Source organism: Sarcophilus harrisii, chromosome 1, assembly GCF_902635505.1.
Source record: "Sarcophilus harrisii chromosome 1, mSarHar1.11, whole genome shotgun sequence".
In the NCBI taxonomy this organism is placed as follows: Eukaryota; Metazoa; Chordata; class Mammalia; order Dasyuromorphia; family Dasyuridae; genus Sarcophilus; species Sarcophilus harrisii.
Genome location: NC_045426.1, coordinates 420,747,324 through 420,819,412, shown reverse-complemented (window position 1 = coordinate 420,819,412; position 72,089 = coordinate 420,747,324). Strand labels below are relative to the sequence as shown.

At 32.6% G+C, this 72,089-nt stretch overlaps 1 long non-coding RNA gene across 1 annotated transcript; it reads left to right on the top strand.

Moving 5' to 3' along the window:
- The first annotated feature begins 33,104 nt into the window (after window positions 1–33,104).
- On the top strand, window positions 33,105–51,835 carry LOC116420551. The gene is made up of 4 exons (XR_004230902.1): window positions 33,105–33,176; window positions 40,567–40,675; window positions 46,846–46,908; window positions 51,724–51,835. It is a non-coding gene; the product is annotated as an uncharacterized LOC116420551 (long non-coding RNA).
- The last annotated feature ends 20,254 nt before the right edge of the window (window positions 51,836–72,089 follow it).

Sequence of the window (72,089 nt, the reverse complement as noted above, 5' to 3'; positions counted from 1 at the left end):
ATAGGTAGAACTGAGCTGTTTATTACACACATATACACAAATACCACACACACAAATGCAATACACACACACAAGGAAAAAATATAAATAGAACATTTAAGATGTTCAATGCATAATATGATCCTTGTTAGAAAATTTGTCAATTGTACTTGTTAATTTTATACTTATTTAAAATGTTCAATCTTTTGATTAGGTTCTATATACATAGCACATATGTAGCATAGCATACTAGTTCCATGTGATGAAGGAAAGAAAAACTAGTTTTTCATTTATGTAGCATTCTTGATGGATTATTGGAATGAATAATCAATAGCAAACACAGTGAGCTTGGCAGGAGTCAAATATCAAAAGTACTTTCCAATAATATGCTAGGGACAACTTTGCAAATGTATTTATAAAACATAAACATTATAATTACAAATTTAAGGCACAGAAGAGAAAATGAAATTCTAAAGTCACCATGTGCACAGAATGCTTTCATTTAGAAGTTCTAAAGTTTCAAAAACATTTTGTGATTTCACTAATAGCAGCCTTTATTCCCATAATACAGACCTAAAATCCTCCCTATGTCTTCTCATTTTTGGTATTTTTATCCATCTCTTTCCACAAAAACTCCATCAACATGTTGAATGCACACTTTCAATAGCTTTGACCTAATAGAACGATATTGGGATTTGAAATGAAGAAAATTAGAATTTGAATCATACTTCAGATATATCTTAGCTGTGTGACCCTGTACAAGTCACTTAACATTTCTCACAATGCATTCCTTCATATGTAAAATGAAAATAAAATTGGCATTTAGTTCTAAGGATTGTTGTTGTAGAGATAAAATGAGGTGCTGTATATAAAAGTTTTTAAAGCTCTTCAAGTGTTAAACAAATACTAACTATTATCTTGGAAGTAATATAAAGTAATAAAAATATATCAAAATAACAATAAACCAAAAACAAGAATATTTAGAAAAAATGAAAGATATTCCAAAGGAAATGTTTCACAGGCACTCATATTAGGAAGGAAAGAAGGAAATAAACATTTATTAAATTTCTACTTTGTGTCACAAACTATGTTAAGTACTTTGAAATAATTGTCTCCTTTGATTATCACAAAATCCCTGTGAGTTAGGTGTAATCCCCTTTTACAACTCAGGAAGAGCAGGCAAATGAAAATTGAATGCCTTTCCCAGGGTGGCACAGATAACAATGGTTTAGGTCATATTTACACTCAGTTATTCCTGACTCCAGGCCCAGTGTTCTATATAATGTTATCACCTTTGGTATCTTTGTTAATTCCCATATTATATAAATAATTACAATTATATACCTATCGGCTATCTTATAAAATGTATATATGCAACAAATAAAATATGTGTGTATGTGTGTGTGAGAGAGAGACAGAGACAAAGATGGAGACAGAGAGAAACAAACTCACAGAGAGAGTCAGAGACAGAGAGACAGAGACACACACACAGAGACAGAGAGACAGACACAGAGAGATAAAGAGAGACAGAGACACAGAGAGAGAGAGAGATATACGCACACATAGAAAGAAACAGAGACAGAAAGACAGAGAGAAACAGAAACAAAGACAGACACACACACAGAGAGACAGAGAGGTGGAGACAGAGACAGAGAGAAAGAGACAGAGACCCACACAGAGACAGAGACAGATACACACACACCGAAAGAGAGAGACAGACAGAGACAGAGACAGAAAGATGACAGACAGACAGACAGAGACACATAGAGACACAGACACACAGAGAAAGAGACAGTGACAGATAGACAGAGACAGACATACATACACAGAGACAGAGCCAGAGACAGACAGAGACAGAGGCACAGAGAAACAGAGGGATAGAGAGAGAATCAGAAGACTTGTATTTTGTCCTGAGAGTAAATCTCTCATCAGACACTTAGTAACTGTGTAAGTCTGGGCAAGTGATTTAACCCTGCGTGTCTCAGTTCCTCATTTGTTCCTCAAAATAAACTGGAAGAGAAAATGACAAATCATTGCAGTATCTTTGCAAGAAAAGCTCAAATAGGATCATGAAGAATCAGATGCTACTGAAATGGCTGAACAACAACAATGATGACAATCGCATATATATCTGTAGGTGGAGGTATGTGTATTGTGTATGCATATATGCATGCATGTTTGTAGAGATATGTTTGTGATGTGTATATGTGTGTGGATGTATATATGTGCTTATGTATATGTGTAAACACACATGTAAAGTATCTTGACTTGTTTTTTACTTTGGTAAGACAAAATTTCTTCAGAGTCTCATAAGGACAAAAATGAGACAATCTTCTACCATACCGAAGTCACTCACTGGTGCGGGGTTGGGGGTTGGGGGAGAACAATAACAACAACTAACCATTGTATTTGGAGTCAGTATGTCCTCAGTTTATATCTGGTCCCTGAAACACATTAGCTGTTGGACCAGAGGCAAATCACTCCAACTCTCAAATCGTTATTCATAGAAAGATGATAATAATAATACATGATACTATATTAATTATGATTCTTATTAATATTACATATTAAAATAACAGATGGGATGTTTAATAAATGTAACATGCTATTTGTCAATAATAATACTTATTATTATTATCATTACAGAAATATTTATTATCAAATAAGATTGACTAAATATGATTATGAAAGGAGTTATTGTCAAAAGAGATGATGAATGTATAGTTAAGCAGCACCACCAGAAACAAAACTACTACGATTCTAAAAGTTGTAATTATGCAATACAATACTCCTTAATGTAATCATAGGGTCTATTACCTCTTTTCTTTCATCAGTATCCATTAGTTTTACTATATGGCTGGACAGATATTGATTTGAGTAAAATATTGTGCATTTCAGGTTGTTATTCTTTCACCACTTGAATTATCATATTAAGAATAGGAAGACTTCAGCATTCTAGGAGTATTATCAATTAGGAGTAATTTTCCCTTGTTGGAAAAATATCTAGGGGTGGATGATTGGACCATCTTCCTTCTGTTCTCTGAACTCAAAGTAGCCCTCTCAAAAGCCTTATTATATGAATTTTTATGTATCTGTCTTTCAAATTTCCTTGAGATATGCATTGAAACTATAGTAAATAAGTTCCTTAACTATTGCATAACGTTGCAAAAAAAGAATGTGAAACTCATATCCATACAAGTGAAACAGCATTGAGTATAACACCATTTACTAAATATTATTCTATTTTAAAAAGGAGGAGAAAAATATTTTTAAAAGATAACAGGTATGTTGATTTCAAAACAGTTCTTGGAGGGTATGTGTCTTGTACTGTCACAAAATGCAGCGTCCATCTTATCTATTAGCAGCCAAGGGAAGACCATTTCCAGAATGCAAAAGTTTTAAGACTGGAGTTCACTTCTCAGGGTTACAGCTTTTAATGGACTGGCTGTCACTGATAAGAAGATGATGGAAGAGCACAATGTTCTTGCAATCTCATTAGCTGGATATATTGTGTGATGTTAAAGTTGCCAACCTGCAGAATACTAACACATGCCAGAAGCTGAGCAGTAAAGGAGAAAGCAATTTAAAGTTTGATATGTAACTTTTATACTTCAGCTGTGAGTTTCAAATAATGTTCATAGAACACTTTATTTTCATTATTCCTTTAATAGCATGAAAAGTTCAACTCAGAAGTGTGTTAGAATAACATTCAATTGGCATTAAAGTGACATCTTTCTGGAATGTATCACACAACCCAATAGATTTCTTTATTACAAATAGAGTTTGTATCTATATGGCTTCCTTGTCCAGAAAGAGAAACAGTGATTCAACAAATCAGTTAGGGGGAAAAAAGGACTCCTCCTAAGTGCCTATTTATAATTATTAGCAATGTGCAAATGTGACATTTGAAAATTACTTACCTCGAAAAAATAAAATAGATTGACCTTTAATTGTTTACTAATATGAAATAAAGTTTGCTGTTGTTATTTTATTCATTGTTATGTTCCTTAATTGCATCTTTGACTTCACATTGCCAAATACCTATATGAAATGTTCACTACTACTATTATAATGATAATGACGGTAATGATGATGACTAGCACCTTCTGCTACTATACCCATATCCATTGCTTTTTAGTATATTTCAGGAATACCTTGAGGACCCTCGAAATCTTTTTCATAAGTGTCATGAGGTAAAAATTATTTTCAAAATAATAATAAAATGTTTTAATTTCTAATATGGTCTACATTTGTAACTATTACCAAATAAATGAAACCTTTTTTGTAAAGCACAATAATATTTAAGAGTATAAAGAAGTCCAGACCATAAACATAACCACACAAATTATTAATAAAATAGGGAACTATTAGTCTACAGCATTCCAAATATTCATATATTAATAAGTCTATATAACTGATGTAGTCCTTTTTCTTTCTGACTCCTTTTCTGTACCTTAAATGTGATGAAAACCTTCTGCTACTGGTTTCAACTACTCTACTTTAGGTTGTATAGGGGCATATTGGTGAAGTGTATAACATTAATTCATCAAGAAAATTTGGCAAATTGAATTTCAAAAGCTTACAAGTTTTCACTAAATATGTCAAATTGCGAGTAAACTCTGGGTACTACTCATATCCTTCCTTTAACTTGTTTGTCTCCAAGTTCACTGATTCTTTTTCCCTTGACTCTGATTACTCCTCAAAGTGTTAGGAAAAGTTAACAATAATCAGTTTCTATAGTCGAAATAGTCAGAAGAATTAAATGATATGCATTAAGAAGAAATTAAATTTTTGGTTGTCTTTAAAACTACTGCACTTCACTTTTTCATCAATGAGATCTTAGAAACACCCACATTTCCAATAGTGTCTTTTTAACTAGCAAGGGAAAAAGTAGGATAAACAGAATCAACTAATTTCCTTCAGAAGCTTTGAAGTAAGGCATCAAAGAGCCATTGGTTACCTTTAAGATGTGTTTGGTTTTATGCAGCCAAGCTACATTTAAGAACAAAGGTTAAGCTACTAGTTTCATTTAAAGGACAATCCAGGAGTATTTCCATGTTCTATTTGTACAGGAATACTTCACAGAACAATTTATGAGTATTAGTGTTATTTGTGCTGAAGCTACTATCAATAAGAATAGTTTCCCAGGAATGTGCTTTTTAAATGCAGATTTTTAAATTAAAAGACATTTGCACTATAAAAGATGTTTTCATCTATGGAGAAAATATATTTAAACTGTTTAATTTACTTTCACTTTTCAGGAAAAAATACTTTCTGAAATTATGTTTAGGGCAATAGTTAACATTTTGAGGTCCTTTATGATAACAGATACGATACTTCCAAAGAAAGCATTCATTATGAGTTTAAATTATTATAATTATATTAAAAAGGCATGATAGACAAAATAAGGACATAAAATATGTAGAATTCAGGCAGATGAATTGTTTTACCTTTTTTATGAAGTAAGGGAGAGAAGTAGGTTGCATAGTAAAGAAATAAACTTGCTTGCTCTGATAATTAGGCCCTGAGATTGTGGAAGCAACAAGTAAATCACTGTCTATAGGTTACAGATGCAATATATTAATATGTACCAGTGGCTAACAGGAATTGATTGAAACATAAGGTGAAGATATAGAACTGATGCTTGCAATGGGAATAACAACTTTAGTACAATTGTTTTCCTACAAAGTCCTGAGAAGAAATACCTACTAAGTATTTTTTTTCCAAATGAATACAGAGATGTATACATGTGTATTTGTATAAATATGTGTGTATTTGTACAGAAAAGTAATATTCACATATAATTGGAAAAATTAATGCAACATTTATATATATATATACACACACATACCTAAACATTATATATATAATGTATGTATGTATATATATATATATATATATATTGCATATATATATATGATCAGAAAAGTGAGGTTCAAAAGTTTATATAATTTATATTTTCATGAAAGTCAAGCCACTATCAGCAAAGACAAAAATAAAATCTGAGTCTCCTGAATTCCATTTTACACTGTTTTCCTTTTAAACACCAACTATTCACGTCATGAATATCCAAATGACTCTTTTGACTTTCTAAAGTATAAAGCTATTATTAAAGCACGCAAAAAGTAGAAAAAATAAAGAGAATATTTAGAAGTCAATTCTTCTCCCAGAGAAATAATTAGGAACATATTATTAGTTCTTCTGATTAGGATGATAATACTCCAAAACATAGCATCATCATCTTGTTCCTTTTTCTAACACTATAGCTAATATGACTCACTTATTTTTGATGAATTTCCAAAAATTGGCATATGTTAATATTCTTCCAGAAATAAATCCAGTAACCATTTGTACTTTATTTGTACATTAACTAGCCAACTGAAAGTTAAAATAAATGAAACAAAATATTGAGCCTTGATTCTGAAAGTAGAAATCAACAAACTATTTTTTTATTTGTGACTATTATATTGTCTTTGAATACAAATGCACTAATATATTTGAATATAAATGTACTCAAGAAAGGTACAGAATGAAAAAAGCACTAGAAAAAGTTAAAATTAATTTGTGGAATTTCTCTGGGGAAAATTAAGATGTCATATATATGTATATCTAAAATAGATATGTGTGTTGTAGATGTATACATATATGTATATATGAATATATGCATTGTATGTTTAAACAGATATACTAAAATTATTTTAATTAATAAGATACACTTATATTAATATATCATTCAACCTGCAAAATTTCCAACTATCTGATAAGAACAAAATTCACCAAGTCTATTATCACTAAGAAACAAACCTTGAACAGAACTTCTAAACATTTTAGAGCACAGGGGAGGAATCAGATTTTGCCCTGTATCAGACCACTTTTTTAACTTTGAAATCTCACAAATCCCCAGTCTGATGTGTCCACGAAAACCTGAAATAACCTAATATTTAATAACCAAAACAAAGCAACAGAAGGACCAGCCCAGACTCCCCCTCCCCCATAAGTACACAGAGACTGGTCCTAAAATAAAACATAAAGTTTGAAATTAGGTAAGAATAATGTCCCAACAACAAAGAAAAACATCTCGTGATATAAAACTACTTTTTTTTGACAAATATTCTCAAGACACAAACTTAAAAGAAAAGAATTTTCTTTTTCCAACACATTTACAAGAAAAATCTCAGAGGAAAATTAAGGCTTTGTATAATCTCAACAGACTAATTTAAACTAATGCTGGAATACATGAAGAAAAAGTTTCAAAAATAGCTAAATATATTTTTGATAAATATGATATCTCATTAGAATGGGGAATTAAGCATTAAAGTGAAAATTAATTAATAGTTTGACCAATCCTCAAATACTTTAAAAATTAGGATGGATATAATAAAAGTCAATGGCTATTTTAGAGAACAAAAAATATATGCATATGTATATATAGATATAATAGGAAAAATAAAAGAAAACAAAAGGTATGTAAAAGCAAAAGTGATGATGATCTGGAATATAGGAGGAGAAAGAAAAGTCATTGGATCAATGAGAATCATCTGTTAAAAAAAAAGCCTAGGTATCATATCATAAGAAATCTTAAAAGAAAAATGGTCAGCTCTATTAAAAACAGAGAGCAATTGAGAAGAGAAATATAAGAGATCCATTAGTTTTTCTCTGTAAGACACCCTAAAATGAAGACTCCCAGAAACATTATAGATAAAAATATGAACTTGCAGGCAAAATAAAAATAGAAACTGCTGGAAACATGTGGGAAGAAAGTATTCATGTACCAAGATTCCACAGTATAAATCAAAACTCAATAGCAGCCACCATAATGAAGGACTAGAGCATTATGAATGCAATTTTCCAGAGAGCTGTGTGTGTGTGTGTGTGTGTGTGTGTGTGTGTGTTTGTGTGTGTGTAATTTCAGCCAAGAATAACTTACCCAGGAAAATTGAATGAAATTTCTTAGGGGAAAGGAGATTGTAATGAAACAGGCTTTTTAATTGTTCTTGTTGAAAATAAAAAAAAAGTTTTCTAAAACTGTGAATTTTGAAATCAGGAACAAAATAAAAAAAGTGATAAAAAGATAAAAAATGATTTTAAGTTCAAAATAAATTACACATATATGCATTTATATATGTAATATGTATGAATGTATGTATATATGTATTTTTCTGCTCTTTCTCCATACCTGAAACATTTATAAAGTAAAAATTTGGTGAGTACCATGAATATCCAAGAAATCAGTATGATGGATACAATGATCCATTTAGAGTACAAGGACTTGGTCCCAAAATGAGCTCTGCTGCTTAATTTTGCATAACCATAGACAATTCACTTGTTTCTTGCTTTTAAGTTCCTTAGATGTAGAATGATTAGATGAGCCTTAAGGTTTACTTTGGATTTAAAACTGGAATCCTAGTTTTTCCCTAGATAATTATACTCTGAAATTTTGACCTATATCAGTGCAGCAGAAATTAATATGACTGAAAGATGCAATTAATTGAATCTTATCTGCAAGATCACCTAATTTCTGAAGTACAAGTAACAATGACTTTGTCTTATGAGGATTTTGTCCAGGAAGGAAAAATAGAGGGGGGAAAAAGGTTGATAAAATGGACATGCAATTAAAGAAGCTAGAAAAAGAACAAATTAAAAAAAAAATCCAATTACATATAAAATTTAAAATTCTGAAAATAAAATGGGAGATTAATAAAATTGAAAGTAAGAAAAGTATTGAACTAATAAACAAAACTATGATTTAGTTTTATTCAATAAACAACAAAATAGATAAATCTGTACTTAATTTGATTAGAGAAAGGAAAGAAGAAAATCAAATTGTTAGTATCAAAAATGGAAAGAGTGAACTTTCCACCAATGAGAAGGAATTTAGAGCAATAATTAGGAGCTATTTTGTCCAACTGTATGTCAATAAATCTGATAATCTAAGTGACATGGATGAATACTTACCAAAATATTAGTTGTCCACATTAACAGAGGAGGAAATAAGTTACTTAAATAGTCCCAATTTAGAAAAAAAAGAAATTATATAAGATATTAATCAACTTCCCAAAAACATCTCCAGGATGACATGGATTTACATGTGAATTTTACCAAACATTTAAAAAATAATTCATCCCAATACTATAGAAACTCTCTGGGAAAATAAGAAAAGAAAGAATCCTGCAACTGTTCTTTTATGACAAAGATATAGTCCTGATACTTAACCAGTTATGGTCAAAACAAAGAAAGAAAATTATAGACCAACTTTCCTAATGAATATTGATGCAAAAATTGTATATAAAATATTAGCAAAGATATTTCCAGGGTTATCACCCAGGTAATAACCTATGACTACATAGAAGTTATATGAGAAATTCAGGGTGGTTCAACATTAGGAAAATATTTACATAATTCACTATATCAAATACCAAACTAACAGAAATCATTTGATTATCTCAAAAGATACAGAAAAAGCATTTCACAAAATTCAACACACTGATTTCTACTAAAACTACTAGAGTATAGGCAATAAATGGAGTTGTACTTAAAATGGTCAATAGTATCTATTTAAAACCATCAGCAAGCATTATATTTAACAAATTAGACAATTAGAACCATTCTTAGTAAGATCAGGGATGAAACTAGTTTTCCCAGTATTATCATTTCTATTCAATATTTCAACATATATATTACATTTAGAAATAATTGAAAAAAATACATTAATGGAATTGAAGTAGGTAATGAGAAAACCAAATTATCACTCTTTGCAGATGACATGATGGTATACTTAGAGAGTCCTAGAGAATCTAGAAATCCTAGAAAATTCTAGAAAGAATAAACATATTTAGCAAAGTTGCTAGATACAAAATAAATTCACTTAAATCCTCAGCATTTTTGTATGTTACCAACAAAGTCCAGCAGCAAAAGATACAAAGGGAAATTTCACTTAAAATAACTGTAGATAACATAAAATATTTGGGAGTCTACCTATCAAGGCAAAGTCAAAAATTATATGAATACATTGCAACTTTGCACACTTTCTACATTCTATACAAATAAAGTAAAATCTAACCAATTGGAAAAATATCAAATGCTCATGGGTAAGGCAAGCTAATATAATAAAAATGACAATTCTACATAACATAATTTACATATTCATTGTCATGCCAATCAAACCCCCAGAAATTAGTTTATTTACTAGAAAACAATAATAACAAAATTAATCTGGAAGAAAAAAAATCAAGAATTTCAAGGGAATTAATGAAAAATGCAAATTAAGACAGCCTACCTATACCAGACCTAAAATTGCTTATAAAGCGTCAGTCATCAAAACCATTTGGCACTGGATAAGACATGAAGTCAGTCAGTGGAGAGGTTAAGTTCATAAGATACAATAGTCTTTGACTATAGTAATCTAGTGTTTGATAAAGACAGAGATTCCAGTTTCTTGGATCAGAATTCACTATTTGACAAAAAATGTTGGGAAATTTGGAAAGTAGTATGACAGAAAATAAGTATTGACTCACAACTAACACCCTGTACAAACAAAGAGTTTCAAATGCATCTATGATTTACACAAAAATAATATTATAGGCAAATTAGAAGAATAAATGACAGTCCACTTCTCAGTTCTGTGGAGGAGGAAGAAATCAGTGAGCTAAAAAGTCAAACTATAGTACATTATGAAATGCAAAACTGATCATTTTGATTATACTACATTGTAAAGGTTTTTTACAAACATAACCAATGCAGATAAAATTAGAGAGAAAGCCATAAGGTCAGAAAAATAAAATACATCTGTGGATTCTGATAAAGGCCTCATTTTTAATATATATAGAAAGTTGACTCAAATTTATAAGAATTCATCATTTTCCAGTTGATAAATGGTCAAAGGTATCAGCAGATATTTTTTATTTCAGATAAAGAAATCAAAATATTTTTTGCTGTATGAAAAAGTGTTCTAAATCACTATTAATTAAAGAAATACAAATTAAGGCAACCCTTCGGTAGCACTACACACCTTTCAGATTGGCTAATATGATAGGAAAAGAGCATGATGAATTTTGGAGGGGATGTGGAAAAATTGGGGCACTGATACATTGTTGTTGGAGCTGTGAAGAGATACAACCATGCTGGAGATCAATTTGAAACTATGACTAAAGGGCTATCAAACTCCATACTCTTTGATTCAGCAGTTTCTCTATTATACCTGAATCCCAAAGAGATCATAAAAAGGGAAAAGACCCCACATGTGCAAACATATTTACAACAGCTCTTTTTGTAGTCACAAGGAATTACAAACTGAGTGAATGTCCATGGGTTGTAGAATGGCTGAATAAGTTATGGATATGATATTGTACAATATTTTTATTCTATTAGAGATGAACAGCAGGATAATTTCAGAGAGGCCTGGAGAGACTTACATGAACTGATGTGAAGTAAAGTGAGTAGAACCAGGATATCATTGTACACACCAACAGCACGATTATACAATGATCAATTCTGATGGATGTGCCTCTTTTCAACAATGAGATGATTGAGGCCAGTTACAAAATTCTTGTGATTGTGAGGCAATCTGCACCTAGAGAGAGGACTGTGGGGATTGAGTGTGTATCACAACATAATATTTTCATTTTTTTGTTGTTGTTTGCTTGTATATTGTTATTTTTTTTCCTTTTTGATCTAATTTTTCTAGTGCAGCATGATAATTTTGGAAATATATATAGAAAAATTGCATGTTTAGCATATTTGGATTACTTGCCATTTAAGCAAGGGGAAAAAGGGAAGTAATGGGAAACTTTAGAACACAAGGTTTTGCAAGGGTGAATGCTGAATATTTTATATGCATATGTTTTGAAAATTTTAAAAAAATTGATATAAAAATTTACAATATATTTTAATAAGATTATGCCTGTCATTCAGGAAACAGCACAAAACACATTCATGTGCAAAGAAATACTATAATAAATAGTGAACATGAGGAATACAAAGAACTATAAAAGAGCTACCTCCATTGAGGCACAATATAGTTAGGAAGTCACATAGTTTGTCTTTTGACTCGAATCTCTGAACTAACAACCTATGACCTTTAAATGTAATGAATAATGCCTTCCTGGATATGACTTTAGATAGCAAAATTGTTCCTTCTCTCTCAAATTTGAAGTCTGAAGGATTTTTTTTTTAATTGGAGGCAGAACCCCCTCCTTTATATGAAGTTTTTGACTCAAAGGAGAATGAATTTATATGTATTTGTATGTATATATGTATATGATATATACATATGTATGAATATGTATTATTTATATACAAACATATTAAATACATATACATATTTTTCTAAATTCATACGTTTTCTTTTATCATTGAATTTATCTATAAAAGGAAATTTTACAAGCAATCTTAATTTAAAATGTTTTGCAGCACAGAACAAATGAAACTAGAATTTTAAAGGAAATAAATTAATTCTATTATATTGTCTTTTCCCTATTATATGAAATGTCACTCTCAGTTTTGAAATATTTATATATGGAATATTTCAAAACTGAGATTTTGTAGATAATCCTCAAATTAACCATCATCAGGTAATACCAGGAGGTAGAAATAATCCCTAGAATTAGAAATCTTGGCTGTGGAAAAGGAAAAGGGATATGATTCCTAAGAATGCAGGAATAATATGATGACAGTTGGATACATCAACAACAAAGTTTGCAGAAATATAACAATTAATCTTTAAAAAGCACAGTAAAGTAGCTAGATACTAGATAGTATAATATTGTAAGATACACATATTTCTAAATTGTAAATGTACACACACATATAAAAACACATGTATACAGTGAAGGTACCATTGGACAGACAAATATGAGATCTGTATTCTCCTCAGAAATTATATATCTAGAACTGAAAAGGCACTCAGAAGTCATAGAGTCCAACTTACTCATTTTACAGATAAATATATTAAGACCAGAAAATTGTAAAGTTAATAAATATCAGAAGTGAGTTTTGAAAGCAGGTCTTTGGATTCGAAAGCCAGTGTAATTTCCCTTGTGGATTTAACCTTAGGACTAGGTGTCATTAACTCACCAGGCAACTTTGGGCAAGGGGTAAACTAGAATACTTCTGAGTCTCATGCAAAAGAAAAAAAAAATCTGCCTAAGCATAAGAACTGGATTTTACCATAGGTTGTTAGGCTTTATATTTCTCCTGATTAAATTTAATATTCAATTAGGCTGACTTTTCTGATCTTTTAAGACCTACTATCAAGAGTATAGTCTATCCTCAGTATTCTGTCCTCTACAGACATGATAAGCAGGCTATCTCTAGTTTTGTCCCCCTCAGTGTTGATTATAACTAGTTACTCAATAAAAAAATTGTCCAAGTATCTACCATGTAAAAAACATGATATGTTCTGGGGATACAAATATAAATTAAAATATTTAGTTCCTGATCTTATAGTTTAATGAGGAAAAGACAGTAAATAAAAGAAAATTGAAATGTGTGGGAGAATATGGTTGGTGAGAAAAGATTCTCAAACAAAGGCAGAATAAAGTTGAGGAAAAAAATGTCATTAATGGTATATCTGATGGGGAATGATAGAGAAAATATGCGCTGAGGTACCTCTTTAAATAAAGATCCTGGAGTGCACGATTCTACCCTCCAATCAAAGGGAACATTTGGAGGTCAGGGAACAACAAGATTTAATGTTGAAACCCCTCAAATGAATTCCACTTTGACATTTACTTATGTAAAAATGGTCTCATCACTTAATCTCTTGACCTCATGTTCCTCATGTGTAAAATGAAAAGTTTGGCTAAGAGAGTTCTTAAGGCAAATTTTCAACTCTGAAATCCTGCAGTCCTGATGAAAGTGACCAAAAAGAAGAGGAATGGAGATAGCAAATGTAAATAGCCTCTTTTTTTAAAAAAAAAAAATGTAAATGTACTCTTTTTAAAAAAATGCCAGTGGAAATCATTGATTAGAAACTATGATTTTACAAGTGAAAGGTTAATGTTCATCAATGAACAGCTTGTGTAAACTTTAATCAGTAAGGGGAAAAAAGGAAGAGATAAATAACCCTGAACTCACAGTAATTGATAGTTATCCTTACATTATGCCCAAATTTATATTTCTCCATTTAAAAAATACCACAAGTACAATAATAATTTTCAATGAATATTCATTTTCCTCAATTAAGAATATTAAAAGACATTTATCTTGTTTATTTATTCATTTGTTTGTTTTAGTTTCTGAGAAGGAAGTGAAACTTATTTTATATTATTAGTCTAGTACCATTGATAATGAAAATCAGTATTCCTCAGTATCCTGTATAGATAACTAACTTTAAGCTTCCAAATTCTTTTTTTTTTCTATACATCAATTAGCATTACTCTATCCTTCTTTTCAAAGTTTAAATAGGGGAATCTGACTTTTTTTTTAATAGGCAAACATTAAAAGGTTGTTCTCAAAGAAATATAGCTAAAAATAATGACACAATTTAGAAGATAAAAAGGTTATTATTTTTTTTTACTCAGTCCATAAAGAAATAGTTCCCTTTTCCTCCTCATAAAGCCCTAAGAAATAAACTCTCAATTTTCCAACTCTCTGCTTTGTAATCAATGCTTTCTACAACTTCATACAGGTAGTCATATACAAATTATCTAGTCTATTCTAGTAACAAGATTAAATCAAAAGTATGTTACAGGTGTTTCTTTCTTTGTGACTTTCTATTTCCCCATAGAAATTTACATTTAGTATCAGAGGACTGTAAAATAAATAACCAAATGAAACTGAACATTCAAATTCAAGACAGGAGTTTTTTTTTTGTTTTTTTTGTTTTTTTTGTTTTTTTTTTTAACTTGACCAAAACGTTATTTTGCTGTACAAAAAGAATCAGACTCTGAAATATTGTACAATTAGCTTGTGAAGGAAATAAAAAATGCAGGTGGGCATAAATATAGGGATTGGGAATTCAATGTAATGGTTTTTAATCATCTCCCAGAGTTCTTTCTCTGGGCATAGCTGGTTCAGTTCATTACTGCTCCATTGGAAATGATTTGGTTGATCTCGTTGCTGAGGATGGCCAGGTCCATCAGAACTGGTCATCATATAGTATTGTTGTTGAAGTATATAATGATCTCCTGGTCCTGCTCATTTCATTCAGCATCAGTTCGTGTAAGTCTCTCCAGGCCTTTCTGAAATCATCCTGTTGGTCATTTCTTACAGAACAATAATATTCCATAATATTCATATACCACAATTTATTCAGCCATTCTCCAACTGATGGACATCCATTCAGTTTCCAGTTTCTAGCTACTACAAAAAGGGCTGCCACAAACATTCGTGCACATACAGGTCCTTTTCCCTTCTTTATAATCTCTTTGGGATATAATCCCAGTAGTAACAAGACAGGAGTTTTCAAAGAGGGAGCTGCCAATCAACTGAACAGCACTTTCACAAGCTCCTTTCTTTCAATGACAATTTATTTATCTCACTATTTAAACTCTCAGAGGAAGGTTGGTGGTAAATGATATTTTATTTCACAGGTCGTGTAACTGGCAATTTATCATTCTTCATTATGTAGAAAATGATATGTGAGTCAGTGACACAGACAATGAATACATTAACAGCTTTTTAAAAAATAATTCATACAATATGAATAGACAACTACTTTTGACATGTTTTGTTAAAACTGTGGGATATGCAATGGGAATCAATTTGTTAAGTGTACTGAAGAGAGGAGGAAGAGAATGAGAGGGAGTGGATAAGAGATAGAAGCAGACACAGAGGAATAGAAACAGATACAGAAAGAGAATAGGGAGAACAAAAGAGAAAGAGGGGGTCAGAGAGGCAAGGATAGTGACAAACACAATTTGAAATATCCAATTGCATTTCTATATTAAGTTTCTTATATTTTTATCAGATTTAAACTTTACATAAAAAACATTGAAGGGGCACATACTGTTCTTTGAGATAGTTTGATTCTTTGAAACATCATAATCTTTAAAAATGATTTTACTGGTATAATTTGGTTTTGTCAGCTATATTTCTACCATCATCCTTTCTCTCTCTCTCTCTCTTTCTCTTGCTCTCTCTCTCTCTCTGTGTCTCTCTGTGTCTCTCTCTTCCTCTCTCTCTCTCTCTCTCTCTCTCTCTCTCTCTCTTTCTCTCTCTGTCTGTCTGTCTGTCTCTCTCTCTCTCTCTCTCCCTTTCTCTCCTGACCATCTCTCTCAAGCTTTCATTCTAGTAAAGTTTTACTTTTTTACTGAAAAAAATGGAAAGGAAAAATTAGAGGAATAAATTAGCAAAATTGATGACATATCAAAAAATATAAAATTATCTTGAATATTTCATTCCTGTTAACTACTTTTCTTAAGAAAATCAATACAAGCTATTATTTATAAATATTCAACGCTCATTTTTTAAGTTTGGTGGGAATGAGTGTATAAATAACCTCACTGTAGTGTAGATTGAACAAAGAAATGTCTGAGTCAAATGTAGTAGCCATGTTACATAACTTATACAAAATTCCAAATACTTTTTTTTTTCCTGGAATGATTATACTAACTCATCAATAATGTTTTTGTGTCCTTAACTTTTCCCATTCCACCTAATATTGACTATTATTATTTTATATCTTTGCAATTTATCTTTAATTTAAATTATATAAGCATTTATTAGCAACTCTTGTTACGCATGTTCATGTTTGCATAACACGTGTGTGTATATATACATATATACACATATATATTTGTATATATTATTTCTACTTTGACATTCATTTCTCTATTATGAGTGATTTGAAAAACTCATGTGGTTTAGTAGTTTAAAGATCTCCATGTCAGAACAGTTTGATCATATCCAAGCACCATCTATCAATTAGGTTTTTTATCTCAATGTTTTGGCTTATGTTTTTGACTAATTAATGTATGAAGAATTTATTTTATACAAATATGTTATGAATATTCTCCATCTAGTTTCTCATTGTCTCTGCTTGTTTTCATTTTTTACTGTGCTTATAAAGACACAACAGTGTTGCAATTTTCTATTGTCAATAGATTTTTTGTTTGTTTGTTTTGGTTGGTTTGGTTGGTTTTTCCTTGTTCTTTTGTAGAGGGCTGAAACTTTGAAAAGGTGTGCTTCAATCAGACAGCAGAGCACATAAGGCTAATTACCTATTTGATGTGAGATAATGGCTCTACATACATATATTTAGATGGTATGGTAATGTAATGGCTCTCATCATGATTGGTGCTTGCTGAATGTTTGGTAGTGAGATAATTGTAGGCAATGAGTTCAGGGCTGAGAGAGAGAGGTCACAGTCACTTGGCTGCAGGATGAGGAGCTTGCCTGCCTCCTTTATTTCTCCCCTTAAAGACCAAGAACGTTGATTGTTCCTGACTTTGACTGATCCTGAGGTCCTCCAGGGAGCTAGCCCAGACATTATATTTGGAGTCCCAGAGTGGACTAAACACTTGCAAGAAGCCTGATCATAATTTCAGTGAAGAAGTCCTTGTGACCAGGAAGTAGGGTACATATTATAATAGACAAGCAGGAAACTTTGTTAAGGGCTGAAATGGGGCAGATGCTAGGAAAAGAGCCTCCTCCATCCCCACCCCCACCCCCAACCCTGAGGGAGCTTTATGGAAAGCACACTTAGGTAAGAAAGAAGCAAGGTTTGGTTGTAACTTGGGAGCAGATTGGTAGACTATTGGAAACATTAGAATGCACATCCCTTTGGTTCTAAAAGGAAGAAGAAATAGAAGCAGATATTTGGAAACTAGTATGAGAGTAGCAAAGTGAATATCACAATGATAATGGTCCTAATTCCATTTCTAAGGAAACATTCCACATATACAAAATAATACAATTGGCCTTAAAGAATCCCACACGTTCTTAAAAAAAAAGATAAAAAAAGAAACAAAGAAAAAAGAAAAGTTTTAAGGAGAACAGCTAGACAAGGAATCATGAAGAGAAAGAGGAAAAGAAGGGGAAGGTACTGCAAAAGACATGGGGTATTAGGGAATTTAAAGGGTGAATCACAGCTCAACTTTACTTCAGTCTACACCGCAACAGGCTTTTGATACTCCCCCATAACTTCACCTTCCTGGGTGGAGAAAGGAGGAGGAGTGGAAAGGACAGTGATATCACCAACACCTACTCCCCTCCAACAACCCCCCCATGACTTGATTGCAGAAGGCATTAATTGAAGCCAAAGAGGAAGGACAGAATACACCTGATTTTTGAAAAGAAATTTATCCTGTGATTGAACAGCTCAACTCTTAAGATCAAGAAAAAAAGACGATACACTGCTTTTAATCTAGAAATTATCAAATATCGGAAAAAGGGCTTGCACTCTTTATGGGGCTACATCATCTTACGTTAAGATGTTATTAGAGAATTTGGCTTATGGAATTTTAAGCCCTAGTGATTGTAAATCTATAGCAAATACATGTTTAGAACCTGGAATAAACTTGTTGTGGCTTTCTGAGTGTAATGAACTCTGTAGGATACAAGCCCAACTAAATAGGTAAACTGGAGTTAATATACAAATCACCTGTGACCAACTAATACATGCAACTTATGCAGACATTTCAGCACAGAATAATTAACCTATAGCAGCAATGAGCAAATTGCTGCTGTTGCTCTCAAAGTATGAGGCTCCCTCCCAGGAAAACAAAATAGAGGGGAAGTCTTCACAAAAATAGAGAAAGATCCAAATGAACTCTTTGTTGATTTCATTGTCCAATAGGTAATTAGCATGAAGTGCTCAATTGTCTGATTCCAGTACATCTATTCAGAGTTTCAGCCCTTTACATCTCCTGCTTTCTTTTGTTTTAGAACACAGGTAGTCATGCCATCCCTGACTTCTTAGGGAGGTGAGACCCCAAAAAGGAGGTTATCATGCCTTGCCTGACTTCTCAGGAAAGGAGGTGAAAACACTGAAAAGGAGGTGATCACTTCGCCCCCCTGTACCCCCCACACACTTCTTAGGAAGGGAAGTGAAAGTACTCAAAAGGAGATGATCACGCCCTCCCTGACTTCTCAGGAAGAGAGATGAAAAACACCAAAGGGAAGTGGGGAGTCAAGCCAAATATTGTTAGTGAGTTTCTGGGCTGAAGGATCTTATTAGAAACAGGTGTTCTCAAACCCATCAGCATGGGAGGTATTACACAAGCACATAGCAATAAAGTACAGGCTATTAGTGATGACTCTCCCCACAGGCTGTGCAGGATCAATGTGTTGCAACTAAGAGCATTTTGAAGTTCTACAACAATCTTTTCATGTCTCAGGGATCATTGGAATTTTTTGAAGTCTAACAATTTTTGATGTCTATGAGTCAAATGCCATAATGGCCATGCTCTCTCAGTGGTGGGCACAGTCACCAATGGAACCACCCGATGTTTCTTAGGTCTTCTCCTTCATTTCAAGGGTCTGCTCCAACTCTCTCCAATGGACAAGACAAATACAGCACCCATCTGATTCCTTCTCTATCTGTAGAGACACAAGCAAACCCTCTCCAACAAGCGGTTAACCTATCTGATCCCTTCCATTCACCACTTTCTGGGTCTATCCACATCACCTGGCGATTATTTAAAGATAGTGGAGCTGTTCACGCTGGACACTGCCCTTCCAGTGGGTTGTAAAACCTGTCTGTTGGAGCCAATTCATCTTTGTCAAAAATCAAGAAGTTAATTTAGAAGTTCTCTAGGATTACCTGTAGCTCCCCCTTTCTTTTGTTTTTGGAGGAGTGTCTTCATGTCTCTGTTTCTCCTCTCTACTATCACCTGTCCTTGAGGATTAAAGGGAATGCCAGTGGTGTGTAAAGTTTATACTGTGCACAAAGGTGTGCAAAATGTTTAGAAGGATATGCAGGTCCATTATCTGTTTTACCAGGTGGCAAACTACGTACAATAGCAAGTTGTTTATGTGGTCCCACATAAGCAGTGTATACTTCGCGCATGCCCAGTGTTGTTTTGGTTACATAAGGTTATGAGGGTATAAAAAGGGGAAAGACCTTGTAATAAATGGACTCCATTTTTCCACCATCCTTAGGAGTCTCACCTCATCACTTCTCCATTAAGATGGTATATTTTAGTCACCCTGGTGTGGGGACTCTAGAAAATACGGTATGTTCTATCACCCCAACTTGAGGGCTCTAGAAGGCAGGACTCAGTATTTTAATCTTCCCAATGTGGGGGCTCTAGAAAGCAGGACACAATAGGGGAAGGCAAAGGAGAGAGGAAGAAAAAAATTTGGATATTATTTATTTTATTATAAAGAGCTAAATTTAGAAGTTCTCTAGGATTACCTGTAGCTCCCCCTTTCTTTTGTTTTTGGAGGAGTGTCTTCATGTCTCTGTTTTTCCTCTCCACTATCACCTGCCCTTGAGGATTAAAGGGAATGCCAGTGGTATGTAAAGTCTTATACTGTGCACAAAGGTGTGCAAAATGTTTAGAAGGATATGCAGGTCCATTATCTATTTTATTTATGTGCTTGTGGCACATCCATGACAGCAAATGGTTGTATAAGGAATTCAGTGACCACTTGGGCTGTCTCTTTTGCTGATAGTATTACAAAAGTGAATCCTGAAAAGATGTATACCACAACATGGATAAAATACAGACGACTAAAAGATTTATAATGGGTCACATCCATTTGTCAAATTTTATTGGGTCTCAAACTGTGAGAGTTCTTCCCTGGAGGGAGTGTAGGAGCGTGGAAAGGAAGGCAAGTTGTACAGGCTTTTACTATGCTCCTAGCTTCCTCTCTTAATATTCCAAATTGTAAATGTAAAGATCGGGCAGCCTGATGATATTTAAAATGAGATTCTTGGAGTATTGGCCAACATAGTTAAAACACTATCTGCCTTTGAATTTCTATCAAAAATAGGACCTGATGGCTTAGCTGTACCAGATCTAAAATTATATTACAGAGCAGCAGGTACCAAAACCATTTGGTATTGGCTAAGGAATAGATTAGTTGATCAGTGGAACAGGTTAGGTTCAAAGGACAAAACAGTCAATAACTATAGCAGTCTAATGTTTGACAAACCCAGAGCACCCCAGCTTTTGGGATAAGAACTTACTGTTTGACAAAAATTGCTGGGAAAATTGGAAACTAGTATGGCAGAAACTAAGCATCGACCCACACTTAATGCTGCACACCAAGATAAAGTCAAAATGGGTTCATGATCTTGGCATAAAGAATGAGATTATAAATAAATTAGAGAAACACAGGATAGTCTACCTCGCAAACCTGTGGAAAAGGAAGGAATTTATGACCAGAGAAGAAGTACAGATCATTACTGATCACAAAATAGAAAATTTTGATTATATCAAACTGAAAAGTATTTGTGCAAACAAAACAAATGCAGACAAGATTAGAAGGGAAGCAATAAACTGGGAATATATTTTTACAGTCAAAGGTTCTGATAAAGGCCTCATTTCCAAAATATATAGAGAATTGACTCTAATTTATAAGAAATCAAGCCATTCTCCAATTGATAAATGGTCAAAGGATATGAACAGACAATTCTCAGACGAAGAAATTGAAACTATTTCTAGCCATATGAAAAGATGCTCCAAGTTATTATTAATCAGAGAAATGCAAATTAAGACAACTCTGAGATACCACTACATACCTGCCAGACTGGCTAGAATGACAGGGAAAGATAATGCAGAATGTTGGAGGGGATGTGGGAAAATGGGGACACTGATACATTGTTGGTGGAATTGTGAATACATCCAACCATTCTGGAGAACAATTTGGAACTATGCTCAAAAAAGTTATCAAACTGTGCATACCTTTTGATCCAGCAGTGTTACTACTGGGTTTATATCCCAAAAAGATCCCTGTATGTGCACAAATGTTTGTGGCAGCCGTCTTTGTAGTGGCCAGAAACAGGAAACTGAATGGATGCCCATCAATTGGAGAATGGCTGAATAAATTGTGGTATATGAATATTATGGAATGTTATTGTTCGGTAAGAAATGACCAACAGGATGATTTCAGAAAGGTCTGGAGAGACTTACACAAACTGATGCTGACTGAAATGAGCAGGGCCAGGTGATCATTATACACTTCAACAATACTATAAGATGATCAATTCTGATGGACCTGGCCATCTTCAGCAATGAGATGAACCAAATCAGTTCCAACGGGGCAGTGATGAACTGAACTAGCTACGCCCAGCAAAAGAACTCTGGGAGATGACTAAGAACCATTACATTGAATTCCCAATCCCTATATTTTTGCCCACCTGCATTTTTGATTTCCTTCACAAGCTAATTGTACAATATTTCAGAGTCTGATTCTTTTTGTACAGCAAAATAACATTTTGGTCATGTATACTTATTGTGTATCTAATTTATACTCTAATATATTTAACATCTACTGGTCATCCTGCCATCTAGGGGAGGAGGTGGGAGGAAGGAGGGGAAAAATTGGAACAAAAGGTTTGGCAATTGTCAATGTTGTAAAATTACCCATACATAAAACTTGTAAATAAAAAGCTATGTAATTAAAAAAAAAAAAGAGTTGATATGTATACTAGAGGCTACAAATTTTATTTGGGCTGTCTTTGTACCACACCTAGTGAATAGGCCGAATCAGATATTATATTTATATTTATTGGATAATAAGTAAGAGCTAGAATGTTTGCATACAATTCATTCTACTGAGTGGATTGAAAAGGAGTTCTGAGTACTCTCTTTATAGTTAAGTCATGAGAGTACACACACATACATACAGCACAAATATTATGTTTGGATGCATCTGTAAAGATAGTTAGTCTTTTAAGAGGAACTTTAAAGAATCTGTGGTCAATTATGTAATAGTCGGGTTATCTTTAATGGAGACCAGCGTGTAAAATTTGGAACTGTGGCCTATAAAATTTGCCACTTTGTGATGGTTTCACAGCATACATTAATTTGGGCATTACTCTAAAAGGTGTATATCTTGGAAGGTCTTGTCCCAGATAATTGTTCTGCTCACCTAATGGCCTTTAATAAAATTCTAGCCATAAGCACTGAGTAAGGAATAAGGTTTTGTTCTGATAACCAGAACTGGGAGGTTTATCCACTCTATCACACTGTCTCCTTGATGAAGAATTGCTGTGGGTGTCTCTTGTGTAGCAAAAATTGATATTTCCAAGTGTTTTTGAGTGACTCTTTCAACCACATTGGAAGAAGCCAGTTCAACTTGTCTCAAAGACCCTTGAGATATTTTTGTAAGCTGGCTTGGTGAGTTCAAAGCACCATCTGCCTTTACAATGTCATATAATGGTTGCAATTAATAGGTAGTCAATCCTAACACTGTAAGCAGCCATTGGATACCTCCTATCAATTCCTGAAAATTATTTAAGGTGTTTAGCTTCTCTATTCTTAAGGAAATTTTTTGTGCATGTTAGAGCAAAGTTCATATTCTAAATATTGAAAAAGAATATGTCTTTGAATTTTTTTTTCTGGAGCTATGTGTGCAATTTGTAGTTCCTTAGTGTTTCTATGGTCTTTTGTAGACATGCTTCTAACATTTGTTTCTCAAGTGCACACCCCAAAATATCATCCATGTAATGTAATAACATTACTTTTTTTTTTTTTTATTGTCAGTGACTTTATATATTTATTTATTTTTTATTAAATAACTTTTTATTGACAGAACCCATGCCAGGGTAATTTTTTACAACATTATCCCTTGCACTCACTTCTGTTCCGATTTTTCCTCTCCCTCCCTCCACCCTCTCCCCAAGATGGCAAGCAGTCCTATACATTTTAAATAGATTACAGTAGATCTTGAATACAATATATGTGTGCAGAACCGAACAGTTTTCTTGTTGCTCAGGGAAAATTGGATTTAGAAGGTATAAATAACCTGGGAAGAAGAACAAAAATGCAAGCAGTTTACATTCATTTTCTAGTGTTCTTTCTTTGGGTGTAGCTGCTTCTGTCCATCCTTGATCAATTGAAACTAAGTTAGATCTTGTCTTTGTTGAAGAAATTCACTTCCCTCAGAATACATCCTCATACAGTATCATTGTTGAGGTATATAATGATTTCCTGGTTCTGCTCATTTCACTCAGCATCAGTTCATGTAGGTCTCTCCAAGCCTCTCTGTATTAGTCCTGCTGGTCATTTCTTACAGAACAATAATATTCCATAACATTCATATACCACAATTTACTCAACCATTCTGCAATTGATGGGCATCCATTCATTTTCCAGCTTCTGGCCACTACAAACAGGGCTGCCACAAACATTCTTGCACATACAGATCCCTTTCCCTTTTTTTGGTATCTCTTTGGGGTATAAGCCCAGTAGAGACACTGCTGGATCAAAGGGTATGCACAGTTTGATAACTTTTTGGGCCTAGTTCCAAATTGGTCTCCAGAATGGTTGGAAGTATTCACAATTCCACCAACAATGTATCAGTGTCCCTGTTTTCCCGCATCCCCTCCAACATTCCGTGTTATCATTCCCTGTCATTCTAGCCAATCTGACAGATGTGTAGTGGTATCTCAGAGTTGTCTTAATTTGCATTTCTCTGATCAATAGTGATTTGGAACACTCTTTCATATGAGTAGTAATAGTTTTAATTTCATCATCTGAAAATTGTCTGTTCATATCCTTTGACCATTTATCAATTGGAAAAAGGCTTGGTTTCTTATAAATTAGAGTCAATTCTCTATATATTTTGGAAATGAGTCCTTTATCAGAACCTTTGACTGTAAAAATGTTGTCCCAGTTTATTGTTTCCCTTCTAATCTTGCCTGCATTAGTTTTGTTTGTACAAAAACATTTCAATTTGATATAATCAAAATGTTCAATTTTGTAGTCAGTAGTGATCTCTAGTTCTTCTTTGGCCATAAATTCCTTCCTCTTCCACAGGTCTGAGAGGTAAACTATCCTATGCTCTTCCAATTTATTTATGATCTCATTCTTTATGCCGAGATCATGAACCCATTTTGACCTTATCTTGGTGTATGGTGTTAAGTGTGGGTCAATGCCTAGTTTCTGCCACACTAATTTCCAATTTTCCCAGCAATTTTTGTCAAATAATGCATTCTTATCCCAAAAACTGGGGTCTTTGGGTTTGTCAAACACTAGATAATTAAAGTTATTGGCTGTTCTGTCCTTTGAACCTAACCTATTCCATTGATCAACTAGTCTATTTCTTACCCACTACCAGATAGTTTTAGTAACCACTGCATTAAAATATAATTTTAGATCTGGTACAGCTAGGCCACCTTCATTTGATTTTTTTTTCATTAATTCACTTGAAATTCTTGACCTTTTATTTTTCCATATGAATTTTGTTGTTATTTTTTCTAGGTCATCAAAATAGTTTTTGGGAAGTCTGATTGGTATAGCGCTAAATAAATAGATTAGTTTAGATAGTTTTGTCATCTTTATTATATTTGCTTGCCCAATCCAAGAGTATTTAATATTTTTCCAGTTAGTTAGATCAGACTTAATTTGTGTGGAAAGTGTTTTGTAGTTTTGCTCATAAAGTTTCTGATTTTCCCTTGGCAGATAGATTCCTAAATATTTTATACTATCAGTAGATACTTTAAATGGGATTTTCTTTGTAACTCTGACTGTTGGATTTTGTTAGTGATATATAAGAATGCTGATGACTTATGTGGGTTTATTTTATAACCAGCAACTTTGCTAAAATTGTGGATTATTTCTAATAACTTTTTAGTAGAATCTCTGGGGTTCTCTATGTATACCATCATATCATCAGCAAAGAGTAATAATTTGGTTTCCTCATTGCCCATTCTTATTCCTTTAATATCTTTCTCAGTTCTTATTGCCAAAGCTAGCATTTCTAATACAATATTAAATAGTAACAGTGATAGTGGGCAACCTTGTTTCACTCCTGATCTTATTGGGAATGGTTGCAGTTTGTCCCCATTACATATGATGCTTACTGCTGGTTTAAATAGATGCTACTGATTATTTTAAGGAAAAGTCCATTTATTCCTATACTCTCAAGTGTTTTTAATAGGAATGGATGTTGGATTTTATCAAATGCTTTTTCTGCATCTATTGAGATGATCATATGGTTTTTGTTAGTTTGGTTATAAATTGGCCAGTTATGCTGATAGTTTTCCTAATATTGAACCAGCCCTTCATTCCTGGTATAAATCCTACTTGATAATGGCGAATTATCCTGGGGATGATTTTCTGTAGTCTTTTTGCTAATATTTTATTTAAAGTTTTAGCATCAATATTCATTAGGGAGATTGGTCTATAGTTTTCTTTCTCTGTTTTCAGCCTACCTGGTTTAGGTATCAGTACCATGTCTGTGTCATAAAAGGAATTTGGTAGGACTCCTTCATTCCCTACTTTTTCAAATACTTTATAAAGCATTGGGACTAATTGTTCTTTGAATGTTTGGCAGAATTCACATGTAAATCCATCTGGTCCTGGGGATTTTTTTTAGGGAGTTGATTAATGGCTTGTTCTATTTCTTTTTTCTGAAATGGGACTATTTAACATTACTTCCTCCTCGATAATCTGGGAAGCATATATTTTGGAGGTAGTCATCCATTTCGTTTAGGTTATCAAATTTATTGGTATAAAGTTAGGCAAAGTAACCCTTATTATTTCTTTAATTTCCTCTTCATTGGTAAGTTCTCCTTTTCATTTTTAAGACTGCTAATTTGATTTTCCTCTCTCCTTTTTCTAATCAGATTTACCAAAGGTTTATCAATTTTATTGGTTTTTTCCATAAAACCAACTCTTAGATTTATTTATTAGTTCAATAGATTTTTTAGTTTCAATATTATTAATTTCTCCTTTTAATTTCAGAATTTCAAGTTTAGTAATTGATTGGGGGTTTTTAATTTGGTCTTTTTCTAGCTTTTCAAGTTGCAAGCCCAATTCATTGACCTTCTCTTTCTCTATTTTGTTCAAGTAAGTCTCTAAGGATATAAAGTTTCCCCTTATTACCACTTTGGCTGCATCCCACAAATTTTGGTATGATGTCTCACCGTTGTCATTATCTTGAGTGAAGTTATTAATTGTGTCTATAATTTGCTGTTTCACCCAATCATTCTTTAAGATGAGATTATTTAGTTTCCAATTACTTTTGATTTGTTTACACCTAACTTTTTGTTGAATGTAGTTTTTATTGCATTGTGATCTGAAAAGGAAGCATTTACTATTTTTGCCTTTCTGCATTTAAATTTGAGGTCTTTATGTCCTAATATATGGTCAATTATTGTGTAGGTTGGATGAGTTGCTGAGAAGAAAGTATACTCCTTTCTATCACCATTCAGTTTTCTTCAGAGATCTATCATACCTAGTCTTTCTAATATTCTATTTACCTCTTTAATTTCTTTCTTATTTGTTTTGTGATTTGATTTATCTAGATCTGAGAGTGCAAGTTTGAGGTCTCCTGCTATGATAGTTTTGCTGTCTATTTCTTCTCATAAATCTCTTAACTTCTCCTTTAGGAAGTTAGATGCTATACTACTTGGTGCATATATGTTTAATACTGATATTGCTTCATTGTCTATACTGCCTTTTAGCATGATATAGTTTCCTTCCTTATCTCTTTTAATTAGACAATTTTTGTTTTTACTTGATCTGAGATAAGGATGGCTACCCCTGCTTTTTTGACTTCACCTGAAGCATAATAGATTCTGCTCCAGCCTTTTACCTTTACTCTGTATGTATCTCCCTGTTTTAAATGTGTTTCTTGTAAACAACATATTGTAGGGTTCTGACTTTTGATCCAGTCTGCTATCTGCCTCCTCTTTATGGGGGAGTTCATCCCATTACATTTACGGTTAAGATTACTAATTCTGTTTTTCCTGCCATCCTAATATCCCCAGATTATGCTTTTCTTTTTCTTGCCCTCCTTCCCCACTTCCTTAGTATTAAACTTATTGGTCCCACTTTCATCACCCAGCTCTTCCTCTTTAGTATTCCTCCCTCCTCCCTTTGAATCCCTTCCCCTTTCTTGTACCCTTCCCTTATTACTCTTTTTCCTTTTCACTTTTCCTCTCCCACTTTTTAATGAGGTGAGAGAAGATTCTCTGTAAAACAAATGTGTCAATTATTTCTTCTTTAGCCATCTCTGATGAGAGTAAGATTCGCACAATGTTCCTCCCCCTCTCTAAGTTCCCTCAGATATGATAGGTTTCCTTTGCCTCATCAACGCATGAAGTTTCTCTCTTTTTATCTCCCCTTTCCCCTTTTTCTGACACTATCCCCTTTCCATTTCTACTTCCCTTTTTTATGCTATATCAGTAAAATCAAATTATACATATGATTTTTATGTATATCCACAACAGAAATACAATTCTCAAGAGTTGCTTTTACCTTTTTCTGCTTGTCTTGAGTCCTGTTGTTGGAGATCAAATTTTTTGTTGAAGTCTGGTTTTTTCTTTAGAAACAGATGGAATTGCTCTGTTTCATTAAATGTCCATCTTCTTCCATGGAAAAAATGCTCAGCTTAGCTGGGTAGTTTATTCTTGGCTGCATTCCAAGTTCTTTTGCCTTTTGGAATATCAAATTCCAGGCCCTTTGATCTTTTAATGTTGAGGCGGCCAGATCTTGTGTGCCCCTTATTTTGGCACCTTGGTATTCAAACTGTTTTTTCCTGGATGCTTGTAGAATTTTTTCTTTAATCTGAAAATTCTGAAGTTTGGCCACAATATTCCTCGGAGTCTGTATTTTAGGGTCTTTTTCAGAAGTTGTTCGGTGTATTCTTTCCACGTCTATTTTACCTTCTGGTTCTATTACTTCTGTAAAATAATATCTAGGCTCTTTTTTTCATCATGTTATTCTGGTAGTCCGATGATCCTTAGGTTTTCTCTCCTTGATCTATTTTCCAGATCCTTTGTTTTTTCAAGTAAATATTTGACATTTTTTCCCAATCTTTCAGTTTTTTGGTTTTGCTTGACTGATTCTTCCAGTCTCATTTCTATTTGTTCAGTTCTGATTTTTAGCATGTTATTTTCTTCATTAGCTTTTTTTACTTCTTTTTGTGTATGTCCGATTGAGTTTTTAAATGAGTCATTTTGTTCTATGGAATTTTTTTCCATTTCACTATTTTTTTTTTTTTTTAGTGAGTTATTTTCTTTCTCCAATTCACAAATTCTGTTTCCCTGTACTTCTTGGGAGTTTTTTTTATCTTTTCCAGTTCACATTTCAGGGAGTTGTTTTCTTTTTCCACTTTGTCAAATTTTTCTTTTAGTGAGTTATATGTCTTTTCTGTACTCTCTTGCATAGCTTCTCTTTCCTTTCCCCATTTTTCTTCTAGTTCTCTTTTAAGGTTTTTAATAGTCTCTTCTAGGAGAGCCTTTTGTATTGGGGACCAACAATTGTCTGGAGACTGTCTGCTATTAGTCTGTTCAGGGGTGAAAAGCTGTTCTCTTTCTGAGTAGAAACTATCAATTGTCCTTTTGATTTTCTTACTCATTTTGTTAAAGCCTTTTGGGTCTGCCTTCAGGGCCAAGATGTTACCAGCTTCCTCTGCAGAGCAGTGAGAGATGTATGGATGGGTAGCTGTCCTGCTAGCCGGCTGCAAAAAGCAGCAAGGTACTGGAGTGCTCTGGGAAAGAGTTCTCCACCTGGAAGTAACTCAGGCCTGCAGGACAGAGCTCAGAAAGTACCCTGCAAAGAACCCCCACTGTGTGAGATAATGACTGCCCTGGGGCTAGACGCTGAGCAGTGAGAGTTTCACTATCCCAAGCCAAATCCCATTGTGGGTTTAGCAGTTGAGCAGTGAATGGATTTGCAAGACAGGAAGTGTCTCTGCTCAGGGAAGCACTGTCCTGTTGGGGAAGTTCTATTGCCCCTGGCCAAGCCCCCCCACTGTCCTATTAGAGGCTGCTCAGGCTGTGCCCCCCTGCCTGTGGGTTTGTAACTGCCCCCGCAAAAGTCCTGAACTGCAGGATGTGGCTGCAGGGCTGTGTTTCAGTCTCCTGAGTCACTTCCGGGTTTGAGTAGCTACAGCCAGTGTTAGGTTCTGGCGTTTTTTTAGAGTACCCTCTGTTCCAGGCTTTAATTTCTCTGCCAGTTTACTACTTTGTAATAAAGGCAGAGCAGTTAGCCTATAGCAGAGTGGTCTCTATAACTTCTCTAGCCACAGAGATCACCCCCGCCCCTGGTCTGCTCAGAACGCTAGCCTCTCTCTCTGCCTGTGCTGGTCTGTTTCTGGCCCCTCAGGACAAACCTTTCCTGGTGATCTTCCAGATTGACGTCAGCAGGTAAATTGTATGCTTCTGATCTTCATGAATTTAAGCAGTGAAGACCTATTTCTGAGGCTGGATAAAATAGTTGGTTATGAGGGGAATGAGAGGAGCTTAGAAAGTCGCATGTGCCTTCTCTGCCATCTTGGCTCTGCCCCTCTATTGTCCATAACATTACTTTTTGAAATGCTTTTCTTACTGTGGTAAAAGCAGCAGCAGCAGCATACATTTGACACATAGTAGAGCCATTTTTCATTCCCTGTGGCAAAATTGTCCATTCATATCTTTGATAAAGCTCAGCTAAGTTAACGCTAGGCACTGAAAAGGCAAATCTTTTTCATATCTTCCTTATCTAGAGGGATAGAATAGAAACAATCCTTAATGTCTATAACTCAAAGATGCCATTCTCTAGGGAGTTGAGTAGTAGATGGAAGTCCAGGCTGAAGAGTTCCCATAGTTTTCATCTGTTCATTTACATTTCTTAAATCAGTCAACATTCTCCATTTTCCAAATTTCTTTCTTATAACAAATACTGGGGAATACCAAGGACTTAGAGAAGTTTGTATGTGTCCGTCAACTTGCTCTTGTACTGTATCTAATAAGGGCTGAATTTTATCACTAGCTAAAGGCCACTGTTCTAACCACAGTGGTGTATCAGTTTTCCATTGGATAGGAACAGGAGAAAGTGTTGGCAGGCCTTCAACAATAGCCCTGCCTGAAAAAATCGAAGTCCTCATTTGTAATCCTAACTTTTGTAAAATGTCTCTTCCCCACAGGCTGATGAGGATTTTTTCAACTATAAAAGGAGTAAAAACTCCTGTTTCACTTTCAAATGTCCATCTTAAAGGAGTAGCAAGAACTTCAGCTGATATTGCTCCTCCATATAGACACGTAGGTGTCTGCCTTAATCTTTGGTCAGTGACTGTGCCACTTGACACCTCTAATGACTGTACAATATGCACCTGTGTCTACTAATCCTTCTAATAGTAGGCCATTTATATAGATAGTGAGCATAGGTCGGTCAACTGTCACAGCTACTCCCAGAATATACCTGCATTTTGTTGTTTTGAGTCAGAATCTGGGTGACTATCACCATATTGCTTATTAGAAGTCTGTATCAGTAAACCTGATGCTACTACTTCTCCTGGGTGATGTCACACACTGTGTACCTGTATTAGTGCCTGGGATATTATCTACACATTCCCCGTTTCTCACATCAGTGTATAAATGAAAACTGTTTTGTAAGTACTCTCAGGAGGTGAAATGGTCAAGCCTACTGTGCCTGAATGGAAGGGATCCATAAACTAGAGAGAAACAGATTTCATCTCTCTAGGGGGTATCTCAGTTGTCCCAGTGGCATACAACTCTCTTTTCTCTTTTCCTCAAGTGCAATCCCTTTCTTCCATCAGGTTGCTTTCTGGCTGGTTGGTCATGTCTGGGTATTGAACTTGTAAAGACTTTCTGGGTTTAGCATCAGCTGTCATCATGCCCCAAGTTTTTTTTTTTTTTTTTTTTTTTTGTTTTGGGTCCAGGGGCTGGGCCCCTCATCCCATTTCCTTCAATCAGTCTACATTCTGATGCCCAATGAAAGCCTCTGTTGCATTTTGGATATGGGGTTCTGGGACTTGTTCTCCCACCCTGTTTTCTCACTTTGTTTTTATGTCAACATTGAGCTTTCAGATACCCTATTTTACCACATTGATAGCATTGGCAAGTCTCTCTGGAAGTCCCTTTCCAAAAGGGACCTTGTTTTCCCATGTCCAAATCTTGGGAAGTCTGCCTCATAGCCTGGCTATAAAAAGGTGTTTGTGCCCACTATGGCACAGCTTCTTATGATCTCCTCTAAAGGACCATCCTTGCATCGTTCTTGTATAATTCTTCTACAAACCTCATTAGTGTTTTCTTTAGCAATTTGCCTTAATATAATTTCTGTTGCTGCAATTTCTCCTGTAGTTCATATGATAGCTGTCTGCAAATGTCCTACAAAATCATCAAGGGTTCATTTTGCCCTTGTGTTATTTTTGTGAAAGCTTCTCCCTTGTCATGTTTACCAGGGATAAAATCCCATGCTTTGAAAGCAGCAGAAGCAATTTGCTCATATACTTCTATGGGATAATTAATCTGAACTGAAATTTCTGCATAAGAACCTACACCTGTTAGTTGTTCACAGGTGATTGGAGTATGACTATTTTGTTGGGCTTGTATCCTATAGAGCTCACTATATTCAGAAAGCCACAAGTTTTGTTGAGGTTCTAAGCATGTCCTTGTTATAGATTTCCAGTCCCTAAGGGTTAAGACTTCATAAGCTAAATTCTGTAATGACATAAGCTGATGTAGCCACATAAAGAGTGCAAGCCTTTTTCAGGTCTTTGAGGATTTCTAGATCAAAAAGAGGGTATCTTCTACTTTCTTGACCCAAAGAGTTAAACTGTTCAATCACAGGATACATTTCTATTCTCAAGTCAGCTGTATTCTGCCCTTTTTCTGTGGCTTTAAGTACTGCTTTTTTAAATCTAGTCATAGGAAGGGATGATTGCCTGGGGGGATGTGCTGGTGGTATCACTAGCCCTCCCACTACTTCTCCTCCCTCCATCCCAGAAGGTGGGGTTGATGGGGGCGTGTCAAGGACCTGCTCCATAGGTGGAATTGAAGCTGCCTTATGAAAATGAGAGTCACCAGGCCTTTCAATTTCACTTAAATTCTCATGCCTTCTGGCGATATTGCCATTAATCTGTCTTTTGCTTTCCTCTTTTTCCTCACACTTCCACATCTGGCTGTTCCTAAAACTTTTCTTTTTTCTATAACTTTTAGGATTCTTTAAGACCAATTTTATTATGTTGTATATATAGAATTTTTCCTTAGAAATTGAATCAGGACCTTTATCATTGTAGTATACAAAGTTGATCTCCTACTAGTTTCCAATTATCTCTCTATATATTTTCTTCCTTTAAGAACCAAGGGGATGTGCTTTCGAATGGACCCAAGAATCCACCAATCTGCTCCCAAGGTACAAGTAAGCCTTGTCCTTTGATCAATTTAAGTATGCTTTCTAATGTGCCCACTTGGGGTGAGTGCGGGGGTGGGGAAGAATCTTTTCCTAATATCTGCCCCATCTCAGCTAGAAAAGGTTATTAGTTTTGCCCTTAACAAAGTAAGTTCCTTGTTTGTCTATTAAAATACTCACCATATTTCCTGGTCACCAGGGATTTCTTCACTGAAATTAGGGTCCTTGGTTCACACGTTGGGCACCAAATGTGAAGCCTGAGTTAGCTCTATGTTGACCTCAGAATCAGCCAGAGTCAGGATCAGCAAAAGTCCTTGGTCTTTGGGGGAGAAGTAAAGGAGACAGACAAACCTCCAGGAGGCTCGCCACCAAGCTCCTCTCTCCTTGTCTTCCTGCAAAGTGACTCTGGCTTGTCTTACTCCACTCCCTGATCATACCTACAATTGTTTGTATACACCAAAGTCTGATTCTTTCTGTATAGCAAAATAACTATTAAAACATGTATACTTATATTGTATTTAATTTATACTTTAACATATTTAACATGTATTGGTCAACCTGCCATTGGTGGGGAGGGAATGGAAGGAACGGGGAAAAAGTGGAACAAGTGGTTTGGCAATTGTCAGTGGTGTAAAATTACCCATGCATATAAATTGTAAATAAAAAGCTATTAAAAAAATCAGCTGTTTTGAATTATCACATTTGATATACATGATACATAATAAGAAAACAAATAATTTTAGTTAACTTTTTGTGTATCCACTTAATTCATATTAACATTTTTAATGCGGACTGAAGAATTTATATTTATCAGGGTATTAGTTTTCTTATTTTATTAAATACATTTTCCTTTATAGTGAGTCGTCTTGCAACCAGCTTCTTCCTGTTACAATCATTTTTCCTAGGAGTTATGAAGATTATTTTCCTTAAGCCTCAATAGGACCCTGTGACTTCTTTCAGCAATAAACTAGAGTGGTTCTTTAGTGACTTAAGGAGAAAATATAAACTCCTGTATTTGACATTTATAGATCTTTACAACATGAAACCAGCCTAGCTTCATTTCTAGCTTCATTTTATCTACTCCCCTTCCTACAAGATACAGTTTAATCAAACTCCCTTTTATCTTTCAAACAAATAATACTCTATACCCTAACTATTTACCTAATATTTGTGAAATTATTCCTCCTTGCCTCTAGCTTAAAGTTTCCACCATTTCTCTCAAGATTCACATGAAACATCATCTTCTGAATGAAATTTTTTCTGCTCCAACTAATTTTGAGTGTAATCCTTTTCTAAGCATCTTATAAGTAGCTAACTACCTTTATATTTTTCTGTATTCATTAATGTAAATATTAAATTATATATTTATATATAATATATATGTTCTAATAATACATAATTATATTTATTATAATAATCTAGACAGGCAAGTCTTTTTTTCTGTCTCTCTATCCCTAATGCTCCAGTAGCTTCTATAAAGTAGTTGTTTAATGAATGCTTGTTGCTTAATTAGTTTTCATACCAGAACATAGTGTATCAATCTGTATTAAACCACTCATCATAACAGTTCCAATTACAACAAGCCCTATCATTCTGCCATTCTGCATTTCACAAGACTCTAGTATGAGATATATCACATTTATTAGAAGACTAGTCCAATAGGTCACATCATAATGGCTGAATAGGCTCACCTTTCAATATTAAAATTATACCTTCATAGCTACCATAATGGTTTTGAGCCAGAGCATGCTTATACAATTCCCTTACTTCATTCTTGGAAAATTTGTTAAATGCATAAGGGAGAAAGAGAATTAGTAACTGGAATATTTGGTAAATGGAAGAAAGATTCCATTAATAATACATCAAAGCCTCCCCTTCGTAATATATTACAACTTTTATTTTTGATAGTGATGTGAACATTTTCAGTGTTTGTGGGACCTGGAAATGAGTCACTGATTATGGCTTACTATAACCCTTTGGTGATGTGAAAGACTACCTTCTATTTCTATCCTGAATATTTCTTTGTAGATTTATTTCTTATCTTACTTTGGCCCTGTATTTCTGAAACATGGGTTTTGCACTTGTGTTTCAAGATGTCCCATCATCTGTCCCTTAGCCCAGTTAGGTCTCTCATTGAGACCCCTATGATACTGATAATATCATACACAGGAAAAGAACTTGGTTTATTTCTCTGTGTTTTATAATAAAGGATAATATCTACTGATCAGTGGTATAGGTCATCATATAGCAAAGTCATGATGCGTTTTCCTGCATTTTCAATTTCCTAGACCAGATTTCTTTCCATGAATGCCTAATTGAAGGAAAAAGAAAGTTAGACTTATAAGTAATATATATATATATATATATATATATATATATATATATATATATATATATTGAAGAGGATAAAGTAAAAACAATGCTTTCCAGCTAATAAAATGCAGAAAGTACTTTTGGAGAAATTAAAATTAAAGCACAAATATGGAAAAAAGGTATTCAGAAGATTTTCTGTTTCCATTTGTTTTAAGTTAGGCTCAATAAGTGTCATATTTTAAATGATGATTATGTAATAAATTGAATGATATTCCACTCAAGATTTGGTTTCTTTGATATCTTAAAGGAAATATCTATTTATGTATCTATCTCTCTATGAATATATATTGTATAATTTTTTTTATTTATATATCAAATGTGCCAGCTAGGCAGTACTGTCGATTGAGTTTTGGTCCTGGAATGTTGAAGACATCTTCTTAAGATTAAAATGGACCTCAGACAATTGCTGTGTTGTATTAGGCAAGTCATTTAACTTAGTCTTAGTTTCCTCATCTGTGAAATGAGCTGGAGAAATAAATGATAAATGAGATTAGTATCTTTTGTCAAGAAAACGTGATATAGAGTCATGAAGTCAGACTGACTAAAAAATAAAAATGAAAGAAAATATCTTCAATAGGATATTTTGAATATTAATATGGCACTTTGAATTCTGGATTCCTTATACAATGTCTTTAAATTAATGCTATACTTATATATTATAGGCATAGTTATACACACATGCATATATATGTATATAGGTCTGTATATTTACACATAGATATGTATTTGTTTGGTGCATATTAAAACAGAAGTTGAATAGCTGTGAAATTTGCCCGTTTTTCCATTCTTTTGAATGTTTCCTTTATAATTTTATTATCTAATAACAGTATTATCATATTCTGTATAGCCATCTAATAACAATATGCTTGTGACATATTCAAGTCACAATTTAGTTTGTTATACCTGGAGATTTACTTAATAATCACAGTTGCTCAAATGATAATATGGATCCTAATTTGAATATTAGCTTCAGCGAGTTGATTTATGAAAAATATCTCCATTTAAATACATCATATAAATTCTCTCCTAAGCTAATGGGGATAACAAAGTATATCAATCAGACATCATGTGCTAATAATTCTACTGCTTCATAGTTAGTAATATAACAAATTCAGTAATCAATGAGAATTTTTTCACTAATATTTTTCACCAAAGTAGATCACAAAGTATCAAAATTTACAAATACAGCATATTTCAGAATTAAATGGGTTTGTTTTTCCCTTGTTGAATTATTTTACTTTCTTTAATTCTTTGTTTATAACCTCTTTGGCTCTGATGATATTCAAAGCATCAAAGTAGCCTTATAAGTTGATCACATATTATAACATATTCAAATAGATTAATTTGCTACTATGTCACAAATGCTGTTTTATTAAATATTCATTTTCCTTCATCAGCACTGATATTAGTAATTTTTGTTTGAATATAGAGTAATCAATTAAAGTGAAGTATGTTTTGAGGAAAGTAAACCTAACACATTAATTTAATCTATTTTAGCTTCTCCTGCTGTCTCAGAAATCATCTCTGTGGTTACAAGGCATTTGTCAAAGTTTCTAATGATGGGGAGGGCTCTCTGAAATTAACAAAAATATTTTTTGAGAGTTACTATTTAGATTGTTCCTCCTTCCCTCTCTTCTGAGAGTATCTTTATCTCAAAAATACACAGTGGAGAAATGGGTCCAAGTACTTCTTCATACATGCATTTATGCATACACACATATACTAATACATATATGCACAGCCGCATTAATACATACACCTAAATGTGTATACATATTTATGGATAGAGATATCAACAATTATGTTTAAAAATGTAAAAAAAAAAAAGAGCAAGCATTTAATGATAACATTACATTCAATTACAACATACCATAATCTAAAGAAATAGTAAATAATAAAATACAATTTAATGTTGGCATTCTCCTCCAATTTTGTCTTAAAATGCCATGTATTTCTTGGCTGATGCATGTTTTTCAAGATTTTCCTGAAAAGTTCATTAGTTTTTCATGATGAAGCAAAGAGCAGTAATTGTTCTATTAATGCTATATTGTAAGCATCTCAAAATATATCATTACATATCTACATAAATTATCCAAAAAGAAAATGCTTGTCCCATAACTGCTTTGGATCATTTTATCCTATAATTAAAAGCAATGTAATTAAATATTTGTGTGTTTGTGTGTATGTGTATGTATTTTACTGCATCTTAAATGATATAAGCTTCAAAATAAAACTTTCAGATAAGATTGTTTTTAAAACAATCCAATAGTAATGACAATTTGATGTCTTAATCTGTATATAACCCCACATATCTCAAAAACATCATATTGTTGTCATTGTTCAGTTCCTTTTCATATGTATCAAATTCTTAGTAGCCACATTTTTTTGGCAAAGATACTGGAAGGATTTGGCATTTCTTTTCACCAATTAATTTTACATATGAGAAAATTGAAGAAAATGAGCTTATGTGACTTGCCTAGGGTCATAACCTAGTAATTGACTGAGACAAGCATGAAAGTAAAGTTCTAATATTAGAAGGCACTAATATAATGAAAACTGAACATAAATAGGCATATATTTTCATAACTAATAAATAACTACAAAAATACTTTTAGAAAGGCATGGAATCAACTCAGGATTAGAAGAAGGAAAAATGCAAAAGTAACTTAAATCCATAGAAAATATAGGACAAGGTCAGAGTACAATGTTGAGAGGTCTAGATATATAATACCAGAGCTACAGATCATCAAATCAGTGCAGCTGAGGAAAAAAAAAAAGGATAACCAGATGAAACCACCATTGAGGCAATTCATAAATTGAGTCATAGCAGTATCCACAGTAGAAGCAAAATAAGTTAGTAAATAAGCATTTATCAATACCTACTATGCATTAGGCTTTCTGCTGTATTGAAGTTGCAAAGCAAGATAAACAATGGTTGCTTTTCTCAAGGAAGTCACAGTCTCATGGGAGATACAACAAGTAAAAATATATACTAAATATTTTATATAGCATAAATTTCAAATAGTCAATAGAGGAAAAGTATTATAATTAAGAGACATTAGAAAAAGGTTTCCTATAGAACACTGAAATTTGATGGGATTTGAAATGAAGTAAGGAAATTCATTAGGCAGAAATGAACAAGGGAGATCTAATGAAATTTCTATCAGGAGATAAAGTGCTTTCAGAAACAGCAAAAAGTACAGTGCTATTGAATTACAAATTACATGGGGAAGCTAATCTAAGATATAAGAATGCCAAAAAGGCATAAGGGAAAGATAGATTATAAAACTCTTTGAGCACTAAATAACTTTTTTTTTACATTTTTTTTTTAAATTATAGCTTTTTTATGTACAAAACATATGCATGGGTAATTTTTCAACATTGACCCTCACAAAAACTTCTGTTTCAACTTTTTCCCTCCTTCCTCCACCCCCTTTCCTAGATGGCAGGTAGTCCCATCCATTTTAAATATGTTAAAGTATATGTTAAATACAATATATGTATACTAAATAATTTTTTTTAAAGTTATTTTTAACTTTTTAATTTTAAATTGAAATTTTAATTTAAAAAAATATTTGATGCTACAAGTGGCTGGCAATTATTTAATTAAGAGGTGGGAAGTAGCATGTCTGTCCCATGATTAGGAAAATCACTTTGACAGCTGAGTGAAGAACAGATTTGAGTGGGTAGTTTATGGCAGTAAAACAACCAGCACACTATTTGATAATTCAGGCTTGAGGGGATAAGGATATGGAGATGGTAGTTTCAAGAGGCAAAAGTTGCATTTGAAAAAGAATCTACAAAAAGTAAAATTAGCATACATTAACAATAATTTGTTTAGGAAATTATGAAAACTAATAAAAAATTGAGTATGAAACCATAGCCTTCATCAATGAGTGGATGGCAGTATTCTAAAATATTACAGTAAAATTAAGAAAAGAGGATTTAGGAAAATAAAATTAGTTTCATTCTTGACAATATGAATTTAAAATATCCATGGGACACGTAGTGCCAGATGCCCAATATTCAATTGGAGATATGAGTATGAAAATTAAAAAAGAAATCAAGACTGTGTAAGTTAATTTGACAGCTATGTGGTGCAATGTAAAGTGCTGCCTGGAATCAGCATAGTCTGAGTTCAAATTTAGCTGCATTCATTAGCTTTTTAACCCTAAGTAAGTTACTTAACCTTGTTTACTTCCATTTTCTCATCTTTTATAAAATGAACTAGAAAATGAAATGCCAAACTAATCCAATATCTTTGTAAAGAACATCCTAAATGGAGTCATAAAGAGTCAAACATAACTGCAAAAGAAAAAATAAAGCTATTGAACAACAACAAAGTTAATTTGAGAATCATTGGTACGAGGATGATAATGGAATTCATGGGAATTGATGAAATGATCAAATGAAACAGCATAGAAAAAGAGAAGAGGGTCAAAGACAAGGTCCTTAAAAATACAAATGAAGATCTTGTAATGAATACTAATGAAGAATATCCTAATAACAAAGAAACTATATACCTAGGGAACAAAAACCTAGAAAGGGTTGATGATCAAGGAAAGGAGAATGACTGACAGTGTCAAAGGCTTCAGAAAGGTCAAGAAGGATAAATATTCACTGAGAAGCAAAGCAACTTTAGCACTTCAAGAAATCTGCAACTGATAGAAAGAAAAATATCTATTTGTCATACTTATAACAAAAAGCATGTCCTAAAAACAATTAGTTTTTATACTTATAACAAAGTGTATGTCATACACCCTACTCAAAATATTGGTGGCTTCCTATTATCTATTGCTTTTCTTTCTGATGTTAGTACTTTACTATGCCCCCTCCTCTTACTCACTCTTGAACTGCTCTTGTTCTCTCTCTCTCTCTTTTTTTTTTTTGGAAAAAAAAAAACAAACAAACATTTAGAAATATAAATTTTACACTTAGCTCTAAGATACACCCTCTGTATCTGTTTCAGCTAACTTTATGACCATACAATCACATTGTTGTCCTCTATCCTTTCTGCCAGGGGACATCTTCATTTGTATGGGACAAACATCACAGTAATTCATGAAGTTTAAAGTTTGAAGCCTGATCCTCAATCTGGATTAGAATGTCTGCTGAGACAGGGTACAAAGGTATGGCCTCCATGAATGTTGATGCTTTTTGAAATTACAGATTAGAGAAAGATGGCAGTTGGATAAAATAAGTAGATGAACAACCCTTAAAAGGGCTCAGAACAGAGGCTCTCTGGGGACAACCCAATAGTACCTGAAGAAAGAGCCCCTCATGGGGTCTTAACCATTGTGAAATGTAAATACCTCAAGGGTAGCTCCTCAAAAAGAGAAAGTGGAGAGCACTAGGGCTAACAAGATCTGGAGGGAGTCTCAGTCAAAGCCATAGGAGCTTATAAGCACAACTTTCTCCCCAAGATAGTTTGGTGAGTTGAGAATTTGAGTCTGGAAAGACTGAAGGAACCTCTGCAGATAAGAAAGAAGAATTCTTAATATATATATTCTATAAAGAATATAATTTATATAATAGATATATATAGAAATATATACATATCTATTATATAAATATATTCTATAAATATATATATAATATATTATATATGAATATATTATAGATATTATATTATATATATATTAAGTTTTTTTATATGGAAATGTATATTCTATGTTTAAGACTGACATCAGTAATTGGTTAGCTCAAAAAGAAAGATTGAGGCAGAGTTGATTATGATTTGATTCTAAAAAAAGAAACACTGTCCCGGAAAAGATAAAAATAGTAATTATGTTATATTAATGAATTGAATAGAGAGAATATACACAGAGGCATTTAAGAAGAGAGGGAAGCTGGTAGTTGTGAAAAATTATTCACACCTGGAATAAATTAAATAGGGAAGTATATATATATATATATATATATATATATATTCCATGAAGACTATAGCACTATAGCACCATCCAAAATCTATAAAGAAATAAGGAGGAGAGGATAGGATAAGGTGGGGCACAGAAGGATGTATAAATTTATGGCAATGGAACAAGTTATTAAAATTAGTGGGCAAAGGATAAAGGATAAGCTGGGGCACAGAAATATGTTTAATTAAAGAGAGTGGGATAACATATGCATATTAATGGTAATGGGATAAAGAGGGAAGGGAAGGCTGGCCTTGATGATGAGGAAGGGATTCATGTGTACAGGGAAGTTAAATAGTTGCAAGGAAACTTAAGGACTAGAATTAAAGTAGAAGACATAACAGGGATAGGAAAAATAAATATACACAAACACTAAAACAAAGATCAGAAAATGAATTTATTAGAAATAAAAATAGATCTAGTAATTATTGACATCAGATGAAGTCAAACTTAAAAATTCAATCAAGAGAGAATACTACATTATGCATCAGCCATATTAACATACACATATGTCTTTCACAAGTGTCTATATGCATATGTGTGTATGTATGTGTGTATATGTATGTGGGTGGGTTGGTGGGCTGAATAGACACACACAAGAATAACCTATAAGAAAACAAAGAAAAAAATGGCCACTCATAATTCCTTCCAATGTGTATTTGCTTTTATTTGAAAAAGAAATTTATTGTTACATCTTTTGAATCCTCCCTGATGTTCTGCTGGACACATACCAAGTGTTTTGTTATGTTTTTTTATTTTCTTTTTTCTGTCTTTCTTTTTCAAATCTTCCCTTCTTTCGAATCTAGTTTTAAATATATTTTTAAAAGGGCTCAGCAATTTCTCCACAGTGGATATAGCAGTTCTGGAGTCAGCAATACCTACATTTCAATCTAGTCTCTGATATTTACTAGTTATGTGGCTCTAGGCAAGCCACTTAATTTTTGTATGTCTCATCAAATATAAAGTGAAAATGATTATAGCACTTATCTCAAAGAATTTTTATATGGATTGATTAAGGTGTTATTTTTAAAGGATTTAGTATACTACCTAGCACCCTAGGTGCTTAATAAAGATTAATCCTCTCCTACTTGAAACCTCTATGAGAAATCTGTTTCAGTGTTAATATTTCTAAACTTCCTTCTTGCTTTTCTTTTTGCTAGATTTATGGAAGACTAAAAGGGTTCATTAAAGGTTTCTACTATATAATTGTATTACCTTTTCCTTCCTATAATACATTTTTAAAAATTATTTAGATGCTAGGCATTTTGCTATATGGATATATATATATATATATATATACACACACACATACATATATATGTGTGTTTGTATGTGTGTGTGCATGCATGTAAAAATTATGAAGATAAATTCAGAATTAAAGATGATTTCAAGCAGAAGGTTATTTCTCTAAGATGATCCAAGAAAAAATTGCATCAGAGCATTCAAAAGATAATAAAAATGCAAGGAAAGTGGAAAAAATAATAAAATTATATTCAATAAAATACATTTTTAAAAGTCTTCAATAAATTAGAGAATGATTAGTTTAACCTTGAAGAATATGTAGGTCAGAGAATAAATCATACATAAAATTATATGTAAAATTTCCATCAAAGGAAATGACATCAATATGGCAACACACCAAAACTTTAAGGTTTCAGTTAAGAGAACTTATGAGAAAATTTGAATTCTGAAATACTTTCATTAACAAGAGACAAAGAAAAATTCATTGAAAAATAAATCAAAATATATATCCAAATGTAAACTACATATTAAAATAAAATTCCAAATATTGAAGGACAAAATAAAATTAAAACAACTAAAACCAGAAACTAATGGCAAAAATTCTAATAAAATATAGAACTCACCAAATTGATTGTTAAGAGGACAAAAAACTAGACTATACAGTGACATATTCAACATGTATAGGACTGCTTGCCATCTGGGAGAGGGGGTGAAGGGAGGGAGGGGAAAAGTCAAAACCTAAGTGAGTGCAAGGGATAATGTTGTAAAAAAAATACCCAGGCCTGGTTTCTGTCAATAAAAAGTTATAATAAAAAAAATGTAAAAAATAATAAAAATAAAAAATAAAATAAAATAAGATTGTAAATGATCCCCTCTCCCCCCCAAAAAAGGGGACAAAAAATACCAAAATGAAAAAGAAAGGATAATGAATAATCAAGATAATAAAGAGGTATTAAAATATCTTAGAAGGCATTTTGCAAATATCATATCAAAATACCTGATTTCAAGTGTATAAAACCACAAAATGTATAAACTACTCAGTTTAACTGAACAAGAGGTAATTATTCAAAGTCTAATCCCAGAAAAGAAATAAAATAATCAATGTATAAATCATCCCCTTAAAGAAATAGTTGGAATCCAAATTGCAATATAATTATTTGTGAAGTTTCTTAAATATTCAAAATATATTTTACCTAATATTACATAAATTGTTTCTCAAAACATGAAGCAGGAAGTCTATCTGACTCCTTCCATGTGTTAAATATAACATAAACCAGATAAGGAAGAGATTAAAAACAGAAAATAATACAGAACAACATCACTAATGAACATTGATTCAAATGTTACACGTTAAATAAATTACTTAGTTTGATTACTTAACATGCGATTGTAACACAATGATAATATTCATTCATATATACATATATACACATACATATGTACACATGTGTACACAATGTTCCTAAGAAGGAGGAAGTTTCTATATGACTTTTAAGTCTTTGATTTCTTTCATTCCTTCAAACCAAACCATTGTTCAGTGTCATTTTCTCCAACCTTACTAGTTTTTATCTTTATCTGAGACTCACCTATCATCTAAATGGATACTGATGATTTATCTTGCTAAATTCCTCATAGGATTCCTTTATGTCTTTGCAACAGGCAAAGAATTCGTGTATAAGCGGTTATTATCTATATTTAAATATTTTTATTTGCATTTACCATGTGTACTGCAAAGAGGACCAACCTCATTTCCTAATAGTTATATTTTTCAACTACATTTCACTATATGCTTACATATAATAACATCCCCACTTTATTTTACTCTTTGAGAAAAAGCTCTTAGCTAATTCCTTATTTAGTTTCAATATCTTAAACTCGCATTTATTTTTAGTGTGAATTGTAATGTAAATATACATCAAATTCCTCTAAAGAATATTAAAAGAGTGATTATTGTATAAAAATGTTACATTAACAATAATGAGTTAATCAATTATTTTAGACATTTTAGAACAATAAAACTTTATGATGCTTAGCACCCTCTACCTACTTGGACTATTTTTTCCATCACTCATCATTAACAGAATGACAGACAGATGTTATAAAAGGATGGAACAATACCTTGTGTGTGTTTGTTTGCTTTTTTAATTTTATTAACAATAAATTATTAAATTAATAAAGATTATTAACAATAATAATTAACAAAATATTTTATTAACAATCAAATTTCTTCTGATTAGTTTCTCCATTTTTGGTAAGGCTTCCACTTAGATAGTAGACATGATCTTCTCATAGGGCCATACTCTAATCATTTCTAACTTCATAAATCACATTAGAAATTGTACTCCACTGGCACATACAAAGTTCCTGAGAAATAGTTCCTCAGAAGGTAAAGTTAGAGAAAGTTACTTAAAAGATGCGAATTGTAAAATTATTTTGGTTCAAACTTTCTTCCTGTTCTTTAAAGGGCAGAACTCTTGGAGAATTATACTTGAGGCTTAGTATGATTGATTTAGTCCTACCACAAGGTGTTACCTCAGTGGAATTGATAAGACAATGGTTATCTTGTTTACTATGTAAGTTCTCTAGTTCAGTAAGCTTGCCCTAGCGATATAATGATTGGCTTAAACTCAGTATACTGAAATGATGTAATTGTAATAGGGCATATCAACTGGGACAAACTCAGACAGAGTGAGACTCAGAGCAGACAGAGGATAAGAGTCTGGAGCTCAAGCTCTCAGACTCAGAGAGACATTCCATCTTCATAAGTCTTGTAGTGGCTCTTCTGCATTTCTGACCCAAAACTTTGTTATTATCAGTAATACAACCCATGTCTATACTGAAAGAATTCTCTGTCTACACCCAGAGAAGGAATTGATTGTGTCTGAATAGAGATTAAAGCATTCTGTCTATCTTTATTTTTTAAACTTAATTTTTCTTAGAACTCTGGGAGATAACTATGAACCACTACATAGAATTCCCAATTCCTATATTTTTGTCTGCCTGAATTTTTGATTTCCTTCACAGGCTAATAGTACACTATTTCAAAGTCTGATTCTTTTTGTACAGCAAAATAACTGTTTGGACATATATTTAACACATATTGGTCAACCTGCCATCTGGGGGAGGGGATAGGGTGAAGGAGGGGAAAAATTGGAGCAAAAGGTTTGGCAATTGTCAGTGCTGTAAAATTACCCATGCATATAATTGGTAAATAAAAAGCTATAATGATAAAAAAATAATAATTTTTCTTGAGGAGGCTGAGAGATCTATTTTTTTTTTTCCCACGATCTGACTTTTATGGAAATATTTTGCATAACTTCATTAGTGGTTTCGTAACTGTGGTTGAGGATAAAAAAATTCCCTAAAACTCAAAAATTTTAAAAAGAAATATAAATGTTTTGTTTTGTTTTAAATGTAACTTAGGGAAACATTAAATAATAAAATGGGAAAAAGTTTAACAAAGAAGATAAGGTAAAATGTGGCACAAAGTATAAGTATGAGTAATTTGTGGACAAACTTTTTTTTATTATCACTCAAAAAAAAAAAAAGGCATGCTAAATAATGAATCTTTATATAATTGAACTAAGTTTAAATGCTAGCATCCAAGTCTCATTTACATATTTCTTAATAATTTAGTTAATTTTTCATTTTACTATGCAACATGTTATGGATTCCAGGTGAGGTCTTTCTCTCCAGTGGTCTTTTTTGGTGGGGTAAGTTTTTTTTTTTTTTTCCCAATAATCACTCTTTGTTTTATTTGGTCTTTTATGGCTTGTTACTATTGCATCTTTAACTCTTCTAGTCCTTATGAATGATAGCAGTAAGGTTTTATTATATCAGTTTTGAAGTGAGGGGGGAGCTGCTCTCTGTTTTAAAAAATTCCTAGGGCATCCTGCTATCTTCATTATAGCTACATTTGTTTTAATATATGAGAACCTATTATAGCATTATTATTTCTTTTTAATTTATTACTAAAAAGATAGATTTCAAATGTGATTGTGTCATCATTGTGAGTTGCTGGGTTACATAAGGGGATAAATTATTGTTGGAGATTCAAAACCTAAAGTAATGAACATTTGTGCACAACAGGGCAAATATCCTAGAGAATTTTGTGAAATGAATTATTCTTTGTTTTTCTCTAGGAATATTGACCTGCCAATGTGGAAAAGTGTTGCAGAGAAAAGGCAAAAACCAAAACTGAATAGGTACTAATAATGAATGATATGAAAACTATATGATATGTTACTATTGAAGTACATACCCATTAATCACACATAAAGCAATCTATATTATCCCACTTTAAGAGCTTATATATTAAACTTTGTAGGGTTTTTAGGAGAAAAGTTATTAATGAGTAGGGATTATTATTATATTCAAATGATACTGCAAGTGTTTTCAGTTTTTGGCACCAAATTTTAAAAGGATTTTAAAAAATGAATCTTCCCAGAGCTAGGTGATTGGCATTGTAAGATAACCATGTTAGAAAAAAGTGCAAGAAATGGATAAAGTTTACGGTTCAGGAGAATAAGCTTAGGGGGTGATGAAAAGGGTCTTTGAGTATTTGGAAGGCTATTTTTTTTGTCCCAGAGGACAAAACTGGTAAAAATGGGTTCATATTATAGAAAAGAGGATTTTGACTCAATATAATATTTTTTTTAACTGGCAAGGTCCAAATAAGGAACAGATTGCTTTTCAATATATTGATTTATTTACCTATTGAGGTGATTAAGTGGAGTGTTATCGATCATTTGCCAGCCATGCTTTTCAGGGCACTTATACTTCAGAGAAGGGTTAATGTCTAATAATATCTAATGTCCTTTGAAATTTAGATGCTGAATGCATGGTTATATCATTCATTCTGCAGTATAGTTTGCATAAATTTCTGTACAAGAATTACTTGCTCTTTAAGATATAGGCATTCAGGGGCAACAAGATTGCGTAATGGATAAAGCACTGACCCTGAAGTCAAAGGACCTTAGTTCAAATTCAGCCTCAGACACTTAATACTTTCTAGCTGTCTGACTCTGAGCTAGCCACTTAACTCCAATTGCCTCAGGAAAAAAAAAAAAGATGTAGGCATTTATTACATAATTTAAAAATACAACAGTCACTCATATAAATAAATTGAGAGTCTGGTGCCATATTTTCACCATTTATTAAAATTGTGGCAAAGGCAGCTTTCTTCCAATTACTTATTCCATATCCCCAAAGTAGAGAAAAATAGACTAGCCTATACAGCAGTTATAGCACCAGTTTATCTTTAAGAAGTTTATACCATGATCACTTTTTAAAAGATTTCCACACCCATTCAAATATTTTTAAAATCTATGCAAAGCAATTGCACATGAATTTAACAATCCCTTATCTTCAATGATACCAAAATATATAATAGTGATGACAATTGCTATTTATATAGTACTTAATAGTTTATAAAACATTCCACTACTCATTATCTAAATTTTTCACAAAGAACATAAATGATATATTTACATTTTCAAATGTGCTCAAAAGAAAAAAAGCTTATTTATTAAAGGACATCTTTGTATGTTGAAAAGTGGAGTGATGAGAAAGGAGATGAAAAATCTACTGTAGTATCCAAAGATCTAAGCTTTTAGGATAAGAACTACTATTTGACAAAAACTATCATGAAATCTAATAACAGTCAGAAACCAGGGACAGACATATCCCATACTATATACAAAAATAATATCAAATGAGTAGATAATTTTACATTAAGAGTAATATCTTGAGCAAATTAGGGCATCATAAAAAATGTACATCAGATGTATAAGAAAAAATGTTTATGAACAAACAAGAGGTATAGAGAATCTTGGGAAATAAAATGTTTAATTTTGATTACCTAAATGTAAACTTTTTTTTTTTTTGTAGAAACAAAACCAATGCAGCCAAAATTAGAGGGAAAGCAAGAATCTGGGAGAACATATAAGGAAAGCTTATCTAATAAAGATTATATATATGTATACGTATATATATATATATATATATATACGTATACATATATATAATCTTTATTATCAATATATCAATATTATCAATATCAATAAATACATAGATAAATAAATACATGTGAAATTAAATCAAATTTATAAAAAAAAATATGAGCCATCTTACAATCAATAAATCACCTAAGATAAAGATGGTCAGTTTTAAAAAAATGATACTATCAATAGTTACATAAAATGTTCTTTATCACTAATGATTAGAGAAATGAAAACTTTGCAACTTTAATAAACCTCTTCATACTTATCAGATTGTTTAACATGATGGAAAAGAAAAAAAATGATAAATGCTGGAGATTTGAGAAAATTCAGACAAATTTGCAAAAATATTTATAGTAGATAAATTTATCATGGCAAAACACTGGGAATTGAGGGGAACCCCAAGAATTAGATTGTGGTATATTATGATAAACAACTACTATGTGAAATTACAAGCAAGACAGTTTCAGAAATAAAAAGAGAGAAAATGTATACAAGTTCATGCAAAGTAAAGTAAGGAAAATATTGGACAGAATAATGGCAATATTGTAAAAATGATCCAATATGAAAGATTAACTATTCTGATTAAAATAAAATGATCCAAGGCAATTCCAAAGAATGCATTAAAAAATGCTATCAATCTACCTCCAGAGAGAGAGAATTGATGTTTTTGGGGTGTAGACTGAAATATATATTTCCATTTAAAATATTTTTCTTGCATTTCCCCACCTAGTTAACCACCTGGTTAATGTAGAAATATGCCTTGTATAATTGCGAAAAATAATAAAAGAAAAAAAATTCAACCATTTCCTCATTTGTTGCTTTGCATTGTATTTGTTATTAAAAACAGAATACTTTGGAGGTTCTAAGACCTTGAACAGGATAATTTTACTAATTATAAAGTGTAGGATACTCCTATATATTAAATTTTGATGAATCCTTAAAAGACTATATTTTGTGTCCTAATAGAAGCTTATTTTTTTAAAATGTTCCACAAACATTTCATTAAGATTAAGAAATAGAAGTAAAGAAATGAAGAGCATTTACATGTTATCAGAATCAAATCCTCTAACTTTAAATTTGAAGGAATTGAAGCTCAGTTTCCTTCAAAACACAATATATGAAAGACTGATTGATTCCTGATGAATATAAACAAATTCCTATGTTTAAAAAACAAAAAACTATGTCATTTTTTGGTTTTTCACCAAGCAGAGTGCCTTGTAACAGAGTAAATATTTAATAAATGCTTATTGAATCCACTCTCTGGGGGTGGAGCCAAAATGGCAGTCACTACACATGTTTCTCTCTGACCTTCTTTACAAACTTCACAATAATTACAAAATCTAGCCTCTGAATTAACTCTGGAGTGGCAGAACCCACAAATATTGGGAATGCAACAAATTGTCAGTAGAAGATAAATTTGAAGATTGCCAGAAAAAGTCTGGGGAGGTAGGAAACAGGAGGGAGGCAGCCAGAGCAATCAGTTGAGTACAATCACCAGTGGAGACAGCTCAGAATCCCAGTGCAGTGTGGATAACACTGGTATTGTGGACTCCTTTTGGCAAAGAATGTATAGGAGAAAACAGATCAGAAAAGGTCTGCTTTAATATGAAACTGGAGGGAGGCAGCTTAACACAAACAGCTGAGCACAAGGCCAGTGCCGACAGCACAGAGCTCTGGAGTGTAGCTCACTCTGCCAGTATTGGAGATTCTTTGTGGCAGAAAATCTAGGGGAGGAATCTACAAGAATCTACAGTAATGTTGGCTACTCTGCCCTAGTTGCAAGCCAGTAGATCAGCAGAGAAGTTACAAAACATGCAAAACAAACTCAAAAGACCCCAAAACACCAGAATCTCATGGGAACTGACTACACCACCCAGGATCAGGAATGAATCAGCATTAACCCAGCTCAGCTGCAGCTGCTTGGAAAATCCCACATGCCTTAAAGGCAGACCTTAACTTAAAAAAAAAATGAATAAAACATAAAGAGAATTCTAATGATTGATAGCTTTTATGGCAAAACCCAGAGCAGACTAAAGACAGATTGTCTCTAGATGAAGCCCCCAAAAGTGATAAATCTGGTCCTCATCACAAAAGTCTCTCCTAGAGAAAATTTAAAAAGACCTTAAAAGAGAACTAGAAGAAAAATGGGGAAAGGAAATGAAAAAAATTGCAAGAGGGTTTGGAAAAGGCCACACAGATAATATCTGAAGGAAATTCATTACAAAATAGAATTAATGAAAGGGAAAAAGCATATAACACATTAGAAGATAGATTTGACAAAATCAAAAAGAAAACAACTCCCAGAAAAACAAAATTTGTGAAATGGAAAAATAAAATAACTCCTTAAAAGCAGAATTTGTGAAATGGAAAAACATTCCATGGAACAAAACCACTCATTTAAAAATTCAATTGGACAAATACAAAAAAAAAGTTTAAAAAAGTAAATGAAGAAAATAATTCACTAAAAATCAGAATTGAACAAATGGAAATGAATGAATCAATGAGACATCAAGAATCAGTTAAGTTCAAAAGCAAAAAAAAAAAAAAAAAGAAAAAAAATAGAAAAAAACAGTAAAATAATTAGGAAAACAACTTCCTTGGAAAATAGATCTAGGAAAGACAATCTTAGGATTATTGGACTCCCTGAAATACATCATGAAAAAAAGAGCCTAGACATTACTTTCAGGAAATCATCAAAGACAACTGTTTGGATATCATAGAAACAAGGTAAAATGACCACTGAAGGAATTCGCTGAATGCCTCCTGAAAGAAACCCCAAAATTAAAGCCCAAGGAATATCATGGATAAATTTGAGAACTATCAGAACAAGGAAAAATATTACAAGCAACCAGAAAGAAACAATTCAAATATCGGGGAGCCACAATGAAGATTACTTAGGAACTAGCAGCTTCCACTTTAAAGGATCGAAGGGCCTAGAATCTGATATTCCAAAAGGTGAAAGATCTTGGAATGCAGCCAAGGACATATTACCTTGCTAAACTGAACATTTTCTTTCAGGGAAGAAGATGGACATTCAATGAAACTGGAGTATTCCATATGTTTTGATGAAAGGACCAGAGCTAAACAAAAAATTTGACCTCTAAATATAGAACTCAAGAGAAACAAAAAGGTAAAAAGAAAAAGAAAAAGAAAAAACAAACAATAGAGAGCTGTATTTCTGTTATGGTTATACATTGAAAATAAATGTATAATCTGATTTTACTGTTAAAATGTAACAAAGAAACTAGAGATGGAAAGGGGATTGTAACAGAAAAAAAGCAGAATAGTTTACGTAAAATGAGGGAAATTGTATAGTAGGAAAAGGCAAAGAAAACATATTCTAATTGATTGAAATAAGGGAGGGTAACGAATATTGTGTGAATTTTACTCTCATCAGATTTGGCCTAAAGAAAGAATATTAGACAGATTTGGTTTCACCAAGAAACATCTCTCACATTATAGAAAAGTGGGAGGGAAAGGGAAAAAGGAAAGGGGTAATCTAAATAGAAGGGAAAGAGAAATAGTAAGGGAAAGATATTAAAAGGGGGGTGATGTCTACAGGACAAGAACTGCTTAAGGCAAGTAGTGCTCATAAGTAAAATATTGGAGAGGAGGGAAAGGGGAAAAAGAAAAAGAAAGATATAATTTGCGGTAAATAAAATGGCAGGCAATACAGAATTAGTACTTTTAACTATAAATATAAATGGGGTGAACTACTCTATAAAATGTAAGCAGACAGCAGACTGGATTAAAAGACAGAATTCTACAACATATTTTTTTTACATATACAAGAAACACATTTAAAGCAGAGCGATACATATAGAGTAAAGATACGTGAAATAAAAAAAAAAAAAAAAAAAAAAAAAGCAGGGGTAGCCATTCTATTTCAGATCAAACAAAAAGAAAAACAGATTTAATTAAAAGAAATAAGAAAGGAAACTATATGTTGCTAAAGGGTATCATAGATAATGAAGCAATATCAACATTAAACATATACACACCAAGTAGTGTAGCATCTAAATTACTAAAGGAGACATTAAGAGAGTTGTAAAAAGAGATAGAACAGCAAAACTATAATAGTGGGAGAGTGCAACCTTACTCTCTCGGGACTAGATAAATCAAACCACAAATTGAATAAGAAAGAGGGTAAAGAGGTAAATAGGATTCTAGAAAAGCTAGATATGATAGATTTTTGGAGAAAATTTAATGGAGACAGAAAGGAGAACACTTTCTTCTGAGAAGTTCATGGAACCTATATAAAACTTGACCATATCTTGAGACATAAAGACTTCAAAATCAAATGCAGAAAGGCAAAAATTGTAAATGCATTTTTTTCAGATCATGATGCAACAAAAATTACATTCAAGAAAGGGCCAGGGAAAAACAGACCAAAAAGAAATTGGAAACTAATCTCATCCTAAAGAATGAATGGGTGAAAGATCAAATCATAGACACAATTTATAATTTCATCCAAGGAATGACAATAATGAGATAACATACCAAAATTTGTGGTATGTAACCAAAGCAGTATTAAGGGGAAATTTTATATCTTTAGAGGCTTATTTGCAAAACATAGAGAAGATCAAACATTGGCCTTGAAACAAACAAACAAAAAGCTAGAAAAAAGAACAAATTAAAAACCCCCAATCAAATATCAAACTTGAAATTATAAAATAAGAGATCAATAAAATTGAAACAAAAAACTATCAATTAATAAATAAAACTAAGAGTTAGCTTTATGAAAAAAAACCCAACAAAATAAATAAACCTTTAGTTAATTTGATTATACAAAGGAAAGAGGAAAAATCAAAATGTAAATCTCTTTTATTTTTTTTAATAGCCTTTTATTTAAAGTTATATGTATGGTTAATTTTACAGCATTGACAATTGCCAAACCTCTTGTTCCAATTTTTCCTCTCCTTCTCCTCACTCCCTCCCCCAAATGGCAGGATGACCAGTAGATACTAATATATATTAAAATATAAATTAGATACACAATAAGTACATGACCAAACTGTTATTTTGCTGTACAAAAAGAATCAGACTCTGAAATATTGCACAATTAGCTTGTGAAGGAAATCCAAAATGCAGGCAGGCAAAAATATAGGGATTGGGAATTCAATGTAATGGTTTTTAGTCATCTCCCAGAATTCTTTCTCTGGGTGTAGCTGGTTTGGTTCATTACTGCTCCATTGGAACTGATTTGGTTCATCTCATTGCTGAGGATGGCCAGGTCCATCAGAATTGGTCATCATATAGTATTGTTGTTGAAGTATATAATGATCTCGCCCTGCTCATTTCACTCAGCATCAGTTCGTGTAAGTCTCTCCAGGCCTTTCTGAAATCATCCTGTTGGTCATTTCTTACCGAACAATGATATTCCATAATATTCATATACTACAATTTATTCAGCCATTCTCATTTTATGGGCATCCACTCAGTTTCCAGTTTCTGGCCACTACAAAGAGAGATGACAAAACCATTCGTGCACATACAGGTCCCTTTCTCTTCTTTATGATCTCTTTGGGATATAAGCCCAGTAGTAACACTGCTGGATCAAAGGGCATGAACAGTTTGATAACTTTTTGAGCATAGTTCCAAATTGCTCTCCAGAACGGTTGGATAGAGTCACAGTTCCACCAACAATGTATTAGTGTCCCTGTTTTCCCACATCCCCTCCAACATTCCACATTATCTTTCCCTGTCATTCTAGCCAGTCTGACAGGTGTATAGTGGTATCTCAGAGTTGTCTTAATTTGCATTTCTCTGATTAATAAGGACTTGGAGCATCTTTTCATTTGGCTAGAAATAATTTCAATTTCTTCATCTGAGAATTGTCTGTTCATATCCTTTGACCATTTATCAATTGGAGAATGGCTTGATTTTTTATAAATTAGAGTTAATTCTCTATATATTTTGGAAATGAGGCCTTTATCAGAACCTTTGACTGTAAAAATATTTTCCCAGTTTATTGCTTCCCTTCTAATCTTGTCTGCATTAGTTTTGTTTGTACAAAAACTTTTCAGATATTTTGTGATCAGTAATGATCTGTAGTTCTTCTTTGGTCATAAATTCCTTCCTCTTCCACACATTATGATGATCTTAAAAGATTCAGAAAAAAAGCATTTGATAAAATCCACACTCATTCCTAGTAAAAAACATTAGAGAGAATAGGAATAAATGGACTTTTTTGTAAAATAGTCAGGAGCATCTATTTAAAACCATCAGCAAACATGATATGTAATGGGGATAAACTAGAACCATTCCCAATAAGATCAAGGTTTAAACACGGTTGTCCACTATCACCATTGCTATGCAATATAGTATTAGAAATGCTAGCCTTGGCAATAAGAGAAGAAAATAAGATTAAAGGAATTAGAATAGGTAATGAGGAAACTAAATTATCACTCTTTGCAGATGATATAATAGTATACTTAAAGAACCCCAGAGAATCTACTAAAAAACTATTAGAAATAACCCACAACTTTAGCAAAGTTGCCGGACAAAAAATAAATACACATACATCATCAGCATTGTTATATATCACTAACAAAATCCAACAGCAGGAGATATAAGGAGAAATTCCATTTAAAATAATTGTTGATAATATAAAATATTTAGGAATTTATCAGCCAAGGGAAAGTCAGGAAATATATAAGAAAAATTAAAAAACACTTTCCACACAAATAAAGGCAGATGTAAGCAGTTAGAAAAATGTGAAGTGTTCCTGAATAGGTCAAGCAAAAATAATAAAGGTGATAATATTCCCTAAAGTAATCTATCTGTTTAGTACTATGTTTAGTACATCAAACTTCCAAGAAACTGCTTTACTAAATCAAAACAAACAAACAAACAAACAAAAAATAACAAAATTCATTTAGAAGAAAAAAAGGCCAAGAATTTCAAAGCAATTAATGAAGAGAAAAATAAATGAAGGTGGCCTAGCTGTACCACATGTAAATCTATATTACAAAGCAGTGGTCATAAAAACCATTTAGTACTTGCTAAGAAATAGACTAGTTGATGAGTGGAATAGGTTAAGTTCACAGAACAAAATAGCCAATGATTATAACAATCTAGTATTTGACAAACCAAAATACCCTAGCTTTTGGGATAAAAATTCACTATTTGACAAAAACTGGTGGTAAAATTGCAAACTAGTATGGCAGAAAGGAGGCATAGACCTGCAGCTAATATCATATACCAAGATAAGGTCAAAATGGGTTCATGTTATAGACATAAAGGATGATAATATAAACATATTAAAAGAATATAGGGTAATTTACCTCTCAGATTTGTGGAAGAGGAAGAATTCGTGACCAAAGAAGAACTAAAGATTATTATTGATCACAGATAGGTCATTTTCATTATATTAACTTAAAAATAAATGCAGACAAGATTAGAAGAAAGCAAGAAACTGGGAAACATTTTTACATTCAAAGGTTCTGATAAAGGCTTCATTTCAAAATATGCATATATATTATATTATATTATAATATTATATATTATATTCTATAATATAAAATTATATATATATTTCTAAAATATAAATATATAGAGAGAACTGAGTCAAATTTATAAAAATCCAAAGCATTCTCCAATTAATAAATTGTCAAAGACATGAACACAAAATTTTCAGATGAAGAAATAGAAACTATTTCTAGTTATATGAAAAGGTACCCTAAATAACTATTGATCTGAGAAAAACAAATTAAGACAATACTGAGATACCACTACATATTTCTCAGATTAGTTATAATGACAAAACACGATAATTACAGGTATTGTAGGGGATGTGGGAAAAATGGGATACTAATACATTGTTTGTGGAACTGTTAAATGATCCAACTATACTGGAGAGCAATTTGGAACTATGCTAAAAAATTTATCAAACTGTGCATACCCTTTCAGCTAGCAATGCTTCTACTGGGCTTTTATCCCAAAGAGATCTTAAAGCAGGGAAGGGGAACCACATGTGCAAAAATTCCTTTGGCAGTCCTTTTTGTAGTGGAAGATACTGGAAACTGAATGGCTGCCCATCAATTGGAGAATGGCTGAATAAATTATGGTATATGAATGTTATGGCATATTATTATTTTGTAAGAAACGACAAGCTGGATGATTTCAGAGAGACCTGGAATGACTTATATGAACTGATGCTAAGTGAAATGAGCAAAACTAGGAGATCATTATACATGTCAACAAGACTATAAGATGATCAATTCTGATGGACGTAGCTCTCTTCAACAATGAGATGATTCAAACTAGTTCCAATTCTTCAGTGATGAAGAGAGCCATCTACACACAGAGAGGGGCCCATTTGAATTGAGTGAGGACTGCAACATGGCATTCTCACTCTTTCTGTTGATGTTTGTTTGCATTTTGTTTTTTCTGTTTTTTTTTCTTCTTGATCCATTTGTTTTGGTGCAGCAAGATAATTGTATATATATATATATACATATATATCAATATATATATATATCATATATTTTAACATATTTAATATATATATCAATATATATATATATATATATATATATATCATATATTTTAACATATTTAACATTCATTGGTCTATCTGCCATATAAAGGAGGGGATGGGGGGAGAAACGGGATAATTCAGAAGAGAAGTCTTTTCAAGGGTCAATGTTGAAAAATTACCCATGTTTATGTTGTGTAAATAAAAAAGTTTTAATTAAAAATAAATAAGATTTTAAAAATTAAAAGAGAAAAAATTTTCATTATTCATGCTTGATATATATTTTTCATTTAAGTCAGAATTTATTCTTTTTAATTCCTTTGTAATCATGTTTCAATGTTGAAAGTTTAACCAAAATTCTAAACCCCAAAACAAAGAAAGAAAAAATAATTCCTTAAAACTAAGTAATAATGCCTGGCATTTATATCAGGTTTTAAAATTGCAAGGCATTTGCTAATAGTAGGAGCTAAAAATGTTCAATTATTTATTAGGACTTCGATTTGTTTGGTTGTACCATTTTAAATAAAAGTTCCAACTTTGGAATTTGGAACACATGAGAGGGAAATTTGATAAGCTATTCTTTTTGTAACATACCACAGACATTCAGGCAGATTCTAAGTTTACTGAGCTGTATGGAACACCATATATTATGATGTAAATGCCATCAGTATGACATATGTTTGAAGTTCTGCAGAGACATAAATAAAGTATCTGAAAATGCCTGCTGTTTATGCCAGCTGTTTATTTCTCACAAGCCATAAATGGAAAAACTGCACAGTGTTGCATCCAAAGCATTTACATGCCTGGATATATTTGCAAGAAGTAAAACTTTCTCAAGAGATTGCTTTCCTTGGAATGGAATTGGAATGAACTTCCTTTTTGTTTTTATTTTCCAAGTGATGAGTTTGGCAGAGGAAAATAGTTAAGTTTCTAAAGCAAAGAGAGGAATGTTTTGATTCTGATGTATCTAAAATCACTAAAGGCCTCACCTTGGTAGGTTTACTTGTTCTGGTATCACTGTCAAGAGCATAAGTATAGCTGTGAGGAAGGAAGGTACTAAAAAGATATCTACTTTTGACTAAGTGGAAAGAATTAAAAAAGTGTATCAGATTGAGTAGAAAAAATAAAGGCTGTTATAACATAAGTAAGAATTAGAACTACTGTGAGGAAACATTCACTGTTTAAGGCCATCAGAACATCCAGATGCTAATCGATACAAGAAATAGATAACTTTTAAATTTACTTATTTTTTCTGCAAAATTTTCTACAAAAATTCAATTTATTATAAAATTTCAAGTAAAATAAATACTTTTCCTAGAATGATAATTGTAGGAAAACATACCTCATAGTTCTAGATAGCTCTTTTGTAACATACAGTATCAATTTATATATTTTAGGTAGAAAATAACTTAGACATTACTTATAAGATAATATGCTGTCTGTCTCTAATATATATCTTTTTATCTATATAATTTAAATATGGAGTGGATGATTTTTAAAGAAAGTTTACAATGCAATTTATGTGCAATTTGGAGTTAGAAATTACATTTAATTATTAATTTAGTGATATATTTTGTATATAAACATGGGAAATATTTAATAGTAATTGCTGACCTTTATATATATGTACATATATATATGCTATATGATGCATAATATGCAAAATGCATCATCTTAGTCTGATGTTCCAGCACTGAATTTGGGAGTCACAGGACCTGACTGAGTAGTGAGTACTACTTTTTTTTTTTGTATGTTTTACTGATAAAAAGTCTAGTCACTCATATCATCTCTCTAATTGTCAGATTCATCATCTACAAAGTGACAATATTGGTTGAATTTATCTTTGAGATCTGGTCCAGTTTCAGCCATTTAACTTTTGAACTAATTTGACCTAAAATGCAATGCAGGAAGGTAGAAACTACAGATAGCAACCCCTCCTCATGTTATAGATTAGAGAAGTATGGCTCAGAAAGGTCAAATGACTTGTCCATTTTCTGCATCAGTACTGGAGAATGAGTTAAATCCACATCTATGTTGATACTAAAGTGCAGTATTCTTATAATTCAAATTCATTTACTTCAATAAGAATTTTTTTTATTTTTTATTATTGTTAAAAGTTTTTTTTTATTTATAAAGCATATGCATGGGTAATTTTTCCAACATTGACCCTTGCATAACCTATTGTTTCAAATTTTCCTCTTCTTCCCCCCATCCCCTCCCCTAGCTGGCAGGTAGTCCAATACATGTTAAATATGTTGAAATACATGTTAGATACAATATGGGTATACAAATTAATTCAGTTATCATATTGTGCAAGCAGAATCAGATCAAGAAGAAAGAAAAAGAAAAACTGAGAAAAAAATGCAAACAAATGACAACAGAGAGAGTAAGAATGCTATGTTGTGTTCCACACTCTGTTCCCATGATTATGTCTCTGGATGTAGATGGTTCTCTTTATCACTGCACAAGTGGAACTTGTTTGTCATCTCAGTGTTGAAGAGAGCCAAGTCCATCAGAGTTGATCTTTGGTAGTCTTGTTGTTGCCATGTATAATGATCTCCTGGTTCTGCTCATTTCACTTTGAATCAGTTGATGTAGGCCTCTCCAAGCCTCTCTGAAATCATCCTGCTGGCCATTTCTTACAGAGCGATAGTATTCCATAGCATTCATGCACCATAATTTATTCAACCATTCTCCAATTAATGGGAATCCAATCATTTTCCAGTTTCTTGTCACTATAAAGAGGACTAACACAAATATTTTTGTACATGTGGGTCCCTTTCCCTCCTTTAAGATCTCTTTGGGATATAAACGCAGTAGAAACATTGTTGGATCAAATGGTATGCACAATTGGATAACTTTTTGAGCATGGTTCCAAACTGCTCTGCAGAATGGTTGGAGCCATTCACAGTTCCACCAACAATGCATCAGTGTACCAATTTTTCCACATACTCTCCAACATTCATCATTACCTTTTCCTGTCATCTTAGTCAATCTGACAGGTGTGTAGTGGTATCTCAGAGTCGTCTTAATTTGCATTTCTCTGATCAATAGTGATCTGGAGCACCTTTTCATTTGGCTACAAATAGTTTCAGTTTCTTCATCTGGAAATTGTCTGTTCATATCCTTTTATCATTTATCAAGGGGAGAATGGCTTGATCTGTTATAAATTTGAATCAATTCTCTATATATTTTAGAAATAAGGCCTTTATCAGATTCTTTGGATGTAAAATGTTTCTCTGTTTATTGCTTCCCTTCTAATCTTGTCTGCATTAGTTTTGTTTGTACAAAAAAAATTAACTTAATATAATAAAAAGTATATTTTGTGGTCAATAATGATCTCTAGTTCTTCTTTAGTCACAAATTCCTTCCTCCTCAACAGATCTGAGCAGTAAATTATCATATGCTCTTCTAATTTGTATATAATATCATTCTTTATCTCTAGATCATGAAACCATTTCAACTTTATCTTGCTATACTTGTTATGTGCGGGTCAATGCCTAGTTTCTGCCATACTAATTTCCAATTTTCCTAGCAGTTTTTTTTTCAAACAGTGAATTCTTATCCCAAAAGCTGGGGTCTTTGGGTTTGTCAAACACTACATTGTTATAGTCATTGACTATTTTGTTCTGTGAACCTAATCTATTCCCCTGATAAATTGCCCTATTTCTTTGACAGTATGAAATGTTTTTGATGACCACTGTGTTATAATATTGTTTTGGATTTGGTATAGCTAGGCCACCTTCACTTGCTTTTTTTTTCATTAATTCCCTTGAAATTCTTGACCTTTTGTTTTTCCAGATGAATTTTTTTTGTTATTTTTTCTAGGTCAGTAAAATAATTTCTTGGGAGTTTGATTGGTATGCCACTAAATAAATAGATTAATTTATGTAATATTGGCAATTTTATTATATTTACTTTACCTATCCAAGATCTTGATATTTTCCCCAATTGTTTAGATCTGACTTTATTTGTGTGAAAAGTGTTTTATAGTTTTGCCCATACAGTTCCTGGCTTTCCCTTGGCAGATAGATTCCCAAATATTTTGTACTATCAACAGTTATTTTAAATGAAATTTCTCATTCTATCTTTTGCTTTAGATTTTGTTAGTGATATATAAAAATGCTAGTGATTTATGTGGGATTTATGTGGTATCCTGCAACTTTGCTAAAGTTATGGATTATTTCTAATAGTTTTTAGTTGATATCCTAGGATTCTCTAAATATAACATCATATTATCTGCAAAGAGTGATAATTTGGTTTCCTCATTACCTACTCTAACTCTTTTAATCTCATTTTCTTCTTTCATTGTCAAAGTTCATGTTTCTTATAGACTATTGAATAGTAATGGTGATAGTGGGCAATTGGGAATGGTTCCAGTTTATCCCCATTACATATGATGCTTGCTGATGACTTTAAATAGATGCTACAGACTATTTTAAGGAAAAGTCCATTTATTCCTATGCCTTCTGATGTTTTTAATAGGAATGGATATTCAATTTTATCAAATGGCTTTTGTGAATCTATTGCAATAGTCATTTGTTTTTTGCTAATTTGGTTATTGATAAAGTTAATTATGCTAATCATTTTTCTAATATTGAACCAGCCTTATATTCGTGGTTTAAAATCCTACTTAGTCATGGTGATTTTCTGTAATCTCTTTCTTAATATTTTATTTAAGATTTTTATATTAATATTCATTATGAAGATTGGTGTATAATATTCTTTCTCTGTTTTCTTCCTACCTGGTTTAGGTATCATTATCATGTCTGTGTTATAAAAATAATTTAGTAGAAGTCCTTCATTCCCTAATTTTTAATAGTTTATATAAATTTGGAGTTAATTATTCTTTAAATATTTGATTGAAATACTTTTTTGTATGAATTTTTTTGATGTTGCATATAAACCTATCCTCTGTTAAGAGATTATATTTTGAGCATGCTATATAGTAGTGAATAGCGACAGGATAGATTTATGGAATGATATGGGTTTCCTTACCTATTCTCAGAATTGCATTAGGCAAAGAGAAAAAACTTTGGCCACCTTGCATTTTTGAATGGATAACATCATTTTGATGCATTCTAAAGTGGGCAGAGCTAAGAAATTGCATAAGTTCTCCCCAGTTTCCCTCAGGAATAATGACAATAAAAAGTGTAAATGGATTCTGAATTGATGACAAAATCCACAAAAATTCAAAAGGAAAAAAAAATATCCAAATGAAGATATCTTGGAAGGACTTCAGAACATGTATTTCTTTCTTTGGCAAAGAGAAATGTGACATCTAGTAGGAGGCTCTTAGCCAAAATACAGAGTAGTAATTCAGGTCCTCCCATCTGTGTGATTTCCAATTCAAGTGTAGAAGGTAAATTCTGAGTTTCCAAACCATGATATACCATGTGTGCGTACATCAGGCCAACCCAGCACAGTGGGAAAGCTAACATTAGCCTTAATTCAGATGTTCAATGAGTCCCCTCATCTTTGTCTAAAACAAGTTTGGGATCACTTTCTCTATGCTTTAGGAGCAGAGTTCAACTTTTTAAAAATGAGCAAAAAAAGAAAAAGTGCTATGAACACAGAAAGCCATCATGGTGATAGGGAATATAAGAACAAACATCCAGAAGAGGAGAGTGATGGCAAAATGCTTACATATGAAGCCATAGAAGGGTGATATGAACAGATATTGAGTTCAGGGCAGGGATTTTCATGAATGTGCTCAGAAATTATTTTAGCGATTGTAAGGGTGATAGAAAAAAATTAGGTAAAGAAATGAAAAATATGCAGGACAATTATGAAAAAAATGTCAGTAGCTTTGAAAGAAAAGCTAATAGTTTTAAAAAGAAAGCAAAATATTGTCTGAAAAAAACAACTTCTTAAAAATAGATTTGATGAAAGGGGAGAAAAAACAAACACACAAGCAGAAAAACAAAAACCTACTGAATAAAGAAGATTCTTCAAAAGTAGAATTGACTGAGGGGGAACCAAGTTATGGATTAAAAGTAAGGAATTGCCCTGACCTCTCCCTCAAGTCCTTCCCAATATCTTTAAATAAATAATTATAAAACATCTAAACAAATTTTAGAGCACAGAAAAAAAAAATACCAAGTAGAACATTTTCTCATCAAAGGCAACATAGAAGTTCAGCAAAAAAATTCTATAAAATCAGGCAGTCCTATTTACAATCTTGGTGCAGGCCATGACAGCACAGCCCTGGCACAAGTCTTGAGCCCACAGCAGTAAGGCAGGCACAAATCTAGGGACCTCTGAATCACCAGCAGAACCCGCATTTTCTAGAACTCTGAGCCAAGGGACACCAAACTCACTTGGAAGGTGAATAGAAATGACTGTAGCAACAGGGTAGGAGTTAAGCATGAAATCCCAGTGCAGGCCACCTTAACACAACCTCAGCATCATGCTGAAGCCAGGTTGCCCCAGGACAGGCCCTAGTCCCATTTTAGTAAAGCAGGAAAATGTCAAGGGACCTCTGGGTCAATGGCAATACTGGTGGATTCCACATCTCTCAGCCTAAGACATCACAAAGGACTTGGAAGATCAGCAATAAAAGTCTATGGCAACAATGTGGGAAGTCTAGGTTGCAATTCCACATAAGCTGTGCCAGTGCAGTCCCATCCCTGGCTCCAGAGGCAACAAAGGAGAACTCTGTTGCTTTAATCACAGTAGCCCCCTACAACCACAGTGGGGTAAGGACACTCCTAATAGTTCCAGGGTAGAAAAGAGTATTTGTACTTGGGTCCTTAGAAGGATCTCTGAAATCAGCTGCACAAAATTCCTCAAGGTTGGGACAGTGTGCCTTTCACTAGGGAAATAGAGCCCTACTTTAACAAAAAGGTAAAAGCCAAGTAATAGGCTAGGGAAATGAGTAAACAACAACAACGAAAATCTGGCTATAAAAAGTTATGATACTGATAAGGAAGATCAAAACAGACATTTAGGAGAAGATAATAAAGTCAAATTTCCTATATTCAAAGCTGCCAAGAAAAACAAGAATTGAGTTCATATGGAAGACTTTAAAAGGGATTTTGAAAATCAAGTAAAAGATAGAGGAAAAATTAGGAAATGAATTGAGAATGGTGTAAAAGGAAATACAAAAGCTAATTTGGAGAAGAATGCCTTAAAAAGCAAAATAGAACAATTGAGAAATCTTACTGTGGAAAATAATTCATTAAAAATAGAATTGAAAAAATGAAAGCTAATGACTTCATGAGAAATCAAGATACAATAAAATAAAACAAACAAACAAAAAAAGAACTAATATGAAATATTTGATTGGAGAAACGACTTACCTGAAAGTAGATTCGGGAGAAACAATTTAAAAGTTATTGGTCTACCTGAAAGTCTTGATCAAACAAAAAGTCATACATCATGTTTCAAGAAATTATCAAGGAAAACTGTCCTGATATTCTACAATCAAAGGTAAAAATAGAAATTGAAAGAATCCACTAATCACCACCTGAAAGAAATCCCAAAATGAAAACTCTCAGGATGATTATATCCAATTTTTGAACTTTCAGTTCAAGGAGAAAATCACCCAAAAGAAACAATTCTCGTATAGTGAAGCCCCAGTCAGGATAACACAAGATTTAGCAGCTTCTTCATTAAAAGACAAGAGTGTTTGGAATATGATATTCAGGAGGTCAGAAGAGCTGGGATTACAACCAAGAGCAACCCAAACTGAGCAAAACTAAGTATAATCTTTCAGAGGGAAAAATGGTCATTCAGTGAAATAGAGGATTTTCAAGAATTCATGATGAAAAGACCAAAGCTAAATGGAAAATTTGATTTTCACATACAGAATTCTAGAAAAGTAAAACAAGATAATCAGAAAAGTGATATCATAAGGAACTTAATAAGTTTTATCAGTTTATATTCCTACCTGGAAGGATGATACTAGTAACTCATTAGAACTTTCTCATTATTATAGTAAGTTAGAAGGACTGTATATAGACAGAAGGCACAAGTGTAAGTTGAATATGAAGGGAAAATATTTTTAAAATGATGAGAGTTAAATATACCAAGAGAAAGGGACAAGGAGAAGTGCAATGATGTAAATAATCTCCATAAAAAGCTTTTATAGTATAGGAGAAGAAAGGGAAAAGAGGAGGAGTGATCATGAAAGGGGATTCCAAAATGAAAACTCCTATGAAAATTATAGCTAAAGTAATGAACTGAACCAGCTATATCCAGAGAAAGTAATATTGCATTGCATTTATATACCATAATTTACTCAAACATTCCCCAGTTGATGAGCAGCCACTCATTTTCCAATTCCTTGGGACTACAAAAAGAACTGCTACATTAAAAAAAATGTGCATAGGATGACCTTTCTTCTCTTTTATTAGCTCTTTGAAATTCAGACCCAGTAGTAAGACTGCTAAATCAAAAGTTATGCATAGTTTTATAGCTCTTTGTGCATAAAATTGTTCTCCACAATGGTTGGATCATTTTACAAATCCATCAGTAATGTAATAATATCCCTGTTTTCCCACATCCTCTTCAACTTTTATCATTATCTTTTCCTGTCATCTTAACCAACAAAAAATGTGTGAGGTGGTATTTCAGAGTTGTTTTAATTTGCATTTCTGTAACCAATAGTAATTTAAAAGACTTTTTCATATGACTATAAATTCATTTAATTTCTTCATCTGAAAATTGTCTGTTCATTTGTTTTGACCATTTGTTAATTGGGAAATGATAAAAAGAAATATGTACCTACAAATTATACAGCATGTGCCAGGTAGTGTAATTATCATTTTATAATTATCCTTTGCTCCTTCCAAGAATTCTTTGAGGTTGTTACTATTATTATCCCTATTTTGCATTTGAGAAAACTGAGGTAAGTTTGTTTGAATTTCATCTCTGATACTTATTAGCTATGTGGTCTTAGGCAAGTCATTTAACCAATGCCAATGTCATTTTATTTATGTGTAAAATGTGGATAATAATGGGACTTACTTCCTAGACTTGTCAGGATAAATAAAATGAGATATTTGCTAAATGTATTATAATGTCATTACAGGGTTTGTAATCCAAAGAAATCATAAAAAAAGAAAAAAGACCAATGTGCATAAAAATATAGCAGCTGGTTTTGTGTTAGTAAAGAACTGAAAAATGAAGGGGTACCTATGAATTGAGAAATGACTTAATAAATTATGGTATATGAATGTATTGGAATACTATTGTTTTTATAAGAAATGATAAGCAGGCAGATTCCAGAAATATCTAGAAAGCCCTACATAAACTGATGTTGAGTGAAGTGAGGAAAACCAAGAGAACATTGTACACAATATTAGAAAAATTGTGTACAAAACTATGATTAACTTAGTTCTTCTCCTAATACAGTGATCCAAGACAATTCCATAAGATTTGTTGGGGGAAATGCCATCTACATGAAGAGAAAGAACTAAGAAGACCGAACACAGATCAAATCATAGAATTTACACTTATTTTTTTCCCTTCACAACATGGCTACTATGGAAATCTATTTAAAACGATTGTACATATAAAACCTGTATCAGATTTCTTACTGCCTTGGGGAAATGAGAGGAAAAAGAGGAAGGGAGAAAAATATGGAACTCAAAAATCTTACAAAAATGAATGTTGAAAACTATATTTACATGTAATTAGAAAAATACTATTAAGTTAAAAATAAATGAAAAGCTTTACAAACCATAGTTATTTAAATGATTGCTATGTTTTATTTTAAAATTAATTCAGTTCAAGCACTTTTTAAAAAAAATAATTGCTATGTGCTAGACAAGTAGGAGCTGAGGGAATAAAACTTAAAAGAGACCATGGACTTGATCTAAATGAGATTATAACCTAAAAGAGGAATAAAACATTTTATAAAAATTCTGAAGTAGTTATTGAACTAGATAAAATGTGAGTCAAACAAAATAATTTTAGAGAATTTGAGAAGGTAGATATCTCATTTATTTGTGGGGATTAGTAAAAGCTTCATAATAGATATGGAACTCAAAGTGAGATTTCGATCATCTATTTTAATAATTAACAATGTGGAAGAAACACCTGTTGGCCATTTTTTCCAGTTCAATTAGATATGATAAAACTTCATCAATCATGATGAACCAATGCATATGTTAAGAAGTTGGAATGAAAAAAAAAAAGATGGTGTCTGCTTTTTTTTTTTTTTTAATACCTTTTATTTACAGGTTATATGTATGGGTAACTTTACAGCATTAACAATTGCCAAATCTCTTGTTCCAATTTTTCCCCTCTTTCTGCCCACCCCCTCCCCCAGATGGCAGGATGACCAGTAGATGTTAAATATATTAAAATATAAATTAGATACACAATAAATATACATGATCAAACCGTTATTTTGCTGTACAAAAAGAATCAGACTCTGAAATATTGTACAATTAGCTTGTGAAGGAAATCAAAAATGCAGGTGGGCATAAATATAGGGATTGGGAATTCAATGTAATGGTTTTTAGTCATCTCCCAGAGTTCTTTTTCTGGGCATAGCTAGTTCAGTTCATTACTGCTCCATTAGAAATGATTTGGTTGATCTCGTTGCTGAGGATGGCCTGATCCATCAGAACTGGTCATCATCTAGTATTGTTGTTGAAGTATATAATGATCTCCTGGTCCTGCTCATTTCACTCAGCATCAGTTCGTGTAAGTCTCTCCAGGCCTTTCTGAAATCATCCTGTTGGTCATTTCTTACAGAACAGTAATATTCCATAATTTTCATATACCACAATTTATTCAGCCATTCTCCAACTGATGGACATCCATTCAGTTTCCAGTTTCTAGCCACTACAAAAAGGGCTGCCACAAACATTCGTGCACATACAGGTCCCTTTCCCTTCTTTATAATCTCTTTGGGATATAATCCCAGTAGTAACACTGCTGGATCAAAGGGTATGCACAGTTTGATAACTTTTTGAGCATAGTTCCAAACTACTCTCCAAAATGGTTGGATTCGTTCACAACTCCACCAACAATGCATCAATGTCCCAGTTTTCCCGCATCCCCTCCAACAATCATCATTATTTTTTCCTGTCATCTTAGCCAATCTGACAGGTGTGTAGTGGTATCTTAGAGTTGTCTTAATTTGCATTTCTCTGATTAATAATGACTTGGAGCATCTTTTCATATGACTAGAAATAGTTTCAATTTCTTCATCTGAGAATTGTCTGTTCATATCCTTTGACCATTTTTCAATTGGAGAATGGCTTGATTTTTTATAAATTAGAGTTAATTCTCTATATATTTTGGAAATGAGGCCTTTATCAGAACCTTTGACTGTAAAAATATTTTCCCAGTTTATTGCTTCCCTTCTAATCTTGTCTGCATTAGTTTTGTTTGTACAAAAACTTTTCAGTTTGGTATAATCGAAATTTTCTATTTTGTGATCAGTAATGATCTCTAGTTCTGCTTTGGTCATAAAGACCTTCCCCTTCCACAGGTCTGAGAGGTAAACTATCCTATGTTCCTCTAATTTATTAATAATTTCATTCTTTATGCCTAGGTCATGAACCCATTTTGACCTTATCTTGGTGTACGGCGTTAAGTATGGATCAATGCCTAGTTTCTGCCATATTAGTTTCCAATTTTCCCAGCAATTTTTATCAAACAGTAAGTTCTTATCCCAAAAGCTGGGATCTTTGGGTTTGTCAAAGACTAGGTTGCTATATTTGTTGACTGTTTTATCCCTTGAACCTAATCTATTCCACTGATCAACTAATCTATTCCTTAGCCAATACCAAATAGTTTTGGTAACTGCTGCTCTATAATATAATTTTAGATCTGGTACAGCTAAGCCACCATCATTTGATTTTTTTTTCATTAATTCCCTTGAAATTCTTGACCTTTTGTTTTTCCATATGAACTTTGTTGTTATTTTTTCTAGGTCATTAAAATAGTTTTTTGGGAGTCTGATTGGTATAGCGCTAAATAAATAGATTAGTTTAGGTAATATTGTCATCTTTATTATATTTGCTCGCCCTATCCAAGAGCATTTAATATTTTTCCAATTGGTTAGATCAGACTTAATTTGTGTGAAAAGTGGTCTGTAATTTTGCTCATAAAGTTTCTGATTTTCCCTTGGCAGATAGATTCCTAAATATTTTTATCAGTAGTTACTTTAAATGGAATTTCTCTTTGTAACTCTGACTGTTGGATTTTGTTAGTGATATATAAGAGTGCTGATGACTTATGTGGGTTTATTTTATAACCAGCAACTTTGCTAACGTTGTGGATTATTTCTAATAACTTTTTAGTAGAATCTCTGGGGTTCTCTAAGTATACCATCATATCGTCAGCAAAGAGTGATAATTTGGTTTGATGGTGTCTGCTCTTAACATGTTTGCATTCTGTCTCTATACAATATAATGCACAATAATGTAAAAATAAAGGCAAAGAAAAGGTAGGAAGAAATAAGGGAATACTATTAAAGATATGGTAAACATAATTTAGCTTCTAAACCTTAGTAAGTTCTTTACAGATGCATGTTATCAAATCTGAGTAACTTGACTTGTCTTTGAAAAATTGCTAAGTAGTCAAAGTTTATTTTGTCAACAATTTCCCACTAGTTTCAGATTCTCCTATCCCTCTAATAAAGTATTGATTTTCTCATGTTACTCTCTTAAAGCCTTTATAATCTGCAAGGTATTTTTTTTTCTATTTTCCAATTCTCAACTAAATTTATCTATCCTGTCCCTACTTCTTAGGCCATTATTACTTACTACAGGTGCTTGGTTTAATAATCTGATAAACTCATTTATACTAAGATTGTAATAGATGATTATGGCACAATGTGTTACTATATTCCAGATAGCACTTTCATGTTAACATCTGCCTTTTATCCTTTAACTAAAAGGAGTGAATGATATAGGGATTTCTAACTTTGTAACAATTGCTAGAAAAAGATGAATTGGGCAGTGGGATGTCTCAGAAACTCTAAGCAGGCAGCTAAAGACTAAAATGTTCAATTTGGGGAAAAATATTTCCCTTATGGCAGAGAGAAAATGTCCTTTCTCAACACATTTCACTTTACTGGTAAAAATGTATGTGGTTCTTTAAAATTCTTTAATATTGAAAATAAAAAAAATTTCTGTAGAAACTGATAGGTTTTCTGAGAAAAGAAAATTAAGGTGAAAATAATGCTCATTTTAGAAAATCAGAGAGTATGATCTTCAAGATGATTTTTCTCAATTTGCTTCTTGCCAGCTTTACATGAATTTCTGTGACAAGGTGATCCAGAAAATAAGCAGCCCCATCTGAGTGGGTAAAAGTAATCAAGGGAATAACAATTCTTTTAAAACTAGCTTAATTACTTGTTCTCTTCAGGCTTCTGCAATATTGATCCCAGGTAGAAGAATGAATGCACTTGCACTAAGCTCCAAAAAATGGATACATAGCTCCTCTGTGGTGGTCCTCTCATCTAATGCTAGATTAACAAGTTTAATATGCATACATGAGGGTAATAAAAATAGGTCATAAGTTTTCTTTGAAAAAAAAAAATAACTTGTCAACCAACCTATTAATTTGCCCTTATTTCAAGGACTTTGCTAGTTCTGAAGGTGGAGTTGAAATCTCTGTAGCTATGCAGGTCATCCTACACCTTAAAAAAAATGTTGCTATCAAAAATATGGAAAGTGGTCCTACAACCTCTGCTGTAATATCTTGAAAGAAGGAGACCTCATCACTTCTTGAGGTTATCCCTTCCACATTTTGATGACACTAATTATTAGGAAGTTCTTTTTGACATCATACCTAAATATGACTCTCTGATCATTTCTATCCATTGTTCCTTGTTTTACAAACTTACTATTTAGTCAATGTTTTCCAACTTGCTAATTTTCATTCTCTAAGTCCTCTCAAGATCATTAGTATCTTAAATTTAATATCCAGAAATGAACAAAATAGTTCAGATGTGATCTGATTAGGCCAGAAGGCAAAGGGACTATCATTTCCTTAACCCTTGAAGCTATGCCTATCTTAACAAAAGCCAAAATGGCATTAGATGTTTGGGCTTTCATATTATAATACTGAATCATACTATTTTTTTACCAACTGAAACTGCCTCATATTTTAGATAAATCTCTAATTATATCTGATCTACTTCATAAAATTATGAACTTCTTGAGAGTAGAGACTATTTTTTTTAAATTTTCTTGTTCTTTTTGTAGTATTCCTAGTATTAATCAAAGTATCTAACAAATAGCAGGTACTTAGTAGGTAATTTTTGACTATGCAATATTTAAAAGTTTTTTTTAAGCTAGAATATAATTTAATAAATATTCCTTTCAATTAATTTCATGTCAGTTTCTAGCCATCAAGAATTTTTGGAGCTTTCTTTACAGTGCATTAGCAATCTCTCCCATCTTTGTGTCATCTGTAATTTTGATTAAAATTTCCATAAATGTTTTTATATAACTCATTGATAAAACTTGCAAACTGAACATGTTTGAGCACAAATCCCTGCTACTTCATTGGAGATCACTTACAAAATTAATATGAACACTTAATTGCAACAGTTTATGTCTGTCATCTAAAAATTATCACATAAAATGACCAATCAACCATTGTACAAGAATTTGTTAAAGGCCTTATAATCTATGGTCTTTTCAAAGCATAGAGAAAATTGAAAAAAGACACAAAGTCAAAAACAAGTCCTTCCATTAAGGAACCTGATAATATGGGAGACAAATTGCAAATCAAGAGATACATAAACAATACAAAACAAGTAAAAAAAAAGAAGAAAACTTTATCAAGAAACGCTAAGATTACTTAGGAAATCAGAATGTCTCTTACACAAAACAGAGTTTGAATTCAGTTTTTAATCAATCAAGGATCATTAAAGAAAACTGTATTTTTTCCATTTTATTAATGAGAAAATTATGTCTCAGGAAACTTAACA